Source organism: Vigna unguiculata, chromosome 9, assembly GCF_004118075.2.
Source record: "Vigna unguiculata cultivar IT97K-499-35 chromosome 9, ASM411807v1, whole genome shotgun sequence".
Taxonomy (NCBI): Eukaryota; Viridiplantae; Streptophyta; class Magnoliopsida; order Fabales; family Fabaceae; genus Vigna; species Vigna unguiculata.
This window is the reverse complement of record NC_040287.1, coordinates 15,897,666-15,969,754: the sequence shown is the minus strand read 5'-3', so window position 1 is coordinate 15,969,754 and position 72,089 is coordinate 15,897,666. Positions and strand designations below refer to the sequence as shown.

At 35.2% G+C, this 72,089-nt stretch overlaps 3 protein-coding genes across 4 annotated transcripts; all 3 read left to right on the top strand.

Annotated features, from left to right (window-relative positions):
- The first annotated feature begins 30,847 nt into the window (after nt 1–30,847).
- On the top strand, nt 30,848–33,137 carry LOC114162341 (oxygen-independent coproporphyrinogen-III oxidase-like protein sll1917). 2 transcript variants are annotated; one of them, XM_028046197.1, is made up of 3 exons: nt 30,849–31,994; nt 32,377–32,502; nt 32,639–32,867. In XM_028046197.1, exons 1-3 carry the CDS (start codon nt 31,189–31,191, stop codon nt 32,655–32,657), a joined length of 951 nt encoding a protein of 316 aa, XP_027901998.1. In that variant the 5' UTR covers nt 30,849–31,188; the 3' UTR covers nt 32,658–32,867. The 2 variants fall into 2 exon arrangements, with proteins under 2 accessions (XP_027901997.1, XP_027901998.1); XM_028046196.1 differs by having other exon boundaries at nt 30,848–31,994; nt 32,377–33,137.
- A 4,681-nt stretch (nt 33,138–37,818) lies between these two features.
- LOC114164150 (kelch domain-containing protein 4) lies at nt 37,819–53,110 on the top strand. The gene is made up of 20 exons (XM_028048694.1): nt 37,819–38,025; nt 38,120–38,206; nt 38,297–38,365; nt 38,460–38,592; nt 38,982–39,028; nt 39,134–39,220; nt 40,223–40,284; nt 41,514–41,556; nt 41,708–41,788; nt 42,296–42,412; nt 42,681–42,786; nt 42,966–43,029; nt 43,243–43,285; nt 43,399–43,629; nt 43,714–43,875; nt 45,375–45,500; nt 50,697–50,840; nt 51,036–51,122; nt 52,613–52,681; nt 52,773–53,110. Exons 1-20 carry the CDS (start codon nt 37,894–37,896, stop codon nt 52,863–52,865), a joined length of 1,983 nt encoding a protein of 660 aa, XP_027904495.1. The 5' UTR covers nt 37,819–37,893; the 3' UTR covers nt 52,866–53,110.
- An 8,794-nt stretch (nt 53,111–61,904) lies between these two features.
- LOC114162601 (adenine/guanine permease AZG2) lies at nt 61,905–63,854 on the top strand. The gene has a single exon (XM_028046545.1). The coding sequence runs from the start codon at nt 62,037–62,039 to the stop codon at nt 63,636–63,638; it is 1,602 nt and encodes a 533-aa protein (XP_027902346.1). The 5' UTR covers nt 61,905–62,036; the 3' UTR covers nt 63,639–63,854.
- Nucleotides 63,855–72,089: the final 8,235 nt, after the last annotated feature.

Genomic DNA, 72,089 nt, shown 5'->3' with positions numbered 1-72,089 from the left:
ATCTGGATTGTAGAGCCAACCAAATTAAGTGCCAAAACCAGTAGTAGAATGCCTCTGGTATGGCACCTAGCGGCCTGCTGATAATCGCCAGACAATAGTAACAGTGGGAGAGGTCTCCGCACCGTGTGGCGCCTGGCGGCAAGGTGTGCCCCACTAGGCGGTGATTCTTAAATAGTGAGTTTGGGAGAGCGCTGACGCTTGGCGGTGAGGAGGTACCGCCAGGCGGTCTGGACCTGTTTCGCCTGGAGACGCTTGGGGCTGCGCCGGGTGGAAATTTTGCAGACTTTGACTTGTGTATGTGTTACGTTTAAAGCAATGATGCTATGCTTGGATTGAGAGATGTTGTGCCATGAGCGGGTAGGTTCATAGATGGTGGTTAACATGTGATGGTATGAGTAGGGAGGTTCATATCCAGTTACTCTCGCGTGGGGATACGAGCGTGGTAGGTTCGTATGTTTCATGCTCACGCTTGAGAGATGCTGTGTGCGGGGAGGTACGTGGCTAGTGGATCACATGTGTTGGACTATGGGCGGGTAGGTTCGTAGAGCAGGACAACGAGCGGGAAGGTTCGTAGAGCAGGACTACGAGCGGGGAGGTTCGTAAAGGCAAGACCACGAGCGAGCAAGTTCGTGTGAGCATCATATTCTCGAGTCCAAGGCTAACCATTCTGTGTGATTTGAAGACTGAGAAGTCTTGGGGTTAAGGTCTTGGCCAAGAACTAAGTAGATTGATTAAGATGGGTGTATGAATTATCTTGTGTATTATATATATGTTATCTTTATTTTTATCAGCTCACCCTTTTTATTTGTGTATGGCGATGTCGTGTGATTCGTTACACAGGAGTAGATGTTGATACAGGTGATGCTGAGGATGCTCAGGCGACGGAGTGAGGGCTAGCTTGGGGAGTAGAGCTAGGAGATTTTTACTTTAGTTGTTATGTTTTCAATTATGAATAAGAATTTTAGAACTTGTAATACTCTAGCTATTTATGTTTTATAAATTTTGGCGCGTGTTTCACATTTTAAATTTTCCCACGTTTATTGCGAATTTTGAGATTCAATTTTCTATTTTTAATTATTTATTTAAGTAATATTCCTTAGGGATGTTACATATACTCATAATGCCCATGAAGCGTATGAAAGGCAGTTTTAGGAATATAAGCTTTAGACATGCGAATTTGATTATATCCTTGCCGTAAATCCAATTTCGAGAACCATGAAGCTCTCACCAACTAGTCCTTGATGGTTGTAACATTCCGTCAGGATATTACGGATTTAAAGCGAATAAAAGAAATAAAATAAATAAAATCATAAAGACAACACATTTATGAATAAACCTCATTTCCCAAAAGCGTAGGAAATTTAAACTTTTACTAAAGTACCATAAAAGCCACATATAATTACAAAACCATCGTTTATAAAACTAAATTAATAAACAGAAGGTCTCATAGGAGTTACAAATTCTTTCCAAAAACATAATAATTAAAAGACTCCCATGCTATCCCCCGCTCCGTGTCTCAGCATCACCGGCACCACCTGCATCAACATCCTCTGCTCACGTGTACCGCGCACACGATCATCGCCAAACACAAGCAGATAGGGTGAGCTTAATAATTAAAACATACAACATTTGCATACACATATACAACATATATATATATATATATATATATATATATATATATAAGCCACATAATCATCCCAGAGAATTTCCATTCTTTTATTTCTCATCACCTGGCCACCACCAGATCATTCGTGTTCTACCTCTCTTAGCGATTACCCCAAGGTAATTTGCTACCAAACGTATCGGCCACAAACGACAGAGCACGTGTGGGAAACCATTGCTATGGATCATACACCGCAACGCTAGGTGGAGTTCCGAAATACAACATAAGTCGTATTGTCCTAAGACTACCAAACTCGTCAGCTATTTATTGAGGGCAATCTATCTAGACCCATCCATACTGGCCATAACCAACACACTCACACCGGCAACACTCTCCAACCCGAGCTCAACTCAAGGGTTCCTCGTGTTCATCTGCCATCCTGAGCTCAACTCGAGGGATGCCATTCCAAGCTCAACTCAAGGAATGCTACGTGCTTAACCCCTATCCCGAGCTCAACTCAAGGGATACGATCCGAGCTCAACTCAAGGAACCCAACAATCTTACCTTTGAAGCATCACCAAAAGCCTGTAGACCATGCCTACCAAGTCCAACAACTAGGAATTACAGCTGCCAAATCGCCTAACAGGGGACACGTACCGCTAGACGCTATCAGCTTCCAGGCCGTCTGGCGGGGAACACGTACCGCCTGGCGGGGGACACGTACCGCTAGGCGCCAAGCGCCTTAAAAACCACAATGTTGCAGATTCTTCCTGGCGGGGCGACCCCCACCGCCAGGCGCATGAGCTCCAGATGCCACTGTTTTAGCACCCATCGCCTAACGGAAACTAATTACCGCCAAGCGCCCCAAAACCCCAAACCCCACTGTATCACCAATACCGCCTAACGGTCACCGCCAGGCGCCATGACAGTATTTTGTGTTACTATTTTCTGCTCCAGCTGAGGCACAATCCCTCACATTGTACACATCTGGTCATTTTCCCAGTATCCTACAACTTAGACGATTATTATCATCAACGAGGTTTAACTATCAACACATAACTTAATAGCAATGTATATCACACTAGTACCACTAATTTACCATGTCAATCTTCATTCCTTCAATTTATATCATTACACTTAGAGTCCATACCCTTAAGTATTGTTAAGTACGTTGCCACTGATAAGGAATCTTCATCTTAGTCAATTGCAAGTATTTCTGGTACCATATCCCTTATATCACAATCTCCTATACCCCACTGCCTTGTCCTAATCTATGATTACTAACCCAAAGTTTATTCAATGAACTCATATATGCACATATTCGTGAATACTTACTAGTGGTCTCTCCAACCTATTACAGTGTTATTTCCGTTCTGTTATATATCATCTACTATCCTTCCAACAATCCCATTATTGACTCATTTAAATCCTAATCAATCCAATGCTTCGCTCTAGGTCATATGAGACTTTGACAACAGTTTTATAGTTTGGCTCCAAATCTTACAATTATATCTCCCAAACTCCAAATGGTTTTCCCCAATTCATCAAAAGGCATGATCTTGCGACTTTGGTGCAGCGCCTGGCGGTAATCACAAAGCCACCAGGCGGTTCCTGCAGCTTTCTGAAATCTGCAGTTTCCTCTAGGTGCTGCGACCCCGAACCTTTGTGTACTGCCCTGTTTCCACTCAATTCTCTAGTTCCTTAGTACAAGATTCTCATTTTAATGCATCCACTCACTCTTTTCTATATTACTAAACTCCCAATTCTTCTTCATTGAACACGGACCCCCAATTTCCAACCCTAAGACACCTTTCCACTGTTCCATTCAAATTTGACCCTCAAATATACTTAATTCATAGAAATACCACATTATATCATCACTTAACAGCTATCACAGGATTTCCCTATGATAAAAAACAACCCAGAATCACAAAATCACCAAAATCGAACCACATTGGTTCGCGTCGCCTGGCGGTTCAACAGTCACCGCCAGGCCCTTCATCCAAAACCCAGAAAAACTGGTAAACCCATGCGTCGCCTGGCAGCCGGGAGTGTGTCGCCAGGCGGTTCCTCCCCAAGAACCCCAAAACCCTGGTAAAATACATGTGCCGCCTGGCGACTATGAGCAGCTCGCTAGGCGGTTTCTGGAAATTTTCCAGAAACGCATAATTCCAACCAGAAACAGAAGATGTTCATACAAGTCATAATATATATCATGCTATCCAATCCCAGAACATAAAATTCAACGTGAAAACTCCCCTAACCTGGTCTCCTATGCTTAGAACTTTGAAAATTCTCCTTTAATCAAGGTATGGCTTCTCTTCCCTCACTAATTCAGCTCCAATTCTCCACTCAAACCTCACCACTCTCTAATTTTCGTGCAGCCCTCAATACCCCAATTGTTCAGACTCCAAAACCCTCCTCTCTCTCACAATTAGCCTTTTATTATTGCCCTTAATGCTTGTTTGATTACCAAAAACGAAAAATAAACTTAATGGTAATGTTTATTACCATTCATTGATCCTTTATGGTCTATTTTCCGGCCACTTCCAGGCTTCCAATCTGCCCATTCATCTAGGGTTTCCACCAACTTCTCATATTCTAGCCAAAGCCAAAAATACCAAAATAAAGTTTAATTTTGAGTTTCGCAAGGTTTGAACCCACACTCATGCATATGCCAATCCAATGCCAAACCATAATACAATTCAAGGATTTTCTCATAAGAAACATGGTTAAACATATTATCAAAACAATAATAATTAAATAACACACAATTGGCATACATAGGACTCGAACCCAAGTCCTCTCACATAATAAAGTACTCTCAACCACTTGAGCTAGTACTTTTCCACGTCATACCAATAAAAAATTAATGCCATAAATGATCTTCCCACCCGCATTTATTAATTAATTATTTAATTAATTAATTAATTAAATTCCGCGAGTCTTACAATGGTTATAACATTAAGTCACAGAAGTCAACACAAAATCTCCAACTATCGTCCTTTTTCTTGACAAGCAAGACCAGAGAGGAAAAAAGGGCTATGGCTCGGTTGTATCATGCCATCAGACAACATCTGTTCAATTTGTTTCTCAATTTCTGCTTTCTAGAAATGGGGACATCGATACAAATGTACCAAGATTGGTGAGGAATTGGGAATGAGGTGTATTTGGTGATCCATAAGACGAGAAAGTGGTAGGGACGCCGGTTTCTGGAAAAGTTAAGAGTATTTGTTTAAGAGGGTCACTAGGCTTTGGGGGGCATCAACCTTAAACTCCACAAATTTCTCATCCTTAAAGAACTTCATAGTGAGTTAGAAATAATCGGTAACAATGGGACCCAAATCTTTGAGCCATTGGATGCCAAGGACTACGTCAGCACCACTGATGGGGAGCACATGGAGATCCACCAGAAACTTATGACCTTGAATTTTCAATTCGACCCCTAGCCAAATGCTACCGCATTCAATTTCACTACCATTTCCAACCATTACTCGTAGTGTGTCAATGGGCTGAGTATTCAAATTCAAGAAACGTGCCATTTTGTCTTGGATAAAATTGTGAGTACCCCCCATCTACTAAAATAGTAGTGGGCCGATTAGATATGTAGCCCATTATGTGAAAAGCTTCAAAGCGATCAAACTTATTTGGGCTTCACTCTAGCCCAAATCTGCACCTTCCAAATAGAGCATACTCGGATCCACCTCTAAACGTGGGGACTTGACCCGGACGTCATCATCCTCATCGATGACAACTAACAGAAAGAAACAACCCTTGCACTTGTGACCTAGGCTGAATTTTTCTTCGCAATTTTAGCATAATCCATTCTCACGATGATCCAACATCTCCTCGTGAGTGAAATTTTTGTAATATTGTCCAAACGAGGTGGAAAGAGGTATCGATGGCCAAGAGGGTGTGGGAAGCAGTAGTGGGCTAGATGAATGAGATAAGGGAAGACAATGACGAAAGGAACGTCGTTGCTCAGTGAGTTTGTCCTCTTGCAATTTAACTAATGCCACGACCTGTGTCAAAGTTTGAGGTTGCAACTTTTGAAACTCGCGACATATATCTGGGGTTAACCAAGAAATAAAATTACTCAACAAGAAAGTTGTAGGGAGACCAACAATGCAGTTAGCAAGCCGTTTAAACTCATTGAAATAATCTTGTAAGGCACCCTTTGTGTCAACTTAAAGAGAGAACCATGAGGATCCTCATAATCAAAAGGAGCAAATCGAACCTCTAAAGCTTGAAGAAACTCTTGCCACGAAGGGATCATGTTGTTTCGATGGAAACATTGGAACCAACTGAGAGTTGGGTCATCCATGTAAAAAGACGCAATCTAGAGCGGATCCACTTCCGGTGTGCGATGGTACTAAAAAAATTATGATATCTTAAAGATCCATCCCATGGGGTCGATTCCAACAAACCAAGGAATATGCATGTGTAAATGGTGATTTAGTCATAAGAGTATGACTGGATAAGTATGATGGATAATATGAATGGTATATTACGTGTTTGGGTTCATTAGAACTAGTTCAAAAGTGCCAACAAATTAGTAGCAGTGCGCTATTGGTGTGGCGTCTGGCGACGTGAGACGAGACGCCAAGCGATAGAGACCCAAAACAGTGGCAGTGGCCACTAGACTTGCGTGGCGCCTGGCGACAAGGGTGGTTCCGCCAGGCGGAGGTTGCTTGACAGAGGTACTAGGAGGGGTTGTTGCCTGGCGACGTGTAAAATTAATTAATTAAATAATTGATTAATTAACTAAATGTGGGAGGTGGTAACTTTAATAACATTAAAGGAGATTAGTATGACGTGGAAAAGTGCTAGCTCAAATGGTTGAGAGTATTTTGGTTGTGTGAGAGGACTTGGGTTTAAGTCCTATGTATGTTTTTTTGTTGTGTTGTTTGGATAATTCTTTTTTTATATATATAATATATTTGTGACAAGTGAGTGATATTATAATCATAGGATTATGATGGTTACCACAAAATCTGAATTGGCTTAATGATGGTGCGTTAGCCTTATGAGTGAAGGGTCACTCACGGGTTCAAACCTTGAGGGACATAAAGTTGACTTTATTTTTGCTAAAATTAGGGTTGACTTGAATGTGAAAGGTATGGCTGCACAAAAATAACTTAATTGTACTATACTCAAGTTAATTGAACTGTTTTAAACCAAAAATAAATTGAACTGTTAATAGTAAAATTAAATTGTACTATTTTTTTAGTTAAAGTTTGAAAAATTGTACTTTAAATAGTTAACTGCTCACACTAGTGCACTGAACTGTGTAATTTTTTTCTTTCTCTTAAATCCCATACGGTCTACAAGTAGTGCAGTTGGATTTTTATGTGCATGACGTCACATGCCTCCAGTTACTTTATAATGAATCACAACTTTAAAATTATATTTATACCTTTTTTCTATAACGCAAAGTTTTGTAGGTGACGAAACCAAACCGGACAATCCTAAACTGAAAAGCTTCCTAGCATATTGCCAATCTGACTAGATTTTTTGTCATATAAACAAATTTAGTAAATATACTTTTTCTAAAATGGTTTATTAATTTATACTTGAAATTTTTCACTTTAAAGTAAATGTTATTTTAATTAGGTTAGTGTAAAACTTGTTGAGCAAAAGTAAAATATTAAGTGTTATAAATTATTATGATTGCAAATGAATCTCTTATTTCTTAATTAGATCAGCCTAGATTTCGTTTTTACTTCGTTGTAGTTAATATTTTTTAAATTTATTTTAAGTTTTCAAAAATGATAGAAATACTTTTTTTTTAGATATAACCTCTTAAGGTGAAATGAGACCTTCAAGTGCAATTAATTTAGATGATTAAATATGTATTAAAATGTATTCATATTTTGATATTGTTTATGGGGAGAACCTACGGAAGAACCTATGTATTAAGATGTATTAATATTTTGATTTTAGTATATTGAAGTATGATGCATATTTTAAGTATTATTTCCTAAGGGCTTTCAAATTATAAAACAATGCAATTCAATTCAAAATCAGTGCAATTCGATAAAAAAAATAGTACAATTTGATTAAAAAATAGCGTAGTTGATTAAAAATCAGTGCAATTCAGTTCAAAAATAGTGCAATTAAATTCAAAATTAGTGCAATTCGGTTCAAAAACGGTTCAAAAATAGTGTAGTTAAATTCAAAAGTAATACAGTTCAGTTTAAAAATAGTGCAATTGTGCAGTTCATAAAACAGTTCAGTTTATAACAGTTCAGTTTAGTTCATATTATAGTGCAGTGCAATTCAGTTCAATTCAGTTTATTAGAAAAAAAAACAGTGCAGTTCAGTTCGTCTGAACTATTTTTCAGTTCAGTGCAGTTCAGGCGAACTATTTTTAAGTTCAGTACAGTTGTTGATAGTGTAGTGCAGTTCAGTATATTTTGCCCAGCCCTAGTGAAAGGGCAGAGGGAACTCTAGTAGAAGGGGCACCCAAGAGGGGCTGAAAAACCACTACATAGCTAACATTGAATAGGAATTAAAACCATAATTAAGCCCAATTTCGTTTCAATTTTTAAACACATTATCAAGACACCTATAAAAGCCAAATTTTAGGTGAGAGGGAGGGTTTCTAGAGTTGTTGATTTGGCTTTTGGAGAGGAGCACGAGTTTAGAGAGTGAGAGGAGAGTTTTGGGTGTGCAAGGGGCTGAAGCAGAAGCATTAGTGAACCAAGGAACCTTCATCCTTCTCAATTTTAATCAAGAATTTCAGCTTAGGGGAGTTGTCCATTGTGCGCTTAATTTTCATGATATGTATTATGGTTCTGTGTATTTGCCTTCTCAATTGTAATTTGAGTGTTGTGAATTCGTGAATGTGTGATCTAAGCAAATAATTGGATTGGTGGTTTTAAGTTGCAAAACCCTTTTGTGCATTATATGTGTTGAGAATGAGGGTTTTGGTACTGAATGATTGTGGATGCCTAAATCTTGTGTTTTGGTAGTTTTAATGGATATAAAGCAGGTTCACATGGTTTGATTATTGGAACAGATGATTTGGGAATGAGTAAACTATATTTTAGCATGGTTTGGGTGAATTGTGTGCGTGAACAGAGAGGGAACTTTGCAAGTCTCGCCCAAGCGAGTCCATCTCGTCTAAGCGAGAGTTGCAAAACCTCGTTTCTGGTTTTGGTTCGCGCTTCTTGCTTGGGCGACTTGTGTCAGGGTTGAGCGATCGATACTCTCGCTTGGGCGAGAGAGGCTCGCTTAAGCGAGATCGCGATGAAGCTTGTGCGTGTTGAGCGTGACTTCTCGTCCAGGTGAGGAGTTTTGGGGTGTTGAGGGATTGATACTCTCGCTTAAGCAAGAATGGCTCGCCTAAGCGAGGTCGCGATGAGACATTGGTGTTGTTTACGTTGAATCCTCATCCAGGCGAGGAGCTCTGTGTGTTGAGCGAACTAAGGTCTCTCTCAGGCGAGGAGAGCTCGCCTAAGCGAGATGAATGGTACAGCCACTGTTGCACGCTCGCTCAAGCGAGGTAGGTTAGCTTAAGCGAGGCTGAAGGTCTAGCCTGGGCGAGGACCCCTGGCTTAAGCGAGAACGATGTGTTTCCTATGTTTGCATGAGCTGTTTGAACTGCTTTGTTTGTTGTCCTAAATTCTAGGAATTTTATGCTTGCTTTGGTGATGATGGGCTTGAAGGACTAAGTCCATAGGATTTTGGGATGTGCTTGGATTGAGTCGCGAATGAGGAGTTCATGATGGGTGGACCGCATGCGGAACGTGAACAGTTTAGTTCACCGGAGGTACTCTTGTTGGGATGAATGAGCGAGGGAGTTCATTTCATGCTCGACTTGGGAATTCTATGAGCGAGGGAGTTCATAGTAGGAAAGGCGGGTATGCGTGTTCGGGTCCGAACGAGGAGTTCGAATGAACGGGCGTGAGAGTCCGTGAAGCAGGACTACAAGCGGGATAGGCTATTAGTGTAGGAAAGTGGGTGTGTTGTGGCATTGCTAAATAATTATGATTTATCGGGTGGGTGTATCTTTTCATATTTATTTTCATATATGTGCATAGCTCACCCTATATGTTTGTGTGTGGCGATGATCGGCTAACTTGTTATCCAGGAGTAGATGATGTTTCAGGTGGGCCAGGAGATGTCTAGTAGCGGAGAGTGGGAACAAAGATCATGGGATTGTTTATAAAGCCTTTTTAAATAATTCTCTGTAATTTCATTATGGTTTTGGACTTCAAATTTGTAATAGGAGGAGTTGAGTATTTTATTAATACTTTATCTGTTTATGTTGGATATTAAATTTAAAGGTTTTAAATTTTCCTGTGTTTTTGGGAAATGGATTTAATAAATAAATGAGGAAATGATTTTACTTCATTTTATTCTATTGTATTATATTTTACTTTAAGTAATATCCTACCGGGATGTTACACTAGGTGGTCTGGAACCAACTTCCGCCTAGCGACAAGAGTGATGCGCCAGGCGGTTTCGGGTGTAGAGCTGGATCACATGGAGGATTCTACACAGCTTTAGATGGAGGTCTTGATGTGATGCTTTGTTGGGGGCCTAATTACGAGTGCAACTTGGATTGGGGTAACACGTGTCCACTCGAGGTTGTAGCCTAGTGGTTTTGGAAGTCCAGTGGAGTGTGCGAGATCGTGGCACGTACGGATGGGTTCTGGAAGATTGCCCTCCTCGGTGTTATCCAACGAGTTTGGTAGTCTTGGGACAAATACGGACTGTTGTTCGTATTGGGGAACTCCACTTAGTATCGCAGATTGTGGTCGTGACAAATTTATTCCCACGTATGGACTATTAAGTGGTGGCCTGTAGTCAGAGGGGCAAGTAGACACTCTTGGTAGCAAAGATCGATCAATGTAATCATCAAAGGGTGTAGAATCAAAAGGTGTCTAGAGGAAGATATGAATGTTAGGTTGACAATTGGGCTTTACGTTAGAGTAATGGGTTTGAAATCAATACTTTATTGTATATTGCATTTCTTTTATTTGAGTTCACCCTATCTGTGTGTGTTTGGCGATGATCATGTAACTCGTTACATGGGAGCAGATGTTGATACAGGTGAGTCCGTGGATACTTAGAGCCGAAGAGGGGGCCAACTTGGGGACTTTTTCATGGATTTATTTGGTATGGATTTTTCGTATCTAATTTGTAATCATTTTACATTAACTGTTTGGATAATTGTAAGTGTGGAACAGATTTATGGATTTGATCTTTTGGCGCGTATAAACTAAAGTTTTAATTTTTCCTACGATTTTGGGAAAAGTATTTCATTAATAAATGCAGATTATTATTACTTTTTTTAATTTTAAATAAGTAATTTCTGGCTAGGACGTTACACTAGGCATTGTGGTACATCAGTCCCCTAGTCTTTGACGTGATCTGCAAGCCAAAAGCTGTCATAAGTATCTTATGCGTTTGTAAGTGTCAGTTTTACAAAGAAAAATTTCCTTTCTTTGGTATATTCCCCTAGGGTATGTGGCCCCCCAACCTCAAGGAGCTGAAGCGACGCGGAGGTTATAAAAGGGATGGTGATGAATAAGGATGGCAACGGGACGAGGACGAGTTTCACTATCTCATACCCATCCCCGTAAAAAAATCATCCCCATCCCCATACCCAAATCCAACGGGTATCAAACTTTTGTCTCATCCCCATCCCCACCGAGTAATGGGTATAATCTCGTACCCATACTCGTATCCATTTTCTTACTACTTCAATATTAATTTTAATTGATTTTTATAAAATAATAAAAAATTACGGTAAAGAAAACATAATATTATCAAATATTCAATATTAGGAGGATGATTGTTTCTTCGATATCAAATACTTTGAAATAAATTATAATTGATTATATTTTAGATTAGAATACCAAATAAAATTTCATGAGAACCAAAACATTCATTAAATTTGCAAACATTAATGATAAAATTTAAAACTATTTTTAAAAAAATATAAAAGAAAAATAAATATTCAAATTAAAATATATTTTAAATGTTTGTTTACTTCAATTTTTTAAATTCTAATAAATCTCTTTCTAGTAATAAAAGTTACAATACATCACTCGATCAAAATGATGCAAAGAACAAATAAAAAAGATAATAATAAAATTTTAACATAGATCTTGTATCTTTTGAACTCCAATATATGTTGGATGGTGATAAAAAGATATTCATGACAATTACATTAAATTTTTATATTGTAGTAAATAAAAGTTATTTATACAATTATAGTGAAAAAATTACAGTATGATTGATAATGAGTTAGAAAATAAAAAATAATTAGATAAAATATATCGAAATAGTATTCTACATGATGAAAATAAACAACAAATAAAAATATTAACAAATTAACAAATGTTTATAAACAATTTGAGAGACTACTGAAAAAAAAAATCGCACAAAGGAAAATTAATGTATAATTAATGGCATGATAAGATGAAAAATACCTTAGAGATCTAAGAAAACTCTTCAAATATCAACATATATACTCAATAGTTGAGAAATAACAAAAATTATTTTAGCGAAACAAAAGAGTTATTCAAATGAAACAAATTAATAATAATAAGTAAAAAAAATTAAATTACCTAGTAAATGAAAGGTTTGTGCTATTAAACACTTAAATTGAGAGTATTAAACATTCTCATGTAAAAAGGAAAATATACAATAAATAAAAGTATTAAAAAATAATATAAATATTCAAATTCAGACATAAAATTTTTTTAATTAACATAAATCATTTTAACATAATTACATCAAGGTTATGATAAGATGAAAAATATAGTGAAGAAGCAAATGAGTTTCATGACAAACCAGACAAACCAAATAATTAGAAGAAATAAAAATAAAAAGTATATATATACATATACATACAGACATATATATATATATATATATATATATATATATATATATATATATATATATATATATATATATGTATATGTATATATATATGTATGTATGTATATGTATGTATGTATATGTATGTGTGTATATATATATATATATACATACATATACATATACATATACATATATATATATATATATGGGGTCACTTAATTAATTGTGATTATTTTAATAATTTAAATGGGAATGGGTATTATGGTAAAGATATGTACATCCCCATACCCAATTGAAAAAGTCGGGGATTCCCCATACCAAGTTAATGTGGGGATTCCCCGTCAAAACAACTACGGGTTTGGGCAATACCCACGAGGACAGGTTTATTTTCCATCTTTAGTGATGAATATCACCCTAAGGGGCTTTTCATCTTGGACCAATGACTATGCCCATTTCTTTTATTTTCTTAATTCGACATGTTGTTCTAATTGGGCTTGTTTTAAAATGCAGTCCATTTTCGCAGCCACTCAAGGAAACAAAAGCTGCCCAGTTCTTGAAAAGTCGAAGTGTTGGCATTGGGCCTGCGGCCCAATTCTTCTCCTACACCACACGTGCATTACTTGTTCCAGCATTGCCATCACTTAGATAAAGACTGCTTCTGTGATCCAGCTTGTCTTCAAAAAGGAACACGTGATCTCACAAGACTTAGGCCCAATCTGCAACAACCTTAGCATCATATCCAGCCACGTTTTCTTGCACGATTCACCAATGAGCGCATCATGTGGGAAGGACATATGTTCAACGTCACCCACTATTGGTCAACCTTTCACCAGCAACCCAACAAGTTTTCCCTTGAAGCATCCGTGGGAGAAGTCTGCTTTAGCGTTCCAGTGTGGTGCCAATGTTCTTTGTTTCCAGCATCATTTTTGGCCTACAAGTGGCTGCCCAATTTCATCCACTTTCATCCACGTAGACCAGGAAGCCAGGGCATCATTCAACTTTCATTCAACCTTCACAGCCCACGCTGATCCACCCCAATTACGCAGCACCACAAGTATTATATCTGGTGGTTTTACAAGAGGAGGATCAACCTCATTTGCTAGAAAAAGGCACCTTAGAAGTATTCAGTCTACCAACGTTGTCACCCACTCACACAGACGCTGGAGAATATTGTCAATAACGTTGACCGAAGTAGACTTCCAGGACATAGACCAGGAGCAGGATGACCCAATGGTCATCACCATAGAGCTTGAGAACTTCGCAGTCAAGAAAGTAATAATAGATTAAGGAAGCTTAGTGGACATCTTATATTAGGCAACGTACCAAAAACTGTAACTCCCGATCGAGGCTATGATACCTTACGACGGGCCTATTTATAGGTTTTCAGGTAAAAGAGTGTGCACACACGAATACATCGATTTGCACGCAATATTCCGTGAAGGGCATCGGACCAAAACCGTCCCCATCCGATTTCTAGTAGTGGAAGCCCACAATCCTATAACATTCTCCTAGGAAGACCTTCCTTCAACACATTGGGAGTGGCTATGAAATTCCCATCCACATCCGATGACATCATCACCATTCACGACGACCAATGGGTTGCACATGAATGTTATATTACAATTTTACGACCAAAGGATCTGGTCCTTGCCGCCAATAATATCGAACGAAAACCTGGAGCAAGCATCACCTTAACTGGTGAAGACCTAGATCGAAGGATAGGATTTGACTCGCGGTTCGAACCAGTAAAAGAAACCAGAGCGTTGGAGTTGTCACCACGGAAAGCTCTCAAACTTGGCGCAAGCTTGAGCCACAACGACCAAGCCTTGGTTGAAGAAACACTAAAGGGTAACGCGGACCTAATTGCCTGGTCCGCGACAATCTTACCAGGCGTTGCCTCCCAAGTAGCCATTCACAAATTATAAGTTTTCAGGGAGGCAATATATGTCTCCCAGAAAAAGAGGAAGTTAGGAGAGGAGAAAAGGCTGACAGCTAAGAAAGAAGCAGCAAAGCTCCTAAAGGCCGGATTCATTGTTGAGGCGTATTACACAACTTGGTTGGCCAATATTGTCCTTGTGAAGAAATCCAATGGCAAATGGCGAATATGTGTCGATTATACTGACCTAAATAAAGTTTGCCCTAAAGACGTCTACCATTTACCCAACATTGATCATCTAGTAGACGAAGTAGCCGAAAACCGTGTACTAAGTTTCCTTGACGTTTACTCAAGGTATAACCCAATACCTATGGCCCCATTTGACATGATCAAAACCGCCTTTATAACTGAAGACGCAAATTACTTCTACAAAGTAATGCCCTTTGGCCTAAAAAATGAAGGCGCCACCTATCAGAGGTTAATGGATAAAGTTTTAAGCCACTTAATGGGTAAATGTGTCGAAGTATATGTAGATGACATGGTTGTAAAATCACTTAACCACTTACAGCACTCCAAGGATTTAGCCGAAGTGTTTGTGGCGCTACGAAAGCATAACCTCGGACTCAACCCAGAAAAGTGTGTATTTGGGGTCGATGGAGGAAAATTCTTGGGGTTCATGCTCACACAATGAGTAATCAAAGCAAACCCTGAAAAATATAAGGCCATAATAGAAATGCGAAATCCAACAAATGTGAAAGAGGTACAATGACTGATAGGCCGCTTTACAGCCATATCCAGATTCTTGCCCAAGTTGGTAGACAAAACATGACCTATCATTCACCTTTTGAAAAAGAGCGCCAAGTTCTCCTGGGATGAAGATTGCGAACAAATATTCCAACACAAACTGAGGAGGCAAATCGTTTGAAAGATAAGGAAAATTCTTTTTCTTCGATTACTGTTAAAATTAACTTGGTTGAATCTTCTCTTGTTTATATAGACAGGTACAAAGCCAAAGGAAAGAAATTCAAAAGTAGTGGATACCAAAAAAATCCCAAAGGTGATAAGGGAAAGAAACTCAAAGGCAAAGTGATACTTTGTTTTGAATGTGGAAAACCAGTCCACAAGTCATACTAGTGCTGGAACATGAAGGATAAGAAACCTATCAGTAAGCCCAATAAATTTGCTCCACAAGTTAATGTTGCTGAAAAGGAAGATATAATTGCTTTTTGTGGTGGTGGAAGCAAACCTGTTGGAAAACAAAGTTGACTGGTTGCTGGACACTAGTGCCACCAGACATTTTTGCACCAACAAGGCTCTTTTCCAAGAGTTTTGTGATGCAGTATGTAACGTCCCTACCGGAAATTACTTAAATAAAAGAAATAATTTATAATTGAAATTCAAATCGCCATGATTTATTATTCCCAAACGCGGGAAAATTTAAAATTTGTTCAATGTGCTTAACTTTAAATAAGCAAAACCTTAAATGTATTACAAGTTTCAGCAAAACCAATTGAAAGTAAATGAAATAACTATAAATATTTCATAATAAACTCCAAGAGTAGTCCTCTCTCCGTCTCTATGCATCTCCAGCATCACTTGAAACATTATCTGCTCCCATGTGACAAGTCACACGATCATCGCCAAACACAAATAGAAAAGGTGAGCTCGTCAGAATATAAACATATAATTTAAATAAATAGAGATTCACCACAACACTACTTTATTTCAGTTAATACATAGCCAATAAACCTTATTGCCCTACGGTTTTCCAACACACAATTACTTTACCGTTGACTTAGGATATAACATGCTTCCACGAACCTGTCCACTTGTGGTCCTGCCTCTACGAACCTCCTCGCTTATAGTCCAACTCTACGGACCTCCCCACTCATAGTCCAACACATTGTGATCCAACATACAAACATCCCCGCCCGTATCCTCACACTAGAGCATCATAATATGAACAACCTCGCTCATATTATCACGTGTTCACCACCAGCCATAAACCTACCTGCTCATGACACATTCAAGCATCTCCTAGTCCAAGTCCCACATCACAAACATACAAACATAATTGAAAAGAACATGTTGCCCTCTACGCTGCCTAAGCGTCGCTTGGCGACATTCCTGCGTAAACCTCCTAGCGGAACCCTCTCGTCGCCAGGCGTCAGGCTGCATCCAAGCCCACTGTCTTAGAGTCTATCACCTGGCGGTTCACTTCTCACTGCCAGGTGCCACGCTAACCAAGGACTTCTCTGGTAGTCATATCGCTTGGTGGCCACACCCGTGCCGCTAAGCGTTATACCAATAATGTGATTTTACTAGATTAGCACCTCAAGATAGGTAAAATAGTCCAAAACACATATACAATCTATCACACATGTTCAACTATCAATGCATAAATCAAAGCACATTATGCACAATTCAACATGGTTCTATTATACATGCACACACACATATTCCTCATCCATATAACTCAACCAATTCTGAAATTGGCAACCACCACAATCATGATTCGCATACTACTCACAATAGCCATCATCCTTAACTCAATTAATAGCGCAATTACAGTTGATTATAAAAAAAACCAATAGAACCCAAACCTCGCGTCCTTCACAGCCAAAAAACAAAAAATGGAAACTAGAGCCATTGCTTGGCGGCAGATTATGCACCGCCAGGCGACATATCAGATTTTGGGAAAATTCCCAGTTTTCTCATTCCTACAAGAATCCCTATCCTTTCCCAACCCAATCCAATCATGCAATTAGACCAAATTCACAAGTAATTCATGGAATACAATGCACAAAATATTTCTACGAATTATGTATCAATTAACGCTTGAATCAGAATCTCAATTACCTTTCCCCAAAACCCTAATCAGACATTTATAATTCAATTATGCTATGATTTTCTCAACACATGCACAAGCCATACGCTTGACTCACTTTTACAGCATTAGACCCACAACACAATACATAAAACCTATTCTAGAAGTCGCGAGGACTTTTGCACCAAACAACACTAGAAAAACAGCCCCAATCGTGTCGAGCTGCCTGGCAAACGTTCATTGCCGCAAGGCAAATGATATCAAAACCCAGAAATCTGGGTCAAAGGGAATGCGTCGCCTCGCATACCAGCAATGTCGTCAGGCAGTTTCTGGGCAGAGACCCAGAAACTTACGAAAACAACATGAAAAAGATGGAATTTCATACATTTGATTCATGGCACAAGACAACACATCATACACAATTAAAAACATATAAGAGAAACTCCCCTTACTTGGTAATCCTTGCCCCGAATGAACTTCTAGAGTTTCTTTTCTTTGATCCTCGAAAGTCGTCCTTCACTCCTTTAGAAACTCAGTTCTCACTCAGCATGTATGGATGCTCTATGAGAAGTTTACCTCACTGCTCACACGAAAACATATTTGTCCTTCTCACAATCCTTCCCTCTTTCCCAATTACTCGTCCAATTATTACCATTCAATCACCCAAAACGCATTTTTAATGAAAGAAGGTTTAATGACTCATCAATTGTGACCAAAGGGTTTTTCAGCCTTCCCAGCTGCCTCCTCTAACGGTTAGGGTTTCTAACCCTTCCTTTCCATGGCAAAAAAGAATTTTAGCAAAAAGGAACCTATTTCGCATAGGCTCATGATAATTCCTACTCGTCTAGGATTATATTATCATGAACCATTATCAAGCATATTATCTAAATAATAAAATAATTAATTTAACACAGAAATGGCATCAACGGGACTCGAACCCAAGTCCTCTCAACATAACAAAGTACTCTCAACCACTTGAGCTAATATTATTCCTTCCTTAACTTTCCGCATTAAATGTCATAAATATTCCATTACTCGTATTTATATTAAATAATTATTTATTTAATTATTAAATTTTCTCGGGTCTTACATAGTAGATGGTGAACATGTCTTCATGGGCAATTCATCCACTGCTACAAAGCTTGGTAAAGGAAAACTACTCTTAAAACTTACCTCTGGAAAAACTATAGCTTTGAATGATGTGTTCTATGTTCCCTCCCTTCGTAGGAACCTAGTTTCTGGTAGTTTGCTTAATAAGGCTGGTTTGAAAGTTGTGTTTGAGGGTGATAAAGTGATTTGAGCAAAAAATGGGGATTTTGTGTGAAAGTGGTATTATTCCTCGCCTTTATGGTTATGTTTGGATAAATTTGCAGTCCACATTAATTTTGTTTCTAATGGTTATGGGTTCATCATCTAATTTGACGTTTCATGTCCAGTGCATGTTTTTTAAATTGATTCAACATGGCAAACTTAGAAGCCATGAACCCAATGCCATTGGATCAAATTTCGTTGTATGAGAAGGACCTTCATAAAATTATGTGTAATGACATAGAAGTTACTCACTACAATAATCATGGAGCTAAGTTTGACCAGGTTTTGGTCCCCATTGTTAGGATGACTTTCGAGGTCATGATGTTTGTCAACACCCAATTTCATCTGGGTGAATAAATTTATTTCATAAAAAAGATCAAAATTTCAAAAAAAAATAGTTAATTATAAATAAAAAAAGGTGAAATATTTTTTTAACAGATTTTCAATTTTAATTTTAGAAAAAAAAAAGAGAGATGAAAAAAAGAGAAAAAAAAAGAAAGAAAAATGGAAAAACACAATTTGTTTTTTAATTATCACACCCCTTCTCATATGCCCAACAATTCAACGTACCCTTTGTTCCTGATAAAAAAAATAGTCATATGATTATAATAATTAGAAGTAATATCTCTTCTAATATCCCTTCCCGTAATATGCTACTATCATGACCAATTTCTTCCTTATATTGTTTGTTACAATTAAGGCTAGGATTACATTAATATTACAATGTGTGAATATAAATACGCAGTCTGTCATATGAATCGTAAAAAAAGAAAACATTCTCTACACTTTCTCTTCCTCTCTTATTATCACCCACAATGACACACCTCCTTTTTTTATCTCTCTTGGAAAAAAATTAGAAAAGGAGGCAAAAAAGAAGAAGAGAAAAGGTAGTTATAGTACACAAAATGAGATGGTGACATTGAAACAAGAGAAGAGGAATTGAAAAGTGTAGAAGGTATGTCACTGTCGTTTTTTTTTATTTATTCATTCCCTCTTTCTTATATTAAGTTTTAATATTGAACGTGTTTTTGGTTTACATTTAACTTTGGTCTTTTGCTTAAGGGATATTATTTTCTACTATTCATATATATTTTATTCTAAAAATCATAAAAAGTAGTTTTCTTCATTTCTTTTAGTGTCTGTTCGGTCGCTCGCGTAGTACCATTTTTTCAAATTTCTTTTTCTAAAAAATATAAAGAACAAAAGATAAAAAAACAGTTTTCTGTCTTTATTTTTGGGTCTGTCCAGCCGCTCGTGTCGCGTGACCCTCATTTCCAAATAATTAAAAATACCAAAAAAAACATAAGGTTTTCAAAATTGACCAAATAACAATCAAATCTTTTCTCAATTAGGTTTTTCATAAAGAACTATGTAAAATGATTCTCCATTGTGAATTGAGATACGTAGGAGCGTGGATAAATCCTCACTGGGCCCAAAACACCAAAAAATTATTTTTGTTTCTTTTGTAAATTCATTTATTATTATTTCGAGAAAAATAAATATTTTGAAAGACCACATCCTTTTTCATGTTTAATTAAAGGTATCGTCTTAGGATGGCGATGTGGGGTTCTAATACCTTCCCCTCGCATAACCGACTCTCGGACCCAAAATCTAGATTTTTGGCAGACTTTGTCTTATTATTTTGGTTTTTTCGTAGTTTTCCATAATAAACTATGATGGCGACTCCAAACTCAGTTTTTTTCGGATTTTATTTTTTGTTCGTCGTCCCGTCGTGGTTTCGGTTGCGATAGATGGCGACTCCATTGAGGATACTAGAGAGTCAGACATTTTATTTGGATGTGCAAAATTGATGTGGTTTTTCTTCATATTTTTTCTGTCCCTTTTTTTCTTTTTGGATATGTATATTTTTATCTCTTTTTGATATTTGAGATTTTTGTATATGTATGTTCTTCTTTATTTTGGTATTTGGAATGATTGTCAGGTTGAGGTTTGGGTATACATTGTATTCTCCCTTCACACACACACTATATTCAGGTTTGAGTTGCTTAGAATTAGAGGGGATTATGTACCAGTGCCATGGTGGATGTACTTCCCAAGTGGTCATTGGAATAACCCTAACTAGAGTTTGTTTGCTTCCTTTGTACTTTCACTTCTTCTTATTTACCAACTATCATGGGAAATGCCATGAAATGGGCCACAACTCTAGTGACCTTGATCTTTAGGTATTAGGGAACTATCCTTGTGAGCACATATACTTTGTCATAGAACTTTAAGTGTCGAACCTATGTTTAATTAAGGCAAAGAGGGAGACTATTTGCATCCTTTACCCTCACCTTTCTTTGTACATAATAATAAATTCATCATAATCACACCATTGTTAGAAAAAAGGAAAAAGGCCTCCTAAGGCATAAGCGTGCATTTCATTAGTAGATCACGTGAATAAGTTTCCTTTGATGCACAACCATGCATTGCATTCCCATCCTGTAGTCATTCATGGTACCATATCCATAATTTCAAACACATAGCACGCATATGCATAATTTATTTTTTTAAAATAACCAACAAAATTGCACTAAAATAAATCCAAATTGTTTCCAAATTTGCTTATAACCAAATTCTTGGAATCTTTATTATGAAAAATGAGAAAATAATAAAACATTTTTTGGTCAAATAAGTAGATTGAATAAAGAAATAACATATTTTGCTATCATTTCTTTTGAAGCATCCATCTAGTCTTGCATACATAAAATTTCTCAAATCCATCTCCTTTTCCATCTCTCTTCCAATATAAACCTTATTTTCAATTTTTCATGAAGGATTATCACAAAAAGGGGCACGACCTTAGCATGATTACAAACAACTCTTTTAACACACAGAAAAAAAAATGAAGAAAAGTCTGCAAGACTAAAACTCTAAAGGACAGTCTAGGCAAAAATAAGACAAAAAAAGTGAAAAAAAATAGAACAAAACTAGGGGCATCCTGTCATATGAAATAAATTATTTTCTTATGAATTAAAATTTTTGAAAAAAAAAATCATGATTTGAAATTATGTATGGCCATGTTTCTTTATCCAAAAAAAAGTAACTATCTTTTGCTACCCTATTTGAGCTTTCAAAAGAAATTCTTTCAAATGACCCTAAACAAGGGTCACCCTCACATTGAGGGTTGATATAATGTTTGCATTTGTTTCATCCGACTGGTAATTCACCATTACGAAAATATCAAAAAAAGAAAAAGAAAAAGAAAGAAATGATATTGGATGAAACATTTTCAAATATCCTTGTTCCAAACAATCCTCACCTCAATTTTTGGGCCTTTACTATCATTTACGTCCATACCCCTAGCCTTGGACACGATACAAGCCTAATCAAGTCCACACAGATCAAAGATTGGTTGTTATGTTTCGAAGGTTTTAATTTAGAGGAAAATTTTGATTTGCTAACAGGTTTGTTCTAAATAAAATTATAAAAAAAAGGATTGAAAAATGTGTTCAGAGATTTTCTTTTAAACGCTGGGGCAGTTTATGTTTGGTTGTCGTTTTCAAAGCTCTAAAATCAGCACGAGCAATCAAGCAATCTGGTTAAATTTGGGTTATCCCCTTTCAATTCATTCTTCACGAAATTCCATCTTTGCTCCTACAATATCCCTGCTCTAAGCCTAAACCTTGACCAACCTTAAAATAGTCCACCTTTCTCAATCCCAAACCCAAACTGCGGCAGTCACTCTATTTGTAATTCATATATTCCTATCATTTATTCTGAATTGGGGTATTTATTTACTTTGAAGATTATGATCACATTAGGGGCAACTTGTGAAGACCCCATCATTTTCCAATCTCCTCAATTGGGATAAGTCAAACATGCTTTTGCACCCTAAGACCATCATAAGCTCTCACTTTAGGGGCAGATTTTGAAAGTCCTCATCATTTCGTCCATACAATCAATAATTAGGGAAAGCCCAAACACATTTTGTGCCCAGAGACTAATTCAACTTGGGGCAACTTCCTAGTTAATCTTTATCACCTCATCCAAGGCTTTTCAAGTCCTTGGCAATTTCATGCATGTCATTCAAAAAGTGTTTCAAAAGAAATGATTAGCAAAAGAGTTCGTTAGTAAAACTGATTGGACCAAATAAATGATTTCGAATAGCAAAAAATAAAAATAAAAGTAGAATGATTCCATGAATTCGAAATAACAATTAAATGAAGATCAATTCGAATTTGTTTTCAAAAAAATGCAAAAGAAAAATTCATAGATAAGGTATTTCATACATCATACCAAGTCATGCATACATGATTCATTCATCTTTTTGAATAAAATATTTTTCATTTTTCTAATCAAAATTCTTTTCACTCATATGAATGGTTATCGAATCCTTTCGTTTTAGAAGGAAGAAAATTAAAAAAAAAATACACAAATTTATTTCTATGATGTTTCTCAAATTTATGGTCCTCTTCTTTCATATGAATTATCAATATACCCTAAGCCCAATTTCCACATTGGCCCCCAAGCCCAGTTCCCACACTAGGCCCTAAGCCCGGTTTCCACTGTGGTCTCCAAGCCCAGTTTTCACACTAGTCCTCAAGCCCATTTTTCACACTAGTCCCCAAGTCCTTTTTCACACTGGCCCCCAAGCCCATTTTTCACACTGGCCCTCAAAGCCTAGTTTCCACATTGGCCCACAAGCCCAGTTTCCACATAAGCTCCCAAGCCTAGTTTCCACATTGGTCCTCAAACCCAGTTTTGTCTGGCCTCAAGCCCAATTTTTTTTCTAGCCTCTAAGCCTAGTTTTTCTTGCTCTCAAATTAAAATAAAGGAAAAATGAAAAAAGGCAAATTTCATTCATGCATCCACGCATCCATGTATGTATCATCATATAGGTTCAAAAAGAAAATCATAACATATCATGCATCATCACATCATATCATCTATCATACTCCACAAAATCAATTAAAATCATTTCCAAAAAAAAATAAAGAAATTTGAAAAAAGTTAGTAATGACAATTTTTTTTGTGTAAGTCTCACAAATGTTAGGCATTCATGTAGTGTTTGTAGACACTTCAAGAGTAAAATACAGGTTCTCCTTTTATACATCAAGACCCTTTGCGAGGCAATGGTAGTTGATTTCCTTACATTAACATCAAGACCCTCTATGAGGCAATGGTCATTGATTCTCTTATGTTTACATCAAGACCCTCTCTGAGGCAATGGACATTGATTTCCTTATATTTACTTTAAAATCCTCTGCGAGGCAATGGTCATCGTTTTCCTTATGTTTACTTTAAGATCCTTTGTGAGGCAATGGTCATTATTTTCCTTATGTTTACATCAAGACCCCCTGCAAGGCAATGGCATCGATTTCTTTACATCAAGGCCTTCTACGAGGCAATGGTTATTGATTTCTTTCCTTTCGATATAGACCCTCTCCTCGGGATTGATCTAATATGTTTTTTTTCAAAAAGCCAGAAAAGAAAATAATAAAACAAAGTGATTTGATGGATCGGGACCTTCTACATGGTAATGGTCACCGAATTTTTGGATATAGACCCTCTCCTCGGGATTGGTCTAATCTTATTTTTCAAAAAGTCAAATTTGCAAAAAAAAAAATGTGGTATTTTGGATCAGGACCATCTACATGGTAATGGTCGTTGAATCCTTTAGATATAGACTCTCTCCTCGAGATTGGTCTAATTTTTTTTCAAAAAGTAAAAAAAATGGTTTGTTGGATTGGGACCCTCTACTTGGTAAAGGTCACCTAGTTCTTTTCTTTCAGATACAAATCACCTCCTCTGGAATGGTCAAGTTTGTCTTCAAATTTGTCTTATTTTGAAACCTGGATGAAATTAATGTTTAAATCTTTACTTATCTTTTATTACGATAATATGAAAAAGGCAAACATTCATATTATCTAGTAAAATCTAAGTAAAGAGGAGCAACTATCAACACCCAATTTCGTCCAGGTGAATAAATTTTTTTTCCTAAAAAAGATTAAAAATTAAAAAATGATTTTTTAGTTAATGGTAAATAAAAAAAGGTGAAATAATTTTTTTTACATATTTTCAAAATTTAATTTTAGAAAAAAAAGAAAAAAAGAGAAATGAAAAAAAGAGAGAAAAAAAAAAGGAAAAGAAAAAGAAGGAATAGTCCAATTTGTTTTTAATTATCACACTGCTTCTCATAAGCCCAACAATCCAACGTACCCTGTGTTCTTGATAGAAAAAAATGGTGATATGATTATAATAATTTGAAATAATATCTCTTCTAATAATCAGAATCAATATTACTAATGATGATTGATATTGTGCTCTAATTTGATTCCTTTCCTGTAATGTGTTGCTATCATGACCAATTCATTCCTTATATTGTTCGTTACAGTTAAGCCTAGGATTACATTGATATTGCAATGTGTGAATATAAATACGCAGTCTGTCATATGAATCGGAAAAAGAAAGAAAACATTATCTACACTTTCTCTTCCTCTCTCATTATCATCCACACAGACACACCTCCTTTTTCTATCTCGAAAAAAAATTAGAAAAGGAGGCAAAAAAAGAAGAAAAAAGATAGTTATAGTATACAAAATGAGATGGTGAAATTGATATAAGAGAAAATGAATTGAAAAGTGTAGAAGGTATGTCACTGTCGTTATAAAGAACTAAAGATGGAAAACAATTTTTCGTGTTTAATTTTTGTGTCTGTCCGGCCGCTTGCGTCGCGTGACCCTCATTTCCACATAATTAAAAATACCAAAAAAAAACATAAAAAGGTTTTCAAAATTGACCAAATAACAATCAAATCTTTTCTCAAAAAGGTTTTTCATAAAGAACTACGTAACCTTGATTCTCTATCGTGAATGGAGATACGTAGAAGCGAGGACTAATCCTCGTCAGGCTTAAAAAACCAAAAATATATTTTTGTTTCTTTTGTAAATTCATTTATTATTATTTTTAGAGAAAATAAATATTTTGAAAGACCACATCCTTTTGCACGTCTAATTAAAGGTACCGTCTTAGGACGGACGTTGTGGGGTGCTAATATCTTCCCTACGCATAACTGACTCTTGGACCCAAAATATGGTTTTTGGCAGACCTTGTCTTATCTTTTTGGTTTCTTCGTAGTTTTCTAGTATAAACTATGGTGACGATTCCAAACTCTGTTTTGTTTTTCAAATTTTATTTTTGGTCCGTCGACCTGTCGCGATTTCTGTTGCGACAATGTTAAAAAATTTTATGTGTATGTTATTCAAACAAGTTTTGGTGTCAGGATAACAACTTCACAAAAAAGGCGATGATGGATAGATATGCTACTTGAAGTTAGTGTGTTCACGAGAAGGAAAGTATGTCTCCTCAATCTCTTTAGAATTGAAGACACAACGTACCCAAAGGAAGGACTGCCCTGCTCAAATGATTGTGCTTGTAAAAGAAAGAAAATGGTGCATTAAAAGTGTGGTGAATGAACACAACCATGATAAATGATGAGGCAAGATTGCAGATAAACAAGAGTTTTTTTATCATTGGTTTGTGATGTAGGAGGTTTTGAAAACCTCAACTTTGTTGAGTGTGACGTGAGAAATTATATTGTAGTTCAGAGACGGGCACTGGGCAAAAATGGGGATCGACATACATTGTTGAATCACTTTTCCAGAATGAAACATAAACAATGATTTCTTTTACGACATTGACTTGGACTTAGAGGATTGTATTAGAAATATTTTTTGGGTTCATGTTAGGAGGTGATCGACATGTGAGGATTTTGGAGACATTGTTTCCTTTGACACAACGTACGTCACAAAAAAATATGACATGCCATTCAAACCCTTTGTGGGGATTACCAATCTTATTAGGTAAAAACTGACCAATGTAAGGCAATGCAAAATGCAATACAAATTGTCTTTCCCAATACGCGACATAGGTGGTGGGTGATTTTGGAACATATTGAAAAAAATTCCAAAGAAGTTGGTTAGACATAAAAATTACAATGCCATAAAAGAAGCATTAAAGTATTTGGTGTACGATTCTGTTGACGGTGAAGCATTTGAGTATGGGTGGGGAGATTTCGTCACAACTAATGCATTTGGAAATAATGATTGCCTTTCCACCTTGTTCGAAAAGAGAAAGAGATGGGTTTAATGTTACTCGAAGGATGATTTCTAGGCTAGCATGTCAACCTCCAAAGCCCATCTATAGTTATAAGAAAAGGCCAGCCCTGGTCAACACGGTTGTAATCAACTATTGAGAAGATATGAAAAAACAAGAAATCAAATGTAGCAATATTTAAAGCAAAAAGACATGAAACAGTATGTGGGTTGCGAAAGCTATACCTTTACAATTTATTTAATGATTTGTTTTTCTCTATTAATTGATGATTGTGTTTGTGAAATTTTCAAATAGGAACAAATGGGTGTTATGGATGTCATACAAAACAACTCCATTATTGATCTTCAAAGCCAATCTTCTATGAATATGGTTTCTTTCTAATTCATCACTAATTATAGATATTCAAAAATGACTAAATACTTTTATATGTGGAAGTAATAACTCATTATGGTTGCATTTGCAAGTTTCAATTGTGGAATGTAGTGGTTTCATATTCCTCCTGATGTTTGTGCAATCAAATTTAAACATCACTTAAACAACAGGGACAAGTGAAGTATTTTGGTTTCTTTAACAATTAATTAAGTGTGGTTGTTTTAAATTATCCAAGTGGTAGTAACACAAACAACTCACAAGTTTCCATTATAGTGGTTGTGCAGGTGAGGAAATGCTCACCATTTTTTTTGGGCCACTTTGATAGGTTGTATATGACATTGTCAAACACCTTTTTTTAATCTTGATTATGTTTTTCAATGGCATGCCATATATATAAGTGGCATACAATTTGTCATTCAGTTGCATACAATGTCATTTAATTGCAAACGATGTTACAATGTTGGCACACGTGGTTACCTAGATGAAGATCCACTATATATTTCAAAGTGTTGACCTGGGTGTCATGTTCATATGGGTTTCAAAAACAATGGGTTTCCCATGACGTTAAATACGAATAATGTACAAATAAGACCATAACATATTTCCATTACGTATGTACCATAGAGTTAGTCAGTAAGTGACAAATGTTGTTACAAATGTAAAAAAAATAGTTAAAAATATTTCCAATACATAAGTATCAAAAACTTTGTCATTAATCAACAAATGGTGTTACGGATTTTGCACAAATGGTTACATGTATGTACATCCACGATACATTTCAAATTGTATTCCACCAAGGTGACATGTCCATGACACTTTCTATAGTAGAAAATATTTCCTATACATAACTACCATACATTTTGTCATTAAGTGGCAAAGGAAGTTACGATTTTTGCAAACAAGGTTACCCTCATGATGATCCATAGCATACTTCAAAAACGATGGCTTTCCCATGCTTTCAAATACAAATATATTACATCTATTATATATTAAGAAAAGAAGATACTACCAAAATTACTACATTACTTATTTTCTTTTATTGACAAGTGTCATAAAATTAGTTTTTTCATTATTTTAAAACTCTGGTACAAAAGGACCTAGGTTCAAATCGAACAAAAATCAATTTAATTTTATTTTATCATTTATTTATGATTTCAACTATAATATTAATTATAAGTAATATTATTATTTGTAATTATTAATAATATTATAATTATTATTATTACATGTTACTATTATATATTATTATTATTATTATTAACATTATTAGTAGTAAAGTTATTACTACTATTAGTAATATTAATATGTAATATATTAATTTTATTACTATATATTATTTATATGTGAAAATAAGTACTAAAATAACTGTTATTATTATTATTATTAAAAATTATAATTAAGAATTATAATTATTATATTATTATTATATTTACTATTATATCTAATTTAAAAAATTGGCATTCCAAAAATATTATATTGTTAACTACCAAAATAATAATAATTATTATTATTATTATTATTATTACTTCTTGTAGTTTTTGTTGTTCATTTTATCTCTATATCTATGTAATTATGCGTCCCATTAAATAGATAAATCTATGTTAAATAAAATGTCGCATACTTAAAATATCCAAGAGTATGGAGTTTAGGGTATGAAGGTTTACAATCATTCAATCATACCAATACTGGAAACAGAGGCACTACATTGCCTTGAACAAAATAAGAGTTCAATAGTGACTCAAAAGACTCGCCCATAAACAGGGGGATTACAAAAAAATAAAGCTTCTTTAAACGTCGGCTCAATAGTAAGTCCAATATCCATCCATGATTATCAAGCTGCATTATCCCCATTGTCACTACGATTGCCAGGGGTTCCCACATCTGCTCACATCAATAAATTGATGATCATCGCAAAAGGAGAAAAACCACACACAAAGACACAAGCAAGCATAAGGGTAAGCTAGAGTAAAAAGATTCTTTTATCATGCAACTCAACATGCAATTTAAGTCAAGAATACATATCAGACATCCAAACATGTGATAGCAAACAAACATTAAGACTTTAAGACTCAACTATCCGGATACATATAATGAGACACCACCACGAAACCTTCGTGGAATTACGTCCTAACCATAAGGCACCACCACTAAACCTTCGTGGAATTACGTCTTGGCCATGAGACACTACCATGAAACCTTCGTGGAATTACGTCCTAGCCGTGAGGCACCACTACGAAACTTTTGTGGAATTACATCCTAGCCGTGAGGCACCACCACGAAACCTTCATGGAATTACGTCCTTACATGAGGCACCACCATGAGCCCTCGCTAAAAGAGTCATGGAATTACATCCTTACATGAGGCACCACCATGAACTCTCGCTAAAAGAGTCATGGAATTACGTCCATTAGATGAGGCACCACCATGAACTCTCACCACGAGGTTCATGGAATTACGTCATACCCATACCTTATCCATGTTTCACTAGTCATTCATAGAATATCATGCATACCAATCTCATGCCAATGTATATAACCAACCATCCATATCATGTTCCATACGCAAGATCATACCAAAATCATCCATTTCATTCCCATTGTACCATATATAATACATACAAGGCATCTTACGTGGCTTTGTAAAGTAGCACACCAACTAAACATTTGAAAGCATACACTTATCCAATCAACACCATCAATCTCACTCAGACAAAGAAGCCCTCGCTCAAGCGAGAGAAACCCCTCGCCCAAGCTGTCAGGTCTCGCATGGGCGAGATTGTAACGGTGGGCACGCCCAAAATGCAGAATTCACAGATTTAACTCAAACAACAAACTTTTACACACAAGCTTGTTCCAAACAATATTTCTAACATGTATGCATTATCATATTACACAAAAAATGCATTTAAACTCAACAAAGAATGATTTATTTGGCTTTCTTGAGTTTTTAAAGTGAAAGAGAGGAAGGGAAGAGAGTGGCACAAATGTTTTTATATTGGTTCACTCAATTACAAAGCTACATCCAGTTTACCAGGATAACATGAGCCTGATTTCCACTATATTCAAAAGTTTTACAAATCACACACCAAGATTACACTTTTAAACAAAGAAAAACACCAAAAATTTTTACTCACAAAAATCTACACTACAACCTTGTAAGAATCACACTCACAGACCTGGAATCACATAGGTAAAAAACTAGAGGCACAAGAACTACAAAACCTGATGGTGGCTCTCCCTAGCCAACCATACACGAGTTCTTCAAGCTATTCCCAAGCCAAAATGCCTTCAAGATCAACCAAGATCTGCAATTTTCACCTTGTAGTTGTGTAATTTAGAGAGAGAAAGAGAGAGAGAGTTTTCAATGACGAATAACAGGTTTTCGCGCTCAAAAACTCAAAATCGTGCCTTAGCTCTCGAAAACACAACTTATATAGTATGGTCTTAAGTGAAATCAATTAGTTGAATTTTTTGTACAATTTGTTGATGTCACTTGACTTAAGTGAAATTAATCGATTGAAAAACAATTCAACTGATTGAATACATTCATACCATAAACTAATACAACAAACATTTTAACCTGTTAAAACTCATTTTAACATATTAAAAAGAACACACTAAGACTAACAAGACATCTAACCTATGTCATATAGCCTACCAACATGATATAACATGTAACCATAACATTTAACACATAATTTACAAATTTAGCACAATAGAAACATAATCTTCAAATGGATCTTCATTAACCACATATGATCTTCATTCATTTAGTTTTATTAAATCTTTGCACCAAACTTGTTTGTGCCAAGAAGAACCGTCAAGATGGCCAACCTTACGGAGAAGGGAACTAACACCAATAACAAATCGCGACGCACCAAGGAAAATAAGGGATGAAGCCCAGACACACAAACACCAAATTTTCGGACCCAAGGTTGTGGAAGAGACAATCGAGAAATGGGCAACCTTGTGGAAAAGAAAGATGAAGAATAGAGCGCGAAACTTCAAAACGAAAATGATAAATGAGGAAACCAAGACTTTTTTCTTTTCTTTCCAAACTACGATGAATTATTTAAAAAATAATAATTCCATTTAATACTGCCACATGTTTTTCTTCACGTCGACATTATCAAACTTTTGTAAAAAAAATCTTTATTAAACGATCATTTTCGAATAGTAAAATTTAATATTCGACGGGGAAAGGCCAAAGAAATAAGGAGATCACAACGATAGCAATATCCCTTGGTAGTGCAAACGTGCCTCATCTCTTTCGTCTACATCCTTTCTCAACAGTTTGATGCTCACTCCCCTAATGCTGCTGAAATCATCTTTCACTCCCATTTTCCTGGTGCAAACCGCTAAATCCAAACCTCAAAAACTTCTCCACCACGCATTCACCAAAACCTTCTTCACTTACAGCACGCCACCCGTTCGACACAATGCCTGTCTCAACCTCTCCACCCCACCACCCGCTTCCTCCGCCTATATCCACCTCCCTTTCTGCCGGAAACGCTGCCACTATTGCGACTTCCCCGTCGTAGCTCTCGGCTCCGCCTCCACCCAAACCCACCACGACCCGCGCGTCTCCAACTACATTCACTGGCTCTGCCGGGAAATCACTGCCACCAAAGTGGATCAACCCGCTTCCACAACGCCCCTCCAGACTGTCTACTTTGGTGGTGGAACACCCTCGCTGGTGCCTCCTGCGATGGTTTCATCCGTTTTAGAGACTCTGAGGGTGAAGTTTGGGCTTTGTGAGGACGCGGAAATATCGATGGAGATGGACCCCGGCACGTTTGATGCAGAGAAGATGAGGGAGATGGTGGCGTTAGGAGTGAATAGAGTGTCTTTGGGAGTTCAGGCGTTTCAGGAGGAGCTGTTGAGATCGTGTGGGAGGGCACATGGGGTGCAAGAGGTTCATGAGGCTATTAGTGTTGTGAAGTCATGTGGGGTTGAGAATTGGAGCATTGATCTCATAGCCTCGTTGCCTCATCAGAGTTGGGAGATGTGGGAGGAAAGTTTAAGGCTCACCATTGAGTCACAACCTTCTCATGTGTCCGTTTATGACTTGCAAATTGAGCAAGGAACAAAATTTGGACGATTGTAAGAGGCACTTATTTGTTTTTTTCTATGAACACGATTCACATTTTATCTCAACACTGATAACCAAGAACTTATGTACTCGCTGGGAAGTGACAGTTGTTTTCTGTTGCACTAGCGACAACAAGGATTTAAATTGCAGTTGCAATTGCAGCTTTGTCGTGACATGATCCTTTATATTGTGAGAAATTACTTTCAAATATAATTTACAAGGTTTTCAAAAACGGTCTGTTACTGCAATTTCGGACGTGGTGTCAATGTTTTTAGGCTATTCTTACAGCTGCCCTTTCTGATGTGGCTGAGTATTTTTTTAAAACCTTGAGTAGCATTGATGGCTTTTATTTTCTTTTTATAAATCATTATAATGATCTAGAGATGTTTTCAGGTACTCACCAGGGGAATTTCCGATGCCTTCTGAAACACAATCGGCTGAGTTCTATAAGATGGCTTCAAGAATGCTTTCTGATGCGAATTACAACCATTATGAAATCAGCAGCTACTGCAAAAGTGGGTACGAGTGCAAACATAATTTTATCTACTGGAAGAACGAGCCTTTCTATGCCTTTGGCCTTGGCTCTGCCAGTTTTGTTGGTGGGTTGAGGTTTTCTAGACCAAGGAAGGTCAATGATTACATTAGTTTTGTGCAGAATCTGGAAAATGGATTAGTAGATAGCTCTGGTGATGGTAACATTCATGTCAAGGACACGGCCATGGATGTGGTGATGCTGTCCCTAAGAACTGCACAGGGCCTGGACTTAAAGAGTTTCCAAGAATCATTTGGCAGCTCTGTTGTTTTGTCATTGCTAGAGGCTTATAAACCTTATGTTGACAGTGGACTTGTGGTTTGCTTGGACGAGCATAGGAGAACCATTATAGTAGATGACCTTAACTCTTCCTTTTTGTATAAAACTAACACAGAAAAGAGGGTGGCATACATAAGGCTAAGTGATCCAGAAGGTTTCCTCTTATCAAATGAGTTGATAGCCCTTGCTTTTGGGGTTATTGACTCTTGGAAGGATTGTCCTCAGTACCAAGAAGCAAAAGCCACTTGAAAGCATGGATGTATATTTTACAGCAATACCTGATGTTATCTAACAATTATTTGTACCAGATACCTATTTATACAGGAAATATTTCTTGGAATGAGGGGATGGATATGCAGGTTCAAACACCAATGATGGGCATCCATACATTCCGTTGATCTTCATAACTAATAATAGTTCATGAAATGAGATAAATTATGATTGACATAAGAATAAGTAAACGAAATTGTCTAAACCTACCTCCTGAGGTTGAGAATCATCTTCTGATGGTGAAAAAACATAATTTCAAAGTGTACAACGACATCCAAACACAAATTGATATATGAATTTTGCAGGGGATGGTTTGAATTCGAAAGGTGCACGATGCTCAAGCTAGTAATTTTTGGAACTAAAGGAGATTGAGATCACTGAGAAATACCTTTAGGTGAACCAGTCACCTGTTTCTTCATATGGAGCAACTATTTTACTGTTTACTGGTATTTTGTCCCTATACTGGTAACGTTTTCTTGCTTTTTTCACATTTGCTTTGTGTGAAAATGGTCCTGTTTAGGTATCATAACATTATTCAGTTGGCACTCCTTTATTCTCAAACTTGGGAGCACAATGCCCACACTAATGTCTTCGCAATTTGCTTTGTATTTATTTTCATTATGTTAAACTCATTCATTGCTAGCTAAGCAGAACCTGAGATTTTTTTTTTATCAGCAATCAGAACCTGAGTTATAAGTGTTGAGTCTAGATCTATATTTTTTTCAAACTTGAATGTAATGTCCCATTTAATTATTAAGCGAGAATTAAAGGAAACGTCACACAAAGATAGTACTGCAACATAGTCCTGGGTTCTTAACACAACCCCTACAACATAGGCACACCACGATGCCAACGGGAAACCAGATACAAGTCTAACAAATGAGGGTAGAGTATTAAAGCATGAAACAATACATGGGCCATAGCCCTAAAGAACCATGACAAAAAAAGAATCCAGCCCAGATGGCTAAGCAGTAGAATCGTCATTTCCTTGCTGACCACGAGAACCTCGCCCATATGCTCCCATCAATCAAATGGATGATCATCGCAAGAAAGAACAGTCACATACAATACAACCATACAACAAACAGGGTAAGCTAGAGCCGATAACATTTTCATCATACAGTCAATATATTTTTCACCATTCAATATCCATACAACAACCAAGCATGTCATGACTTTCAATCGATACACTACGACTCGACTCATCCGGATACGTATAACTTGGTCGGATTCAGTGGATGCCCGCACTTGTGGTGGATACCTCTGCTCACCCCTGAGCTGTGTGTTACAAGTGTTACAATGAATCAATTTTCCTTACCACAAGGTTAGCCCTTAATGAATTTCAGGCCTCCTGCTACTCTCACCACAGGAGTCAGTCCGTTCTAGGTGAGACTAACTGACTCCTTAGAGCGTTAGGATGCAACCTTACCTTGAGTCCTTACCTAGTTATAGATGGGGCACCACCATGGACACCCACTAACAGGGACCATGGAATTACGTCCCGACCACTGAAGCGTGACCCTGAAAGTCTCACCTAGAGACTCTAAGGAATTAAGCACTGACACGAACCAACATACATAAACAGCCAAGAATTTACACATACGTTGCACATAAGATTTCAAACCAAAATCCATAACCAAATCCTCATTTCTCATATGTTGAATTATTACCAACTCGTTATTCCCAATGATGAGTAAAGTATTTCTCCTCATACCAAAACCATACCAAAGGTTTACCAACCATCAAGATCCATTGTTACTCATGCCAGGTGTATGACCACACGTACATACATATGTATCCAACTTCTCATGTACAATTCATGTAGAAATCATGCCAAGCTCACAATTCCCCCACATATAATCTCCTCCCAACATGCATAATCATTTATACAATTTATAACACAGATCATACCATGCCTTTCAATTCACAAACTTCATACCTCATACCAAACACATCATAACCAACAATCTAATTACCAATTTAAGAGAGTCATCCAACCTACAGCATATTTCGCTCAAGCCAAGAGCCCTTGCTCAGGCGATAGGGGTATTCTCGCTTAGGTGATAGACCCTCGCTTAGGCGAGATTGCGACAAGTGCTGTGATTTCCTTGCAGGCTTGCTTAGGCGAGTTCTGGCTCGCCTGGGCAAGACAACCTCTCGCCCAACAGTGGCGTCCCTCACCTGGGCTAGACCACAACAGCATTCCAGGCCTTCACTCCTCCTCGCTTAGGCGAGTGGCTCTCGCCTGAGCGAGACTGGCGTCGCTCAAAACCAGAGTCCTTCGCCTGGGCGAGGGTTCGCGAAACCCTGGTTGCTTCTGCAGGTCTCGCCTGGGCGAGTTACTCTAGCTTGGGTGAGATTGACAGATCTCGCCACTACCTTTCCTGCAACAATCACATATCCATACCCAAGCAACAGTCCAAGATCGTTCACACACTCATCACAGACATACAGTTCATGCAATACTCAACAAACATCAAAACCAGCCAGAAAATCGTTCAAGACTCGAAAACTCTAACTTCCCCGTGCCTGAAAAAGTTCAGCTAAGACCCCGACGACACGACCACGAGCGCAACAGCTCTAAGGATGGACTATGGGTTGAAATAGGGGTGGAACAGAACCAGACAAATGACGTTAACAGAGGCTTTCAACCGAAATCACGAAAATATGGTAAAAAGGAAACCAGTACGGCTAGAAGAGATACTTACATGGAGCACGAGTTCTCTTAGCTCAACATGACAGTGGAAGCAAAACACTAGCGGAGGGGGTTGACGGCTGCAGTTTAGGTTCTCTAAAATGAAAGGAAAATGAGACTTAGGACAACTGAGAAGGGTTTTATCTACTAGGCCAGCCCTTAGGCCCACTTACAAGGGCAACCCTTTAGTTTAGGGCAGGAAGATAAGGAATAATATTAATGGGCCTTACATTGAACAGTTATAATCATCATAAGAGGATTGTTAAAGTTTGGAAGATATGATAGAAGATATGCTACTGCATAATTTGATATTGGCCTTTCCTTCAAAGTTTTCTTTGAAATGATGGTTTCGATGAAGGAGTTGTAGAGAATTTTGATGAATCTGCAAGTAAATTAAACTTGGCCCTCAATTTGGTGCCTAGTCTCAAAATGCCACCAATGGAATATATTATTTAATTATTACTATAATTTTAATAATTTAAGTATTAAGATATTTAATTTATATTTTAAAAGTATATATGAGAATAAGAAAATAAACATGAAAAGTCGTGTGAGAGAGAGAAAGTTTCATGAAAAAGCAAAATAAAAATGAAAATTATGACATCTCCATTTTGTCTGATACCAAATGTTATCAAACTCGAGGATCGTAATGGAATCAGAAAGAGAATGAAAACTCGTAACTTGAGGACCATGGTTACGAGTAGATGAAAAATCATATTCATAAATAAGTACATCATTTAAAATAATATAAATGATAAAATCAACTCATACATAATTCATAAAATGAGTTCATAACAAGTAAAATAGTTTCATAAGTCTTGCCAAACATAAAACATCTAATAAATTGTTCAATTTAAATAGAAACTATCCAAGAAAATATTTCATATCAACACTAGGATAATCATCAGTGTCCTCCAGATCATTTTCATTTTCATCAATGTCCTCTCCTCTAAGACCTTCATCATTATCAAGATTGGAGGAACCTTCAAATCATCCATAGGTACAGCAACACCACCTTTACTAGCATATTCATTCTCTCCAACTTCAACTAAGATGTCTTCATATAAAGCATCCAAACTTGAACTTGCTTCCTTTTCCTCCATAGTCCATTCATAATCAGAAACAAGATCATCCATGTTATAGTATTTTGTTTTCCTAACATCCTTCTTCTTCTTCTTCAATCTTGAATTAGCCATGACAAAAACCACATCATTCATAGTCTTTTATTGTAAACGAATTTGTTTTTTGATGTGGACCTAAACAATTACAAAGTTAATTAACACCTTATACTAACTCTAAAAAATAATTATAAAATCAATTTCATAAATATGAATTCTTACCTTTTAAAAAGTACTCCAGTTATGCTCAAATCTGGATGAATTACAAATCAAACTCAATGCTCTAAATGCAATTCTTTCTAATTTTGGATGTTCATCCCCATATGAGTCCCACCATTACGATGAAGTTTTAGTTTTGAGAGCACATTGAGTTATCAGACTACCAAAAATTCCATATTTAATCTTGAAACTTTCAATTTGAGAATCAATAAGTAATATCATCAATAATGGTGGGACTCATAGTCAAAACTAAAATATAATAGCAACAATAATATACAAAACGGTAATAATGAATTATAATTAGAAAACCAAAGAACAATAATACTAATAATATATAAAAAAATTGTAAATATAAAAGTTCACTGAAATATAAACCAAAATAAACTTATTATTTGTAAGTTCAAAAGAATAAAATAAGATAGTTACACATGATCAAACAAGTAATGAAAAATAAATTCAAAGATAAAATATTATTGTAAAAGAAAAATGTGATAAGTTTAATTTTTTAAATTGAGTATTTATTAAATTTTTATATAGAATATTTAAATATTTTTAAATTGAGTTTATCGTCTGATTTTTCTCTTAACGATGTGACTGTTATGTTATAGTGTAACTTTACTTAAATGTAGTATAATTTTATAATTTATAATTGCATTATTAGAAACATGACTCCAAAAATTAATGCATTAATCCATAAACATTTATGCAAAATTCGAATTACTACTTGCTAGTAGGGTCTAAGGAAGGGTACATTATTGCGCCGCGGGGTTTAGACTTCAGTGTGCTTTCTGAGTAAGATGGGGAAGAAGACCAAGAAACCCGGCAAAGGCAAAGAGAAAACTGAGAAAAAAACCGCAAAAGCCGAAGAGAAGAAAGCTCGCAGGGAAACCAAGAAGCTTTCTCCCGAAGACGACATCGACGCCATTTTGGTACTCTCTCTATTTCCATTCACATCACTTTTCCATTCTCAAACCAAATCCTCAAACAAACTTGTATATATTAGCGTCTCTTGAATTAACGCAGTTGAGCATTCAAAAAGAGGAAGCGAAGAAGAAGGAGGTTCACGTCGATGACAACGTTCCCGCGCCTTCTCCTCGTTCCAACTGCTCGGTAACGCCGCTAACTCCACTTCTCACTCTTTCATCTCTCACCTCTCACCTCTCACCATTGCGATTTCCGTTTTGACGCCTTCTCTTGTAGCTCACCGTCAATCCGTTGAAAGAGACCGAGTTGATTCTCTACGGCGGCGAATTTTACAACGGCAACAAGGTTATGAGTTTGAATTCAAAACCAATTGTGCTTGTTTGTTGAGTGATTGATATGATTTATAAGTGAGTTGTTGCTGCAATGTGAATTCGTGCAGACCTTCGTGTACGGCGATCTCTTCCGGTATGACGTGGAGAAGCTGGAATGGAAATTGGTTTCGAGTCCTAACAGTCCTCCTCCGCGCAGTGCTCACCAAGCGGTTGCATGGAAGAATTATATTTATATTTTTGGTAATTCACTTTACTTTTGGTTTTCAATTGAGTTGAATAGGTTCGTGTGATTCACTAAGCTGACTCATTCAGTGGAATTAGAGTTTGATTGGATAAATTTTTCATGAGAAATATAAATTAAGAAGGAAAAATAAAATATTTTTTACAAGTTAAAATTTAAAATGATCTTTTAGAGAAGTAGTTTTAGCTTTAGATAGTTTTTTCTATAAGTTAGTTTTAGCTCATGAAAATGATTATTTGGTTTTCTTTTCCTAGAAGTACCTTTGGAATAGTTTATCCAAACAAAACATAAGATTTTGTTGTTCTTAGTCATTGAAATTACCTGTCTTTGCTGGCTGCTCTGAAAAATTTGTGTGGTTATGGATGTTTAATTTTTGTTTGTGCTTTAGGTGGTGAGTTTACGTCTCCAAACCAAGAGCGGTTTCATCACTACAAGGTTAAGCTTGCATTACATTGCTTCTGTTATGTGATGTGAATGAGGCTTTGGTGTATTGGATTTTGACTATATGGTGATGTTGTTCTTGGATTTTGATTTGGTTAGGATTTTTGGATGTTGGACCTCAAAACAAATCAGTGGGAGCAACTTAATTTGAAAGGGTGCCCTAGTCCTCGTTCAGGACATCGAATGGTAGGTTCTGGCTGATGGGACATAATCCACTCATTGATTTACCTGTAACGGTGTCAAATTATTGAATCCTTAATCAAAGATTTTTGGTATGTTTGTTTCTGACAGTGCATGATATTCTGCTCAACTTGAATTACATCATTCTATTGTTTGGATTGCACTGCAAATGCAAAAATAGAATTACAAGTTATGTGAATTTAACTTAACATGTTTACAGTTCTGTTAAAACATCAAAATTAAATGATCGGCATTATTGCTTGATTTGGTTCATTTCAGTATAGTATTCCTATTTTTAGAGTGCAGTACAGCCATGGCAAAAATTAATTAAAGAACAATTTTTTTTATCTTGTTGCTTAAGCTGATTTAACTACTATCCTTGTTGAAGTAACAATAACCCAATAAATTGTGCAAGATTGTGCAATTGAGAATACAGAAGTTTCTTTTATACTGTTTTCTCTTTAAACAGCTGCAAGGTTGGATTCCTTGCACATCTCAATTCTTGTTAGACTGATCCCATTTAATGATGACAATAGGTATGGAATGTTTATTTTGTCTTTTCAGTTAATTGACCTTTTTGAATCATCATATTGTTTGCACTTCTTACTAGATTGCATTTTCCAAGCTCAAAACATTCATTCTTGCGGAGGTTGACTGTAGTAGCTAAGAGCCTATTAAACATCCTTGTCATTGATTGTTATTGCTGATCTATTCTTTGTTTCCTCTTTTGCATACATTAAGGGTGATTGCTTTGTTCATTGTAATTGCTAAAAGCCTTATAGGAAATGCGTTACATGTTCACTCCAACTTATTTGTGCTCGTGGAATTATCTTGTTATTTCTACGTTTAGGAACCTTGTTTTTGATATCATAGTTATGAATCTTTATTTTAGTAGTTAATTACTGCATCCCCCTCCCCCAATATCATATGTGGCATCCATATTAATCCAGTTATCATGTATCTGTTTATTGTAATTCCTTGTGTCAAATTATTCTGGTTAATTTACAGATATTGTACAAGCACAAGATTATTCTTTTTGGTGGCTTCTATGACACTCTCCGAGAAGTGAGGTTGCTAGTGCTTCTTACTTATTCTATTGTACAGAACTGTGTTAATTATGTGTATGTGATTTTTTTTCTCATTGAAACAAATAAAAGAACTTGGCAGCAAATGAAAAGCTTGTTAATAGTTGAATTAAAATGGTCTGGTTTTGAAAAGTGAGTTCTAATATAAATTATCTGTGACTCAACAGAAATCTAATATAAATTAAGTCTACGGGCAATTGAAAGCACTCATGGTTGAGTTGGGGGTCTAATTTCTGGTTCAATCTTTTTCTCACTCATGGTTGTCAAACTGGAGTGTTAACTCACGATAACATACCAAAAGCAAAAGAAGGGAGAGTTGAATTGTGTTTTAAGGCTTTTTGAAATTTTCTCAAAGTGTTGTATGATGATATAGAGTCAGATGATAGTTTTACTTGACAAATGCACTGTCAAGTGGTTTTCTTAAGAGATTGCATTTGATGAGGAATGTCAGGCACAACTTGTTTGACAGATGGACTGTTTAAAAGCACTTTTCAAAAATTTGTTTTTACAAATCTCTCCTTTTGAGATTAGTTACAATTAAATTACATACAATCTGAAGAGATAAGAGAAGGAAGGATTTACACTATGCTTTTATATTGGATTACCGAGAAATAAAGATTATGTTCAGTTCTCAATTAAAAGATCAAGTTCCACTAAGCAAATTAATGTTGTGAAGATACAACTGAGTATTACTTTAACCTTTGCCACTCTTGGTTAAAAACCCAAGTATTATTTGGAAACACAACTCCTGACTAAAAATTTCAAGTATTATTTGGACCGTAGCCACTCATAGCTAACTCACTAACTATTATTTGGAATTTAATCGCTCCTGACTAAAACATTGTGAATAAAATAATGAAGAGTTACACCATACACAATGTAATTGAATAATCACATGAAGGTGTTTTTGTGAATCACATGTATTACTCTTAAATTTATCCCTAATAGTTTATTTTATTGAATTTTGAGAAAATGAAATTGGTGCCTTGTTTTAATTACAATATACATGTGGGGATTCAGTGTTCAGAAACTTATCAACGAATTTCTGTTTTCTGCCTTTCTAAATATTGCAATTGTGTGTTATTGATCCTATAACTTTTAGATTTTGCGTCTGATGTTCTTTGTTTAAAGTCTTTTAGAGACCTGTCATTGGTATTGATTCACTAAATAGCACTTCTTTGCCAGATTTTAAGACGTTTTAATATATTATGCAGGTACTACAATGATCTATTTGTATTTGACCTTGATCAATTCAAGGTAAATATATCTAAATACCTGGCTTGTCCTGTTAAAATGTTGTTTACTGTTCAAGTTCAGCACCAAAACATCAGGCTGTTTCATTTTATGTAGAAGTGTTGATTTTTTGTTTGGGAATTTTTATTAATGACGATGTGATTTTGTGCTATAGTGGCAAGAAATAAAGCCTAAGCCTGGAGCAATGTGGCCAACTGCACGTAGTGGTTTTCAATTATTTGTTTACCAAGATGATGTGAGTAAAATACGGATCTCCCTTACATGAAGCTAATAATTTTCATTTTGTAGTACTTCTACTTATGTGTTAGAACTGCCATTAAAAAAAAACTAGTTTGTGAAAAATAGGGAAAATATCCCTAGAAACAATACACTGCTTCATATATTTTTGTTTTTCCTGGATCCGCTCCTTATGCAACTCTACGTTCACCAGAAGTCCCTACTCTGAAGATCTTCAAGGTTCTGCACCTCCCATTGCCCAAAGGCTTCAATTCTCTTAATGTTGGCAAGAGATCTCTCTCTCCACCTCTCTTATTTATAGGCAGCTTGCCTTGTTTCTTTAACTGGCTGTCTAACTATATATTGTAAAGAACTAACTAATGGGTATCTATCATTATGCCAATCTCTATAGTAAAATTTTCCCTTATGTGCTGCTTCATAATTGTGATTGATTTGTGTGGCTCTAGAAAGTAGTTTTGAAGTTTAGAATGTTTTCTTCTTTACATAGTTCTTTTTCATGTTGCAGATATTTTTATATGGTGGCTATTCAAAAGAAGTTTCCTCTGATAAGAACAACTCTGAGAAAGGAATTGTTCATTCAGATATGTGGTCACTCGATCCTAAGACTTGGGAATGGAACAAGGTAGTCCTTTGGAGTTAAGTTTAATATTGAGTAAATTTGTATATTCCTTTTCTTAGTCAAGTTTGAGGTTTCTTGTATCTTTGTTTCCCATGCCCACTAATTAAAATTACTTTAGTGAGCTTCAATAGAAGCACAGACATGTTATTTGTCTCATTTACTTCTACCTCCTCCCTCCATAGGCTCATACACCCCTGATGCTTAGGACAAAGCTTTTAATATATATTTTTTTCTAACATTTTTTTTTTAATCTTTTTTCCCTTCTTGACAGGTGAAGAAAGGTGGAATGCCTCCTGGTCCCCGTGCTGGGTTTTCAATGTGTGTTCATAAGAGGAGGGCTCTGCTATTTGGTGGCGTTGTGGATATGGAAGTTGAAGGTTATTTTTTCTGACAGCTTATATTTTTCAAGCAAGTGATTTGGAAGTAACCTCTTTGACCTAATGTTTGTAAACAATTCATTAGATCAGATAGTCTGCTCAAAGTTCATTTAGAGGAGATATATTTTGTTGTTTACGCTTGCTGTAAGCTTAGTATCTTAATTGCATCAACACTGCAGGTGATGTAATGATGAGCTTGTTTCTGAATGAACTTTACGGGTTTCAGTTAGACACCAGTCGCTGGTGAGTCCTCCCATATTCTGTTGGTGCCTAGCATGTTATAGTCTTAAGTTGCCCTTTGTGAACTGAATTCTTTCGTAGGGTCTTGAGTCTAAGTTATTGGAAGTTTGTATTTTACTCTGTATATTGATGATTTTCTGTTTAGAACATAGGTGTGCTACTGTTATCTTATCTAATGTTTCCTGATTAGCTTATTTAATCGTTTTTGGGTAATAGGTATCCTCTGGAGTTAAGAAAGGAGAAGTCCACAAAAGATAAGGTAGATTGGATGTCGTGCATATATACATCTGATCTCTCCACATTTTAAAACTCATCCTGTGGACTGTTTTGCATGTTACTTTGTTTCTTAATTAAATTAAATTCCTTTTGCAGTTAAAAAAAGTTGAACAAAATTGTCCTGATGATGTCAACAAGAAGATAAATCCAGCATGTACAGCAAGAGAAGAAACTGTGGAGTCAGAGGATGAAGAAAGCAACATTGATGATATATCCAAAAATATAGCGTCAAACATGTCTATTGTTGATGGTGAAAATCTTACCAACTCTGACGAAAAGCCCAAGGAATCTGGTGCTAAATTGGACATTCAAAGTTCTTTGCCTGAGGTTATTATTTTGGACGAGAAATCTTATAGGTACCAATTTTACCTGGTTATTGATTAATGAGATTTTTCTCTCCAAATTCTTTAGGTAGTGAAGCCCTGTGGACGTATTAATGCTTGTATGGCCGTTGGAAGAGACACGTTATATATATATGGTGGAATGATGGAGATTAAAGATCAAGAAATCACTCTTGACGATCTGTATTCTTTGAACCTTAGCAAACTTGATGAATGGAAGTGCATTATACCGGTCTGTTAGTTTTTTCTTACCTAGCTTTTTCCAATACATGCATATGTTCTATACCATAGTTATAAATTTTGGATACAACTATTTTCAAATATTTTATATAATTATACTAAATGCATATAAATACTAAAAAAAATTTAAAAATGCTTGACATTTTCATAATTTATAATAAAAAGCTATAGGTCTTAGCTCTTAGCCAAACATTTGAGTAAATAGTAATGAAGGATACCATGTCTTACTAAAGATATAAAGACAAGGATTTAATGTGTTTGGATTTTTGGGAGATAGATGACTTAAAGACATCAGAGACTTAGAACAGAGTGGCAATTAACAAAGAACATAGATAGATGGTTTTACATAGATGAAAATAGAAAAAAAAATCCCATTAGACACAAATACACAAAAAAATGGTTTTACATAAAACAGATGATTGAGAATATGAGGACAATATTGCAAGAAAAAACTAAAGGAAAAGGGAAAAGGAAAAGTACAAAAACTGTCAGACAGGTTGCTGGAGAGAGGGTCACATAATGACAAGGGTCATGGAGTGTCGCAGGTCAGAGAGGAGACAAGTGTGGCATGATAATCATGAACTTTAAAAGGGTTTTCATCTTGCTGAAACTTTTTTTTATTGATTGACCTTTCATAAGATGCCCCTCTAACATTAGTATTGGAGTTCATTCTCAGGATTTTGGGCACCCTCAGTATAGTGGTGCAGTGCCACAGTGAATGCCCTTATTGTGGCCACTGACACTGCTACAGAAAAGTGCAACACTATGGCAGTTCAAATAGTGGCCATGGGCCGCCATACTATAGATTCAAAGTAATTATATTATTTATACCTGTAGGAAATCAAATGTACCCCATTCTCTTACATAATTATACATTTTCTGTTCTTACGACTAAATATCAAATTCTTCTGTTTTAGGAGCTCTGCCTGTCTTTTCTCTGATAATAAATGGTTAAGCAAGAAATAATCTGACTTGTTGCTTGATACAAGTCTGCTAGTATAGAATTGGTGAATGTCTGTACCTTACCCAGTTCCAAAGGTCCGGGACACCTCATTACTCCTACAACACCTAGTATTATTAAAAGGGTCACAAATAAATATGTTCTAATGATTAGATCAATCAATTTACAACGATTTTTGACAAAGTTATATCTTATGATCTTAATTTTTATTGATACTTTGTCTCGTTCCCAAAAATTAGATTTAACCACTGAAGGAAGAGATACCTTTCTTGTTTTCTCCTAAAATGATTTGGGAATATACCTCAGAATTTAATTACAAATTATAATGTGGTGAACTGGGTGACTTATCTTCTGATGTCAACGTACAAAAGGTCTCTGAATGAGTTATGGTGAATCGTTGATGCTGTTAATATAGTTTTGTTGTTTCAGCTTATTTAATCTAAGTATATATTGTGATTCTAATTTCTTGATTAAATACACGCAGATCTGTTTTATTTTCTTTAATCTGACTTGAAGTTTTATCAACCCAGGCTTCAGAATCTGAATGGGTGGAAGCTTCAGAAGATGATGAAGAAGATGAAGATGGTGATGAAGATGAGTCCGATGGTGAGAGTTCAACTGATGAGGATGATGATGAGGAAGAGGAGGAGGAAGAGGTGCACATTCTAACTTTTTAATTCAAGCAAGAAAAAATTGAATGAGTTATTGTTTCCTCTCCTTTGTTTTATTCACATACTGGAAACCGAGTCAAATAAACAAGGCTACGGTCATCCCCAAAATAATGCTAGGCCTTGTTGCCTAGGGTATGTTATGATCAAACGGCATTCCCTTATTTGTTCATTATGTTTAGATTACATAAAAGGGTGGAAATCATTTATTTGGTGTAAGCTGAATTTGAGGTTTGAATGGAGGGCACCAAATTGAATCTTCCTTGCAACTTCATGAAATGAAGGGTTTTCCGCTTTTTAAAAAGGATAGAACTGGCTTTTGACCACACCATCCACGAGCCAACATCATTTGATGAATATATAAGGGTGATAGCATTTTGAGTTAGTTGTAATAATTTTATAAATTGGAATTTAGGTTTTCTATTAAAGGGGACATCTACAAGGTGAGGGGAATTAATTTATTAAATCTATAACAGAAAAAGGGAAGAGAACAACAGAATATACTATTGTTTGGGAATTCTGCCTCTATACATTGATTTCATTATTTCAAATGGCTAGTGAGTTGTTGATTTCTTTCTCTTTTGCTGCATATTTTGAAGCATTTACTCCGATATTTCTTGTTAAGATTTGAATGGTAACTGTAAAATAAGATGAAAATAAGGTTTGGGGATTAATCTCCCTTGTGTAAATCCTACGCAAAGGATAGTTTATTTATAATGATAATGAGCCAAACCCAGAAATACATAATGGGCTGAGCCCAACTACTAAACAAAATACTATATCATCTAACACTCCCCCTCAAGCTGGCGCATACGAATCGTATGTACCAAGCTTGTTACAAAGATAATCAATTCTAGGTCCTCAAAGAGACTTAGTGAAAATATCTACTAATTGATCACTTAAGTTGACAAACTCGGTCTTGATGTCCCCAGATAGGATTTTTTCTCGAATGAAGTGATAGTCAATTTCAATGTGTTTGGTCCTCTCATGAAAGACATGATTAAAACTAATGTGAAGAGCAGCCTGATTGTCACATATGAGTGTCATTTGAATGACATCTCCAAATTGCAATTCTTGAAGCAATTGCTTAAGCCAAACAAGTTCACAAGTGGCTAAAGCTATAGCTCTATATTCTGCTTCTGCACTAGATCTTGCCACAACACTTTGTTTCTTGCTCTTCCAAGAGATCAAATTACCACCAATCGAGACATAATATCCGGAAGTAGATCTTTTGTCGGAAGGAGATCTTGCCCAGTCAGCATCTAAATAACATACAACTTTTGTATCAGAGTTGGAATCATATAGTAAACCTTTTCCAGGAGAGCTTTTGATATACTTTAATATGCGAATGACTGCATTCCAATATTCTTCACATGGGGAATTAAGGAATTGACTCACCACGCTAACTCACCACGCTAACAACAAAGGAAATATCAGGACGAGTAACAGTAAGATAATTCAACTTTCCAACTAATCATCTATACTTTTCAGAATCTGAGAAAGACTCCCCCTGTTTAGGTAGAAGTTTAGTATTAGGATCCATGGGTGTTTCTACAGCTTTAGAATTTATTAACCTAGTTTCCTCCAAAATATCCAATGCATATTTCCTCTGAGATATGACAATACCACTATTGGATTGTGCTACTTCAATGCCCAAGAAATACCTGAGTTTTCCAAGATCTTTGGTCTGAAAATGACAACAAAGATGTTGCTTTAAGAGGAAGATGCCAAGGTTGTCGCTTCCTGTGAGAACAATGTCATCAACATATACTATTAAGTAGATACATCCAGCACTAGAGTGACGAGAAAAAACTGAATGATGCACTTCACTATAAGACATGCCAAATTGTTGAACAACACTACTGAATTTTTCAAACCAGGCTCGAGGAGACTGCTTTAGGCCATATAAAGATTTGTGAAGACGACATACCAATCCAGAAGACTCTCCCTGAGCAACGCATACCTTTACGAAGGGCAATGGGAAGATCAGACTCAGTTGTTGGAATCGGAGGAGACAAATAACTCGCCACTTGATGTGAGTCATGTGGTGGTGGTTGGCAACGGTGTCTTCTGCTATAAACCTGAAGAGGTGGTCTATTCGCAATAGGTACACTCAGAGGTGGCTGAGGAGAATCCGAGGTGGCACTAGAAGTGGGCAGACTAGGAGGATCACACAGGACATGGATATCTATAGTAGTAGATGGTGGCTCACAACGAGAAGAGGGGTGTGTGAAGTAAAACACATTTGTGAGCGTGGGAATCCTAAGAAGACACATTTGTGTGCTCTCAGAGACAATTTATCCAGGCCAGGACTAAAATCATGGACAAAACATGTGGACCCAAAGACTTTAAGAGGTAAAGGGTGAAGAGGGTCGTGAGGAAATAAAATAGAATGAGGAACTTGGTTATGCAAGACTGAAAAATGCATGCGATTAATAAGATAACAAGCAGTAAGAACCGCATCACCCCAAAAATGTGAAGGAATTGCACCATGAATTAAAAGAGTGCGAGTTGTTTCAATAAGGTGCCTATTCTTGCGCACAACCACTCCATTTTGTTGGGGTGTATAAGCGCATGATGTTTGATGAAGAATGCTCTGAGAAGCCATAAAATGTTTGAAGGATTGAGAGAGATATTCACGACCATTATCACTTCGCAAATTTCGAATAGAAATCTCAAACTGAGTTTTAATTTCATCAAAGAATGATTGAAAAATAGAGAACAACTCAGAACGATTTTTCATTAAATATAACCAAGTACATCTTGAATAATCATCAATAAAAGTAACAAAATACTGAAAACTTAAAGTATACTTAACATGACTAGGTCCCAAATGTCAGAATGAACTAATGCAAAAGGGGACAAAGCCCGTTGTGAGACACTACAAGGAAAAGAACTACGACTATGCTTTCCTAATTGACAAGACTCACACAACAAACTAGATAACTTGGACAAGCTGGGGACAAGTTGTTGCAGTTTGGCAAGGTTGGGATGACCAAATTGTGCATGAAGGAGGGATGGTGATTCCATAGCTGCGCCAACATGTAAAGGAGGACGAAGATGATACAGACTATGAGACTCACATTCAATGCCAATCATGTGTCTCGAACTCTGGTCCTGTAAACAAACAAAATCTTTGATAAAGGAAATAATACAATTAAGAGAACGAGTTAGACGACTGATAGATAATAAATTGAATGGAGACATAGGGACATAAAGAACATGATCAATGGATATGGATGGAAAAATATTAACAGTACCAACACCATGAGATGAGACTCTAGACCCATTAGCCATTGTAACTGAGGGTAAATGATCCGGACAAGACAAAGAAGAAAACAAAGATTTGTTACCAGTAATACGATCTGTGGCGCCTGAGTCAAGAACCCAAGGACCAAGAGAATTAGAGTGAGTTAGGCCAACAAATGATGTCCCTATGCGTGCAACAGAGGCAAGCAGATGTAGTGGAACTAGAACTCTGACGTTCCTCATACCATTTGAAAAAGTCATTGAAAATGGCAGGATGCCCTGCGGTATCAGATGAAGCAGATCCACAGTCGTTGATCGGGGAGGAGGATCAGAGTGAACTACTAACTTTCCACAATGGTCACACTTGGGTCGTCCCTTTCCTGGCTTGCGAGAACGATTGTGATCATCCTGCTGAGAGGTCAAGACTAAGGAATCATCAGCACAAGTAGATGTATCAATGACTTGTTTTCTTGGCACACGTAAAAGGGCAGAACTAGTAGCAGTGAAGTTGGGCACAACAGGAGACCCCAAAATCTGGTCGTGAACATGGGAATATTCATCGAAAAGACCATGTAATGCCAACAACATAAAGAACTTTGACCTTTGCTCAAGTTCTTCGGCTGGAGTGGAGGCAGGAGGTAATAACTCATTAAACTCATGAGGAAGGGCATGAATTTTGCCCAAATATTCAGCCATGGGACCAGGACTCCGCGGAGCAACAACCGTGAGAAGATCCTGACAAACACCATAAAGACGCTGAGTGTCATTGGTGTATAATAACTTGGCCTGTGCCCAAACGTCTGAACATGTTTCATATGAACGAAACATTTGTTTCAGCGAAGAGTTAATGGTGGACTTAATGACAATGCATAATTGGGCATCAATTTTCGTCCAGCGGGAAACTTCATCTGCAGCGACTGTAGTTACACTCTGGGTGAGATAATCTTCATATCCTTGACTCTTGAGCCTAAGTTTGATAACATGTCGTGTAATTTGTGTCCAACTTGTCAATGGATAAATGCACATTGACGTAGTTGGTATAAACAGAGGGTTCAGACAGAGGGGTGCTTGAAGACGACACACCCGAAGTGGCAGCAGAAGAAGCCATAGAGGGAGAAACCCTAAAAATTCAAGGTCCTCCGATTGATACAACAACCACAGATCCAGAAAGAGCTCAAAAAGGCGACTCAGGCGAAGGTGATCAGCGTAGCAAATGGCGGGCAATGCGCCGTCACTCACGGCAGAGAAGTGGTGGTTGCCGGAGCTTGCGGCGGCGCGTGGAGGCGCCTGAGAGCTCTGATGGTGGCGATCTCTATGGTGTTGGAGTTGCCTGGCCGAGACGAACAAAATTGTTTGGTCGTCGGTCGAAACTGCAACTCCGGTGATGGTGGCAGAAGCGGCGACAATGAGCGTCAGGACAATGGCTGTAGTAAATTAACCTAAGCTCTAGATACCATGTAAAATAAGATGAAAATAAGGTTTTGGGATTAATCTCCCTTGTGTAAACCCTACACAAAGGATAGTTTATTTATAATGATAATAGGCCAAACCCAGAAATACATAATGGGCTGAGTCCAACTACTAAACAAAATACTATATCATCTAACAGTAACCAAAGGGGTTCTCTCTTAGATACAGTTTTTTACTACGTGTTACTGTATCTTGAACAGCTTGCAGTGAATAATATTTTGATGGACAGAAAATAAACTCGTCAGAACCAGTAACTTGTGAAACAAGATTTGCTTTTGCTAAAAAAGTGTAATTCTGTGATAGAAATTAATCATTTCAAAGGTATTTTCCTTAAAACATGAATTGCTATTCAACACAGATAATATTCAAACACGTGAGATAAACTTTTCATGACCGGAGTTTATTTTTCTCCAAAACAAGTTTTCCTAGATTATTAAGTTGGCTTCACCTTTTGATCACTACCAGGCTCAGAATGCATCAGTTCAGGTGGGAGATGCTGTTGCTCTAATCAAAGGTGTTGGAAAGAATCTCCGGAGGAAAGAAAGGAGGTCACGGATAGAGCAGATTAGAGCCAGTCTTGGCTTGTCTGATTCACAGAGAACACCAATGGTAATGCGTTGTTAGTTTTTAAAGACCTTTGAGACTTTTGGTTAAACATTGAAACTAGTCTATACTCAATACACTGGGCTTTGATTGTGTTATATATGTGGTTCTGTTTGTGCCTTTGAAAGCATCTCTGGGCTTTCAATTAGTATTTTTCTTCTTCCCTCATCTTTCTCAATCGATTTCTTTTTGCATGTATAGCCAGGAGAATCCCTGAGGGATTTCTACAGGCGTACAAATATGTATTGGCAAATGGCAGCCCATGAACATACTCAACACACTGGAAAAGTAAGTTTTCTCTTTTCTTTAGAGTTATATTATTCCTTTATAACCTCTATAATTATATGAAACAAGAAAAGGAAATGAACAATTTTATTGAGTTTCCCCTTTAATTTAAACTTTCTGATTCTATAATGGACTATTTTCACTCTAATCCCCCCTATTTATCTGGGCGGTCCCCTTTAACTGATACTACCTTTCCCTTCTCTTCTCTCAACAACTTGTTTCGCCCTTTCCATATTTATTTTGTTTCTGATTTCTTATGTCTGGATATCAGTAGTTCAGGAGGTACAAAAGAAACTTCTATTGATTTTTCTGTTTGACTGGGCTCAAAGTGCCTGACTCCTTCAAAATTCATAAAATTTGGGTCTGATCTGCTTACAAATAATATTTATCTGATTTGGTTTGATTTTATTTTTTTCTCTTCTTAGTTTGGATGTTCATGCATTTGTTTACATGAATGTGGCAATATGCATCTGTTTACCATCATATTTTTCGTTTTTCACACATTTTATCAACCCTTAATTGTACAGTCATGTGCTGATGTGTCAGAAAAAGGTTAAGAAAAACATTTTTGTCACCAACTTTTGCAAAATGAAGGTATTTCCCTTTTAAAAGCCTTTTTTTTTTTTTCATGACTCGATTGCCCACCATTAGACATTTAAAGGGTTGGTAAAATGCACAAAAATTGATAAAGGACAGTAAATCCATGTACAAAAAAACTTGGATGACAAAACACAAAATAATGATAGTTGATTTGTAAAATGCACAATTTCGTTGGAAAAGTACATTATTTTCGACATGAGGATTTGCTTAGAGTTTCCAGGTATTGTTGAGTTCATCATTCATTTCACTCAGTACAAGCAATCCATTTTGCAGAACAAAATCCATTTTATTGCTTTTTTGCATTTTTGGTGGTTTTACTCTCTTGGTTTGCATTATTATAACAGATTTTGCAATGAATGGATGATAAGAATTTTAATAATACTTTTAATTTTGAAATATTCCATAATTTGGTCAATTCTGGGAATGAATGTAAACTCCTGGAAAGAGGTAAACTAGACAACGGAAGGACCAAGGCTTTGCAGGTTTTAGTGGAGGAAAAATTTGGACGATTTTCAAAACACAATATGAATGATAATGGTAACATCAAATTCATTCTATAGGTCCAGATGTTATGAGACGGAATGTAATTAGGTTGTATGATGTTTCCAACTGTTTAACTTTTGTTGTACCATGAACCTGCAGTGTAAATTATGTTCGAAATCTGCACTGCATCATTTTTAGTTCTTGCATCATTTTTAGTTCTTGAACAAGTACACCCTAATGTTTTATTTTTCCATTTTGAAATGTACGGGAATATAATTTTTTTGAATTCATCTAGCTCTAATTTAAGTTTCTCCCCCTACCAATTCTCTTTTTCTCATATATACAAACAAATACATGTGTATACTGATGAATGCCTCATATCTTCGTGGTAAAATTTTGCTCGGTAATAGGAACTCCGCAAGGATGGTTTTGATCTTGCTGAAGCACGGTACAGGGAGCTAAAACCTATTCTTGACGAGGTAATATTTTGTTTCACAAACATCTACCCTCGTTTTTGTAGAGTATTTCTTCAAACCTGCCCCTAAAAATGATTTTCTTTTGACACTGCAGCTGGCTCTATTAGAAGCCGAGCAGAAAGCTGAGGAGGCTGAAGGGCCGGAAACTAGTGCAAAGAAAAGAGGAAAAAAGAAAACTAGAAATTGATAATTGATTCAGCACGCGAGATGTAGGTCTCCTCAAGAATGTAATATATGCAATTTTGATTTAGTTTGATGTCATTATCTAAGATGATTGCACATATAATGTGTAGCATGTCACATTACATGTAATCTATATGTAACAATCACCCAAAATTCAGCTACATCACGAATTTCCTCCCTGGAATGGAGTATCGGATTAGAAAAGAGAACAGTGAATCAAATATCTTATATTTCTTGGTTTGAAATTGAGATCCACTTCTAGCTATTGTTCCTGTGTCCATCATCTAATCACCGTGATAAAAAGTTGATTCGGTCTCTATCGTCGCTCTAAAATGCATATTGAAGATACGAATCAGCGATGGAGTACATACCTAGTCATCGACGGTCATTGAATAAAATATAAGCGCTGTTTGATAAGTCAAGCAAGTCTAATTTCTTTTTAGCTCAATTGAATGCAATTATGTTTTGTGGTAAACTAATGGTTCTTAACATTTTAAAATATTTTCTTATAATTTCATCCTTAATATCATGGTAAATTGAAACAAAAGCTTTTATATAAAATCTTGAAGCTACTGATATTTTGAAAGTGATTTATTAAAAAGTTTGTTCAAATTGCATAACCTTGCCACTTGTTTCTATTTATGTGAATAGTAAGAGCATGTGCACCACAACAGGGAAGGAAACTAAGCACGGAAAAAGAAGAGCCTAACAAGACATTGCTTTCTGCTACATAACTGTATTATTTCTTATTCTTGTTCTTTGTTTCAAGTACTGCCAAAATTAAAAGGTGTTTGAAAAATTCCCTGGCTACCGTATCTTAAAAGAAGAACCTACCGCAGTCTCTACACTCTCCAAGGGTCAAGAACAATACACACATTATATTAAGAACCTATACATATATAAAAGTATAAAGTATAAATACAATCTCTTTGCGCATGCAAGGATTATAATTTTATATCACGCCTTTTGAACTTCAAAGCTGCCTTAAGATGAGATTCCAAAAAGAGTATTTTGGGTATGGGCTCCACGCGTGGCTCTGTTCTGCCTCTCAGTTAATACCCATGAGCCACACCCCAAGTTGGAACAAAATTAGAGCCATAAATTGGCCTACACTCTCTTTAAAGTTCAAACTTTAGCAGCTGCTGAACTCGAATCTCACAAGTAACGAGAAAGAACGATACTCCTAACCTTTTCACATTAATTATGAAAACATGAAAACAACTTACTGAAATCAGTGTTTCAGAGATTATTTAAAAAAGATTAATAATAAAAAATTATGAATCACGTTTCAAATGTTATGTAAAATCATAATGAAAGATTTTACAACGGTTGAACCAGTTAAGACCTTATTCAACCAGTAAATTCGGATCCAACCAGTATTAATACACTTGTTGTAATAATTAACCAATATGATAATTCTATCCTACTAAATATTATAGATTTTGTAATATTTCAAATACATATAAGAGTTTAAATAAAATATGTTATCGTATTATAAGATTAATTCTATTTCAGTGAGAATGATGGTAACACAAGTATTAAAATAGTTTTATTATTAACTTTTTTTTAATATAATATTTGTAGAAATATATTATGAGATTGTATAACTACAAATTATCAAATCAATTTCAATTGATTTTAGTCATATTAATTAATTAATTATTGTTATGAAATAATTTATTCAATAAATTATACTCATGAGTCATGAAATAATTTATTCAATAAATTATACTCATGAGTCATACTTATTGTATTCTCTACAAACTACATTTGGTCTAACCATTCACCTCACCATATTATAACAAGGATCAAAGTAATATTAAAGATCATAAAGTTTTAAGGACCATCTTGAGTAATTTATTTATTTACTACAATGCTTATCTTTATGTTTGTTTTCTCTTAAAGGTCTTTACAATACTTATCTTTATGTTTGTTTTCTCTTAAAGGTCCATTCAAATTTTGGAATTTGAACTCTTTTTATTTGTATTTTATTTGTTGTGATAGATCATTGGATTAAAAACTATATTTGTATTTATATGGATTGATGGACGAGGACACCCAGAGAATATTACTCTTACATAACGCACACCAAACTTATTTATTGAAAGTAGAAACAATTCAAAGGACTAAGTGTTTTATATCTGGAGAATAACCAACTTTCTTTAATATGCATTCAGCAAGTTTTGTTTTTTTCCATTTCTTTTCATGATTTACTCGTTTTGCTAAATTATTTCATGCTCTACACATGATAGCCGTTTGCTATTAGTTTCTTCATCTCTTCTCATCAATTATATAGTTTTTATGAATAAATCTTTGGTTAATGTTATATGAATGAATTTATTATTTTAGTTCCCAATTATATGATAATTTTATTTAATGCATGTTCTATATAGAACGTTATTCATGGCAGTTCTCATTGTTAATAAAAAAAATGTTAAAAAAATAATAATCGTACATGATATTATCAGAGTAAATAAAGTAACCCTAAAATTACTACCATACATAATATTAGAGATTGATTATTGAGAAAATATTTATATTTATCTAATAATAATAAGATGATGATGATGATGAAGATGATAATGATGCAATCTCCTAAGAGACAATGTTGAGAGGAAAGGGAGAAAATATGTGTACGACTACATTTTTTTTCATGAATTTAGACAAGATTGATTCATTTTTTAAATCTCACATTAGTAGATTCAAACGATAAATACTATATTTACATTTTAGTGGAATAGTATACCAATAACTTTTACATTACAAAATACTTTCGACTTTTAAATATTATATAATTAATTATTAAATAATTAGAAATATGTTTACATCAAAATAGTATTATTTAGATCAAATTATGCAAGTGAAACTAAACTCAAAGTTTAAAGTATGGAATTTTAAAAATAAAAACAACATTAAGAAGAAAATATTTTGTTAGAGATTTTATCTTTTCTAGAAATATAGTAGAATTATAAAATATAAATAAAATATAATTTTTACCAGACGAGTTGACAACATAAAGTTGAGTTAAGCATCTAGATATTAAGATGGTGTTAAAATTGTTTGAAATTTATCTTAGGCAAATTTATTAAACTGTATTAGACTTCTCACAAATATGTAATGTGAGACTCAAGATGTTTATCTTTTAGCATCACTGATGTGTTAAAAGATAATTATTACTTTTAAATTTCACTAACCCAAAAAAAAGGTAAATTAAAATTTAATAATTTTTTTAATAATTTCACTTAGATGTTAAAATTTTTAATATTTTCTTTAAAAATTCTGTGTATAGATAAATTTCAAAATTTAAGTTACAACATTGTATTTAAAATTTAATAAATGATTTTGGAGTTATAAATTTTTTTTTTAATAAATATAGTTATATTTTATTATTTATAGTTAAATATGTTTTTTTTGTGCTTAAACTTTCACCCAAAATTAGAATTCGTTATTTCTCAAAACTTTGATATGTTGGTTCTCAAATATACAAAATGAATATGTATATTATTTCTACCTCACATGACTTATATTTTTTGATGTGTCAAACAACATTTTATATTGACGTTTGATTTGTTATATCGTTTGATACGTTCAAGCTTAAATATCATTGCGGAACACTATTTAACATATAAAAAATATTAATGTTATTGGTTAAAAATACTACATTTATTATTTTTAGAATTTGGAAACCAAAATATATCAAAATTTAGTAAGGTTAAATACTTTTTTCGTCTTCATTTTTGTAGTGTTTGTTGCGGATAGTCCTCATTTTGACAGAATGTTTAAAATGGTTCTCATTTGTACCGAATGTTTAAAATGGTCCTCATTTTCGCAATTCATGTTTGATTTGGTCCTCTTCTGTGACGCCGTTTAAATAAGTAACGGAACATTGTACAGTACACGTAACACACCCCAATGCAACATAATACCAAAAAGTGTCACCTATGCAGTGCTCCGTTACTGATTTAAACAGTGTTACAAAAGATGACCAAATAAAACACGAATTATGAAAATGATGACCATTTTAAACATTATATGTCAAAATGAGGACCATCCGCAACAAACACTACGAAAATGAAAACAAAAAAAGTATTTAAGCCATTTAGTAAAAAGACTAATTTCAATTCCAATCTAAGCTTAGAAACTATAAATATATTTAATCCATATCAAGAATGTCTTTTATTAGATGAGAGAAAACAGTTATATTGAATGTATATAATGGCATTATTTATTAGATAAATTTTAATATATATATATATATATATATATTTACGTTATTCATTAAATGAATTTTAATATAATGGACAAAGAGATTAGTCATTGAATAACTTTTAATATTGACTCCATTAAATTTATTTTAATGATTTTTATTTGACTTAAAAATATCTTTAAACTATCATCAAATATTTATATTTATCAAGTAATAATCAATATTATTTCATAAATTATTTGTACATTGTCTAAAAAGATAGTTGGAGGCAAGATGACCTGTAAGGTACTCTTTAAAGTATAATTAGTGATTCTTACTCCACTGCATTTATGTTTTGGGAAATAATTAATTCTACTAATTAAAATAATATAAATTCATATATTATAAAGACAAAATTACATTTTATTTTTTATGTTTACAATCATTTTCTAAACACAAAACAAACATTTTAGAACTTTTAATGTCCCTACCAACAAGAAAAAAAAAATCTTTGAATGAGAGAGAGAGTATGAAATCAAAACTCTAAACAGTCCATTAAAAATCTCACTGTTCACCACCACTCACTTGCACCATCTTTTATCCATGTCCAACATATGTGACAAACCATAAACCAAACCAAAATAAAGCAAAGTAGTGCAATTATAACAATTCATATTAATTATAATCTATCATATCATGATGAATTCAATTTTCATCAATTCAATCATCAAATATTTTCAACAATAAGCAAATGTCTACAAAAGCATATTCATTCTGACAGAAAATATAACCACAACCCCATGGGTCACAAGACTTACACATTTGACTTTACTTTTGAAAGACATGTGTATTAAATAAACTTAGAGATTTTACACTTGTCATACCATCTCAACTCCCAAGGAGCCCACTCTCGTAGAACAGTAAAATATGGCCAATTTCTTTCTTAGGTATGACATGGTAAATTCTTTGTATCTGTGTGGTTCGATTATGTTTCATATTGGAGCATCAAATTATAGGAACCTCCCTCGACTCTTACAACTAGGTATGTTCCTCTATATGAGTTAGATACTAGCAGAGTCGAGATAATCTTCTCAAATTCCCCTTCAATACACTCTAAACTCGACTGAATGAAGTACTTCCTCCCTAGAAAGCCATCACACTCTCATTCAAATTAACATGCAATACATTACATTTTTCAACTCAAACAATCTTCACTATAATCTAAAACATTTTTATATCACTTATTTATATCATTCATACATCAGATTACCCTTCTCAACAATTATACAACGACTTTGTAGGACTTAAGTCCTAGTTTGCGCCTAACAAAATCAAGCTAGTGTTCAAAGCCCAACTTGGCACTCAGCCATAACTACCTGTGCTTAACGCTATGAGCCGTTGGAACTCCTTGGAATTGAATTCCAAATGGCACCTAGTGAGATTTTGTTGGCGCCCACACCTCTTATAGAGTGCCCAACACCCTACAGCCCTAAAGCTCTCTATGTTTCAAAATTTCACTTAGCACCCAACAATCCAAAGGTACTGCTTAACGTCATATTAGAATTTAAGTACAACCGAACAATATCAGATTATCCAATTTACTCATCAAGGCAACATCTTTTCCTTAATTCAAAAACACCATTGTTTACCTTAAAACAAGCCTTAGATAAAGCAAATAGAACAATCATACTATATTTAATCATTTCTACGTATAACTAGATTCAATTCAATTCAAACACTCACTATCATCATTTAATGCAAATTACTAATATACACTTCAGAAAATTAAAAACAATTGTAATTCCTCTTCACAACCTATTCATCAGACAAAAGTCAATTTATATAATTAAACTAGCTTCCCTCATTTTAAAATCAGAATTATCTCTCATAAGAGTTCCACAGGGGTCAATCCAGGTAACTAGACAAAGAAAGCTTAGATTAATATGATCTAAACACACCTTCATGATTACAAAAGATCAAAGATTTACATAGAACTACCTAAAGTCACATGCAAACTCCTTAAAGGACATATATAACTAAAACAATATTGACTCAAGAGAAGAGTAAAAAATGAACTTTCTATTTGCAAAATTGTTTAGTTAATTGTGTTACTCTTTACGTCAAAAGTCCTAAGATGACCTTAGATATTCAAAGAGACGAAAAATGAGGTCATATAACCTTAAAGAGAGGATAGAGAACAATTTAGAGAAAATATTTCAGAAAGATAATGATTTTATCTAAATTATATTTATAGTTTATTTTTTTTAATAATAGAAAACTCGAGTATAATTTATAAAAGTATTTATGTTTTTAAACGATTTTATAGATCTCACATTTTAACTTTAAAGTGCTATAAAACTTGAATATTTAAAAAGAATTAGTTGATGTTTAATGCTCTTATTTTAAATTTGTATGCAGGCGTGGTATCTTATCACGTGACCTGATAATCTATGAATCGCATTGTATCATGCAAGAAATGGAAATATATTAACAGCGTGGACAGAATAAAATGATTAAAATTTCATCACCCAGACCTCACCCATACGCTTTCAAATTATAGACATAGTTGTATTAAAATTTTTTGTTTTATTAAATACTTAACAAAAATACTTTTGTTTAAATATACTGTATTTTATGTTTCTATTTTTTTCTAAACCTTCTAAATATATTGTATTTTCCTCATGCAATTGGTTAGGCTTGATGATTTTGACGTATCTTTTATTTAATGTTAGAATGATTCTAACAATTTCATAGAGACAGACGCTAAATATATTTGACGTTCATGAGATTCTCCCACATGAGTGTTGCCAAAATAGTACTTCATTTCTGAAACATTTTTATTCTGGATTTTTAAATCTATCTTCTTGTCTTGCATCTTAATAATTGCAAACAAAATCAAACCAGAATCAGAGTACCCTATTATATTTCCTTTTTCTAATTTCGTCGAACTTCGTGATTTTAAAGTGCACGGTATTTTATATTAGATTCATCCAAAATTATTTGACCTAAAGTTTTGAACTTAAACGACCTAGTGTATCATTAGTTCATCATCTAGAGTCAAAATCCATAGTTTTTTCTTTTTGTCATGACTCGTAAGTTGGATCAATGGCATATCTGAAGTACTTTGCCACATTACAATGACCCCAGAACTGTAAAATAAGCAAAGAAAAATATTTATTATAGAGGATTCTAATTAGTTAAAGTCTTGGTTGAACTTCACGTTGAAATATTATGAAACGTAAGAATACAATTTGAGAATAAAGATTCCATTGTAGTTACCACCCACAACCACAAAGTCGAAGGAGAAGTAAGTTTTAAAAAACCCAAATTAATTACCGAGAGTCTTAAATTTAGTTAATGCATTTAAAAATATTCTTGACTACTTTTAAAACGAATATTGGCTTCACATTTATAATGTAAATAATTTTCTATTTTTATTTAATTATATTCTCATATATTGGCGAGACGGGTCAATCTTGAGAAAAAAAATAAATGTTTAGTAATTAAGTAACTTTAAATTTTGAATAAATTTTCAATTCATTATATATTGTTATTAAAAAGACGTGATTGTTTGATTTATTGGTCTTAATTGAACATTACGAATTTAAATAATAGAAAAAAATGTATGAAATATTAATTTATCAAGTATTATTTTCATATTTTTACGTGGTTGATATGATTTTTGTTATATTATTTAATTTATAAAATAAACGTTGTTATTTTTTAGAAAGATAATTAAGATTAAAAACTTTGTATTTTATTGTTCAGCTTCATTATGTTTTGTTAAAAACTGTAAATTAAACTATCATGTCACTCTAATTGATGACACTATTTAATTAAAAAAATATAAAGATTTTAAACTCTTACTGTGATAGAAATTTAATTAAAATTAGTTAAATTTATAAGTGACTTAAAATTTAATTAAACTATTTTTTAATTTATGTAAGACACATAAACAATAACATACAGAATAACACCAATCACATGTCATCCCAATTGATAGATAAGATTGAATGAAAAAATTCAATTGACAAATATACAAATTTTAAATACCTATTAATAGAACAAAATTTTCTAAATAAAAACTTATCTAAAAATACTTAAATTTATTATCGTTTATCAAGTATACTTTGAATAGCTTCATATCAATATTAATTATGCATCAATAATTTTAATGGTATTTGTTTTCTCAATTTGGTATACAATTATCTTTCTATTTTGTATTTAGTTATAATGAGACTTTCTCATTTAAATACATACAATTTATGTTTTATTTTGTGCTTAATTATATTTTAAAGTTTTAATATTTTGAATCTCAAAATTATCATTATTATATTACTAATATAACAATAAAAGAAAAGGAAAAATAATAAAAATAGTTCTACCAGTCAACTAAAAATAAGTATATATACACTGGAATTTTAGGAGATAAATTACGTTGCATTTATTTTTTTTAGTAAATGTATAACTTATATTCTTTTTGTTCTCTGCACATTAAATATATAAAATAATATACATTTTATTTAAAATTAAAATTAATATAATAAAGTCTAACATTACCCTTATACTATGTTATGTTGATATAATGTATCTCAATGGATCATTGGTTTACGATTATATCCATTTACTCCAGCAGTTATAAAGCAAAGCAAAATGAATGACATCCCTGCATGGAAGGTAGAGTCTTCTGTTTGTCCTATAAAATTCATGAGAAAGAAAAGAAACCAACAAATATAATTTATTTATCTCCCTTAAACGTTTTCCTTAATTCATAAAAGAAAAAAAAAAAAACTAGTTGGCATGGTGCACAAATATTTTAAACCAAAAGAACAAACCATATAAAGAAGTAGCCATGATGAAACCAACAACCCTCAAACAAAGTTTCACACTTTCTTCGTCTTCTTCTTCTTCTTCTCCATTTCATTTGCTTATTTCCACACGTTAACATCACTCTATCTCACACCTTTAAGCGTTTTCACTCACATTCAAATGGGTAGAGATCTCTGTGCAACTTCAAAACTCAGAGCCTTCACAAACTCTTTCTCCCAGATGGAGAAAGCTCTAAACGATGCCGTTTCCAAGAGCTTTGTGGGCACCTACTTCAAGTTGGAACAGAGGAAAAGTTGCTTCACAAGGGAGCTTCGTGCTGCCATCGCAACTTTTCTCACCATGGCTTACATCATTACCGTCAACGCCACCATCATCGCTGCCTCCGGCGGAACATGCTCCGTCGCCGACTGCTCCTCTCCGGCGGGCCCAGACTGCAGGGTGAAGCCCAACGTTGGTTACGAGAGGTGTCTTGCCAAGACCAAGAGTGACTTGGTTGTGGCCACTGCCGTTTCTGCTCTTGTTGGGTCTGTTGCCATGGGCCTGTTGGCTAACCTTCCTTTGGGCCTGGCTCCGGGCATGGGGCCCAATGCTTACTTCACTTTTAATTTGGTTGGGTTTCATGGAAGCGGGTCAATCTCGTATCAAACTGCATTGGCTGTGATTTTGGTTGAGGGTTGTGCTTTTCTGTTTATCTCTGCTGTTGGGTTGAGAGGGAAGCTTGCCAAGCTCATTCCTCATTCAGTGAGGCTGGGCTGCGCAGCTGGGATCGGGCTTTTCATCGCCTTTACGGGCCTGCAGTCAAGCCTCGGTGTTGGGCTTATTGGGGCCGACCCTTCCAGCCTGGTAACCATCACGGCCTGTAGGATTGTGGACCCAGAAACAGGAGCGTGCTTGGGTGGGAAACTGCAAAGCCCAAAGTTCTGGCTGGGCCTTGTGGGGTTCCTGATTACAAGCTATGGAGTGATGAAGAATATGAAGGGAAGCATGATCTATGGCATTGTTTTTGTGACTTTTGTGTCTTGGTTTAGGCACACCGAAGTTACTTATTTTCCTGACACCCCAGTTGGTGATGCAAGTTATGAGTATTTCAAGCAAGTTGTTGGTTTTCACAAGATTGAATCCACTGCTGGAATGGTGAGGTTTAGTGATTTTAACCAAAAGGAGGTTTGGGTGGCTTTGGGTACTTTGTTCTATGTTGATGTGCTTGCGATCACTGGGACTATGTACACGATGGCAGAGATTGGTGGACTTTTGGATGAAAAGGGACATTTTGAAGGTGAGTACGTGGCTTACATGGTTGATGCAGGAAGCACGATTGTGGGTTCTGCATTGGGTGTGACAAGCACAGCAACATTTGTGGAATCATCGGCTGGTTTGAGAGAAGGTGGTCGCACCGGATTAACAGCAGTTTTGGTTGGGTTGTTGTTCTTGTTGTCACTGTTTTTCACTCCTCTGTTGTCTAGTGTTCCTCCTTGGGCTATAGGACCCTCACTTGTGATGGTTGGAGTGATGATGATGAAGGTGGTGAAGGACATAGATTGGAGCAACACCAAGGATGCAGTGCCTGCTTTTGCCACAATGCTTCTAATGCCTCTCACATATTCCATAGCAAATGGGATCATTGCCGGGATTGGACTCTACATTGCTCTCAGCCTCTATGATTATGCCGCAAGTAGTGTGAATTGGTTGAGGAAGATGAGGAGAATGGTGGCCAAGGAACAAAACCAAGTTTCTGCTACTGCAGCAGTGGAAATAATATGAGATGCTTATGGTTATCTTTAGAAGTTCTTGTTTATAGATTTTGGATAACATAGAGATTAGATTCACTACAAGAATTGTATTCAGAGTGTCATGCTACATATATTTTAGCGCAGTAGTGGCCTCATGAATGGGATCTTGAGGCTTGGGAGGGTTATTTACTATTTTGTATTTATTTATGTTCAAGACTAAAGTTTCAGGGTTCATATTTGCAGCGTACGCCTTAGTTATAGTATATTCAATTCACCATTTTTCTTTTTTAACTTTTTTTTGTTGTATTTTAGGGTCGTTTTAACCAGAATTTATAAAAAAATCCGTTAGAAAATTTTTTCATAAAATAGAGACAAATCATTAAGGTGGAGGACGGTATTACGAGTGAAATCGTTTTCTACCTTGTCGATTTCTATTTTTTTTAAAAAGTAAAATCGTTATCTAGAAAACCGGTTTGTGTTAAGTGAAAAAGTGAATTCGTCCACGATAAAACTTAAAAAAAATAATGGAGTATAAACTATTGCTGTAGGAGTTGAAGTGAAAGTTAGCAGAATTGTTTTGGTGTGTAAGGTTGCGTGAATGGGTTTGTTACCTTTTTGTTAATGGTGGATTTTTAATATATGGATGTATTTGTTTGTGTTTGACGTCAAAAATGATGTGTGAGCAAAGGGTTTATTTGTTTGTAGTAATGAGAAAAAGAAGAAGAAAGGATAGTAATATGAAATTGGATGCATGCAAGGGTAGCCTGCAGGTGCAGTGTGGTTGTCCTCGCTCTTTTCTATCTTCCAACCCTAATCAACATGAGAGGTCCCCGTACATTGTCCTCTAGAACAACAAAACTTATAAAAAGAATTATAAAAGAAGGTAAAGTCGTGACGTAAAAAGACGACTTCACTTCTTTACTAAAAATTTGGGTTTCAAGATAATAATTTCACTTTTTGAAAATAAAAAAAAAAAAATCGGCGAAGTGAAGGAGAACTTCACATGTAAAGTTATCTTCCACCCTAACAACTTATCTATATTTTATGAAAAAATTTTCAACGAACTTATTTTTACAAATTTAAATTTAAAAAGACTCAAAAATACAAAAATGTTTTTTTTTCTTATATATATTTATATATTTTAAAGTAGATGTTGCCCTAATACATTATTTAGTCTTTTAAGATATAAGTTATGTAAAACCATACATTTTTGTTGGAGGGGTTTGTCTTTTATGCTCACCATTTCTCAGCGTTATATGACGAGAGTGAAAGAGTAAACCACCCATCCTATAGGTAAATTGAGTACCGATACCTTGACCCCAACTAAAAATTGACGCTCATTAACAATGAGACACGTGGAAAAAATCAATTTCTTAAGAGATTACAGGTCCCGCGTTTTGTTACAGCAAATGTTAAGATTGTACATCTTGATAATGTGTAGATTTAGGATTTCATTGAATTGAATTGGAAAATGATACATTAATAAAGTTTTTTTTTTTTGAAATTTTTTGACAAACTACTAAATAAGATAAAAAGTACTACTTTTATTACTTCTTTTTGATTAAAAATAAAAAATTAATCTACTTTAATCCTATTTGTAGAAAATTTGTCAACTTTATAAAAAAATTTGTTGTCAAAACCTCTTTTTCCAATTGAATTTTAAGTTCAAGAAGATTTGGAAGACCATCAATTTCGTCATTTCCCATTTGCATTGGTTTCTCGGTATTATAAAAAATGTTTTATTAATAATTAATTTTAGTGATAAAAATTGTTAATTATGATTAATTTAGATATCAATTTATAAAATACAAAATTATTGGTTACTGAAATAGTTATTATTATGAATAAAAATTATACTTGGTTGCTGAATTGGTTACTAATTAATTAAATACTAATATAAAAATCAATTTCTTTGGTAGAAAAAAACTTTGTAGCTAATGTTTAGTAATCATTTTTCTTTAGTAGCTAAAACTTTGGTACCTAAATTTTAGAATTCAATTTAGATACCAATATAATTTTTTATTCATAATAGTGACTATTTTAGTAACCAATAATTTTTTATTTTGTAAATTAGTATTAAATTGGTCACTAAAATTGGTTATTAATAAGACATTTTCTTATAATGCATTTTCATTTTTGTGCCTCTAGGTGTGATTCTTATGTGGTGAAAGCTTATCTTTCGTGGGATGTGGAAGACGATGTGGCCAAAGTATCTTTAAGAAAGCTATGTTCCATGAAACCCTAACTTTTGTTATTTATTCGATTATTATGCTTGGTTTTTGGGTTTATTTGTTCCACAAACTCTCCTTTTTACTTTCATGTTGGTTTGTATAATGGTTTTGTACATTGGTGTTATGATTTTTTTTTTCGTCTTTTTAATTTTTTGTGGGTTGGGGTTCTTTGCCATTGGTTTCACATTGGAGGCTTTCAAAGTTTTGTAGTGTGGCGTTACACAATATGTTGCGATTGTTTTGAAATATATTAATTGATTTGTTGAGTATGGATTTGTATTTTTAGGAATGTTAAGTTGGAGATTATAATAGGTTTGTGTTTGGATTTGAGATGTAATATGCATATTATAATAAAATGGATAAAAAAATGATAAAAAGAGATAAATGTCACAAGAAAAACAAATAGCCGCACGAGGAATGCCAAACTTGAACACCAAATGGTTGTGCACCTAATCCTATGTTCCACTAACGCTGAGGGATACAAAGATAAATATGTATACAAAGAAAAATATGTGAGGGATGTTGGAGGGTACATAACGATCAACTCAAAGCCTTTTCATTTTCTAATGGTTAATTTATGCCCTTGGTCCCCATTTTCATTTGAAAATATCGAATTGGTTCATCTAGTTTTATAAATCTCAATTAGGCTCCCAATTTTGTTAAATGGTATCAAAGAAGTACTTTCTATTAAGTTAAGTTAAACGACGTTAAGTGAATAGTGAGGTGGCATTGTGATGTGCCTTCAAAAAGTGACAAGGAAAATAAAATTAAAAGAAATTAGTGTCGTGGAGAAATGTTATTTAATACACCAAATGTATCTTAACTCTTAAGAATCCCTCACTTTTTGTTGCTTTATCTAATTTAGGTGTATCGTGGATGGAAAATACCAGCAAGCTATGGGAACTGGTATTAAATGCACGAGATTGGATAAACTAGAGGAGGCAATTACAAGGAATGACAATGTTCAAGGAACTCTATCATATTGCATTTATGTCTCTCATTTCTTTGTTAACCTTAGGGGATACAAATAAGAGGTAAGAGAATTAAAAGTTTTCAGCTTGTGTTAAGTCCTAAGCACTGCATGTATCTTGTGAAATTGGAGGGTTGTATTTCATTGAGATGGGATATGGTTTTAGTTATCTTTGAAATATCTCTCTAGGATATGTTTCATAATTTGAATTTTTTACATATTTATGAATTGTGTACTCATATGGGATGAATATTTTGCTCTTGTATGAATTTATATGGTCAAGTAAGAGGAAGATCAGCTGAATAGTACTTGAAACAGAACTGAAAAAGTTGTTGAGTGGATCAAATTTATTCTTTAACAACTAGTTGGTTTGTAGCATGTAACATCCCGGTCGATATTACTAATTTAAATAATAAAAGGGTTAAATATGTTTTTAGTCCTTCAAGTTTCAGTGAATTTTAGAATTAGTCCCTCTTCGAAACTTGATACCAATTTAGTCCTTCATCTTTAGAAACATGTGGATTTAGTCCTTCTTACCAAATTTTGTTAAGTTTATTTGACATTTTAAATGCATTTTATGATAATATTTAAGTTAATATTGAAGTGAAAGTGTGTCAAACAGTGTAAACAATTCAAATACTATGATGAAATGTGCTTGAAACGTTAGATAAACTTAATAAAAATTGGTAATAAGCTTTTTCCCATCAAGCCCCTCTCCGATGCTATGCCTCACCAGATCCACCTGCAACATCGTTTGCTCCCGTATAACGAATTATATGCACACACACCTTAAAGGAACTCTATCCTTTGATTCCATACAATATGGCCACCACCATATTATCCATGCTCTACGTCTTTTGGTGAATACCTCAATATACCCTGCCACACCTACAAGTCACAACTTGTAGAACACGTGCGGGAAACATGCTACAGACTACACTCCGTAACTCTAGGTGGAGTTCCCGACAAGAAGCATAGTTCGTAATGTCCCAAGACTACCACAATCGTCGGCTAAATACCGAGAAGGGCAATCTTTCTAGACTCATCCATACGAGCCACAACTCACACACTCACACCAGCAACACTTGCCAATCCGAGCCACAACTTAAGGATTTCTCGTGTTCATTCGCCATCCCGAGCCAGAACTCAAGAGAATTTATTCCCAGCCACAACTCAAGGAATGCCACGTGTTTTACCCTCTATCTCGAGCCACAACTCAAGGGATATCGTTCCGAGACACAACTCAAGGAACACTCAAACAAATCGATCTTTGAGGTATCACCCAAAGCCTTGTAGACCACGTACATTCAAAGACAAGCCACAAGTTCTACCTCTGCATTATCGCCTGGCGCTACACCATAGCTGCTAGGCGAAACCTCGTCCAAACCACCTAGCGGACATTGCAAACCGCCAGGCGCCAAGCGCCTCTAAAGTCTCTGATCCTGACGTTATCTCCTGGCAGAATGAGTTCCATTGCCAGGCGCCACGCGCTACCACTGCCACTGAAATTGTAGCTATCGCGTGGCGGTTCAGTCTCTATTGCCAGGCGCTACACCAGTAACATCAATTTACTAGTTTTAAAACATTGCAGAGCAGATGCTACACATCCCACACCTCAATAACCCATTGCACCATTACCAAGTTTCTCACATCCTATTCAACAATCATGAAGCCTACACTTTTGATACATTATCAACACACCCATTCTCATACTCATACCTCTATGTTGACTATATCACCCTTAATTTTAACTAAGAAGAAGCCACACTTCACATTATGTTTTCCAATCAACTCAAACCCAAGTTAACCACATCACAATACCAAAACCCCATTGTAAACATCAATTAATCCACTATCGCGTGTCAATTACCCCATTGGCACCGTCATAAATTCAAACACCTGTAAATACAATCTCTTTAACTACCATTTACTCTAATAAAGGGAAGAGCCAAATTCATTATTTTTACCTAACATCATTACTGCAAAAAACTATGACTTATATTATCTAATCCTAACATCAATAACCTAAGGTAATTTCTCCTTACATATTTTCATCTTCCAATTTAACTACTCCAAGTAGTCAATCCCATGTATGACCGAAGATGCACAAGTTACAAATGATTCTATCTTCACCATTTCTTCCTAGACTTTATTCCATTTGAACCCTTCGCTGAACCCTTTAACTCGAGCCTTCCCGAATCAGCCAACAGAAGTGTTGTCACCAATTCATCCAATTAAGTCAATTTACAGCGTAATTCTTCGATTATTCATTTTTCTTCAACTCATCATCATGCATAAATGCATTTTTCCCAACCAAATTAATCCAGAATGTGCAGAAAAACCCAAGTCGAGCCAAAACCCACTTGCGTCACCTGGCAGTGAAGAAAAATCGCCAGATGGATCATCCCAAAACCCACAAAAAAGGGTGTGAAAGGTTGTGTCGCCTTACGGCCAAATCATGCCACCAGGCGGTTCCTCGTGTTAGTTTTGAAATGGTGATTTAAGCCAAGAAGGGGGTTAAATTGGCTATTTAAAACTTTTTTGAAAGCTTAAACTCTTTTCAATTGAATCAACTAGACTGGAAAGTTAGGATGTAAAAGCAGCAGACTAGTACACTTTCAATCGGTTAAAAAAAATAAAACAACAGACTAATTTGTTCTTGAGCTATGAAACAATTGATTAAAAAGACAAATCAATCGGCTAAAATACTGGGAATTTATGTAGAATACATAATTCACAAATTTAACTCAAACAACAATCTTTTACATATAGGACTTGTTCCATCAATGTTTTTAACTATTATATAGTCTCAGATTACACAAGAACGCATTAAAACACAACAAAGAGTGGATTACTTGATTTTCTTGAGACTTTAAAGTGATTCAAAGTGAGTGAAATGAGAGAAATAGAATTGCACAATGATTTTTATACTGATTCACTCAATCACATAACTACATCCAGTTTTCCAGAACACCTGAGCCTGGTTTCCACTATATTCAAAAGTTTTACAAATCAAACACCAAGATTAGACTTTTGAACAAAGAACCACACAAGATTTTTGCCTCACACGAAAATATAGACAACCACTCTATAAGAATCACACTTACAAACCTTAAATCACATCAGGCAAAACAACTAGAGGCACAAGAACATCCAAACCTGATGGTGACTCTCCCTAGCCAACCATACATGTGTTCTTCAAGCTATTCACAAGACAAAATGCCTCGAAGATCAACCAAGATCTTCAAACTTCACGTTGCAGCTGTGTATTGCAAAGAGAGAGAGATTTTTCCAAAGAAGAGTGAAAAGATTTCGCGTTCAAAAACTCAGAAACGTAACTCTGCTATCGAAAACATAGCATATATAGTCTGGTTTAAGTGAAATCAGTCGATTGAATTTTTCGTACAGTTAGCTGATTTCACTTGACTTAAGTGAAATTAGTTGATTGAAAAATAATTCAACTGACTGAATGCATTCATACCAGAAACTATATACTACAAGTCTTTTAACATGTTAAAATCCATTTTAACAGATTAAAAGAGACACACCAAGACTAACAAGACATCTAACCTATGTCATATAGCCTACCAACATGATATAACACGAAAACATTACATTTAACATATTATTTTCATATTTAACAGTCCAAAAACTTAATCTTCAAATGGATCCTCATCAAACTTTATCAAACACATATGATCTTCATGCACTTGGCTTTATCAATTCTTTACTTCAAGCTTGCTTGTGCCAACACCTTGCAGGAACCCAAAATTGCACTCATGCTGGCAAGAGTCGCTTGGCGACTTTGAAGGCCCGTCAGGTGGTTTCTGGAAAATTTTCAAAAACACGAAATTTCATAGAATAAACACTGCTTCAACATTTAAATCATCATACATCACACGAAAAACCACAACACAATTCAATTCACGGAGTCTAGCTCCCCTAACTTGGTTTCCTTGCTTAAACTTGGGAATTTCAACACCCCTTCTTGATGAACAATGGCCTCCTTTGCCCCCACTCTGCACTTTGGCACAAGGTTCATTGCTTCCACGTGCTCAGAATACTCCCCTCTTTATACTCACTATTGGTAAATCATCATACATCATAGGAAAAGCCACAACACAATTAAATTCACGAAGTCTAACTCCCCTAACTTGGTTTCCTTGCTTAAACTTGGGAATTTCAACACCCCTTCTTGATCAACAATGGCCACCTTTGCCCCCACTCTGCACTTTGGCACAAGGTTCACTGCTTCCACGTGCTCAGAATACTCCCCTCTTTGTACTCACTATTGGCAGTCTCTAAAACACACACACACACACACACACACACACTCTCTCTCTCTCTCTCTCTCTCTCCCTCTAATTGTCAAGTCAAAGCACAACCAATCAACCAATTCACATTTCGTGATAATTCCTATGAATCCAGGATTATATTATCACTCTCCGTGATCAAGCATTTTAACACAATAATACACAATTTGAAATAACACACAATTTGGCATAATTAAGAACTCTCCACCACTTGAGCTAGTACTATTCCACGTCATAAAAGTCCGCAATAAATGCCATAAAGGCTCCCACTACCCGCATTTATTAAATAAATATTTATTTAATTATTTAAATTTCTTGGGTCTTAGATGACACAATCTCCAACTTATAGAAATGTGATAATACTTTTTAATCATAGTCTTTAAGACATAAGAGTGATATTGATCCTTGTTCTTGTTGTCTAGGTTCTTCGTATTCTTGTTAAAGTGTTTCAAAAGCTACCTTCACCAGATTATCTGAGTATTTGTCAGTGTCTTATGTTCTTGGATGAGCCAAAAGGTGTTGCAAGAATACTAGAGCCACTTTTACATTCTGAAAACAAAGATGATGCTTTTTTAGCATTTCAAATTGCTTTTGATTTGGTAGAGAAAGGGCACCAAGCTTTTCTTCTAAATGTTAGAGATCAAACTAAAGACGTTCCTAGATAGATGATCACCTACACTTTAAATATCAAACTTCTATCAATGTTTGAACACAATCCCCATTTGGCTTTGAATTTTAGAACCCGTATTTCAGCAAAATCCCCAATATGTTCTATTTAGAACAACCCTAAATTCCCTAATTGTATTAAATAACATTTTTCCATTTCATTAGTTTTTTTTTTAATTATTTTCCTTGTCACTCTTTGAAACACATCACAATGCCACCTCTATGTTCCCTTAATGTTGGTTATCCCAACTTAACAAAAAAGGCATATTTGATAATATTTAATAAAATTGGAGACCTAATTG

What these genes read in the sequence shown, in the direction of transcription:
- LOC114164150 (XM_028048694.1), top strand. Translation starts at nt 37,894, where the DNA reads ATGGGGAAGAAGACCAAGAAACCCGGCAAAGGCAAAGAGAAAACTGAG. An exon ending in TTCAAAGTTCTTTGCCTGAG is followed by an intron (nt 43,630 to 43,713) that starts GTTATTATTTTG and finishes CAAATTCTTTAG; the next exon opens with GTAGTGAAGCCCTGTGGACG. An exon ending in AGGAAGAGGAGGAGGAAGAG is followed by an intron (nt 45,501 to 50,696) that starts GTGCACATTCTA and finishes GATCACTACCAG; the next exon opens with GCTCAGAATGCATCAGTTCA.
- LOC114162601 (XM_028046545.1), top strand. Translation starts at nt 62,037, where the DNA reads ATGGGTAGAGATCTCTGTGCAACTTCAAAACTCAGAGCCTTCACAAAC.
- LOC114162341 (XM_028046196.1), top strand. Translation starts at nt 31,189, where the DNA reads ATGCTCACTCCCCTAATGCTGCTGAAATCATCTTTCACTCCCATTTTC. An exon ending in GGAACAAAATTTGGACGATT is followed by an intron (nt 31,995 to 32,376) that starts GTAAGAGGCACT and finishes AGATGTTTTCAG; the next exon opens with GTACTCACCAGGGGAATTTC.